The sequence below is a fragment of the Dufourea novaeangliae genome, unplaced genomic scaffold (assembly GCF_001272555.1).
Source record: "Dufourea novaeangliae isolate 0120121106 unplaced genomic scaffold, ASM127255v1 scaffold172, whole genome shotgun sequence".
NCBI classification, from domain to species: Eukaryota; Metazoa; Arthropoda; class Insecta; order Hymenoptera; family Halictidae; genus Dufourea; species Dufourea novaeangliae.
In genome coordinates this window covers 2526244-2598332 of record NW_015374058.1, presented here as the reverse complement: position 1 = coordinate 2598332, position 72089 = coordinate 2526244, and the positions used below count along the sequence as shown (strand labels likewise).

Below are 72089 nucleotides of genomic sequence, written 5' to 3'. Positions count from 1 at the left end.
AAATTAGCGCAGTTCATATACAGGGTGTCGCAAAATTGAGAGTATCCCTTTTGGGACATTGACAAAACTCGAAAATTAGCGCAGTTCATATACAGGGTGTCCCAAAAAAAAGGTGTAAGTCCTTGAAACGGGTGATTCCTGGGGTGATTTGAAACATCTTTTTCCTTAGCAAAAAAGGTCTCCGAGGCTTTGTTAACGAGATATTAACGAAAAACCGCGACCAATCGGAGCACGAGTCTGCCGGTTGATCTCCTGCAGTAACGTTGCCTACGTGCTACCACGGGAGCTTAGTCGGCAGACTATATCTCGTTAACAAAGACTCGCAGAATTTTTTCGCTAAAAAAATTATTAACTTATTTATATCGAAAAACCATTAGAAGATATTTTAATTTAAAAATGACTCACGACGTCTATGGACGTACTTGTGAGCACCAACTTTATGACTGAACATCGTACTGCTAGTACCACTTTCCCATTTTGAAATTAAAGTACCTCCTATAAACTAATGATTTTTCGGTATAAATAGGTTAATAATTTTTACGGGGAATGACAAGCAGCATCGATCAATGCATTACAAAATATATGGTTCCGTTTGAAAAAATAGAGTTGACCTTCATATGTCCTCTACCCCTCCACTTACAAAAAAAAACTATCGATATCAAATTATGCCCCCGTCGATACCATTCAACTTTTATTTGAAACACTTTCCGGTATAACAAATAATTTCAGAGTTATTCGAGGGAATCCATTTAAATGCGACAATCTGTATATACATACCTACAGTTTTTACCAAGATGAATACCTATTTCGTTAAAAAATGCCGGCAGTCTAAAGGTTAAAGCGGACGATTCTTTCGTGACCGGCGAACCCGGAGAGCCACCGGCGATATAAATGTCCGTACGTGTATGCGAATGAAGATGGCAAAGTAATTGCACTGACATAAGAGAAAGAGCAAGGACCGACGAGGCAGCGCAACGAGTTATCCAGTGAATTTCTCTTTGGCTGGTCCCGACGCGATGGCGAACGTGAATGAACGGCGCACGGCCGGTTCATTAATGCGGGGGTAGAGCCACCCGAATTCATTTACTCGGGAGCCGTTTTAATCATTCGTTTTCGCGGTGAAAGCGACACGACACGGAATTGACTGCCTTTACAGTGCACTCTGGGAAAATGTAATATGTACGAATATACTGTTCTAATGATAATGATTAGACTGCGGATTTTATGCATTTATAGCTAATACAATAGAGTAATATTTGAGTAATACAATAGAGAAAGAACGTTGGCTTCAAAAATTACTTTAAAAAATATAATTTTGCATAAAAATCCAAATGTTTTTCTAGTGTTAAACATTTCAAGAGATTGAGAATAATATAAAATTTTTATCGAACCTTTGTTAAATTTCTTAATTTATTAAATCTTGCAGATTCACATATTACAAATGCATAAAATCTACAGTTCAGTATTTATTAAGCGTTTTATGAAAGTAAGGACTGTTTCAATAAATAACTATAAGAGGCCCTCAATCTTTTTTATTCCTATGCTTTGCGAAAACGTCGTTTCAGTCAGCATTGCCAGTAACACCGTGCATATCGGGTTGCCAATGTATATTCCGAATATTAAAGTTCGTATGAGGAATCGTATTCCGAGCTCACCTGAACTACGTATCAACGCAAAAGGCATGGCGCATGTTACGTCTACTTCTCCGATTGCTTTATCGAATGTCTCGTTGATAGTATGCCGATTAAAAACCGACGGTATCAGAAATCGGTGCACCATTGAAACAAGACGAATTTTTCAGGCCAAAAGAATGTCTTCAAAAAATCACTAACGTATTGTAATTGTATTATTAATAATAATCACATTAATCCTCAAAGAGCTGACTATTTTATCGCACAGTGTAAATGTGTACTGGAGTACTTACGTCTTACGACTCATATCGAAGTTCTCACTATACACCTCTTAAAACTAGTTTCTAAAATACGAAAAAGACGTCACAGTAAAATATTTTAAACGTATAAAAAAGGAATGAACTTGTGAAATATAAATACATCATTCTTTAATGATGAACGTTATATTGCTACGAGACAAGTCGTTCTTGTGTTTCCTTTGTCATTTATTGACAACTCACTAGTGTGTTCAGCATCCAATTTAGCAGGATTTTAACGCACTTACCCCCCCCCCTCCCCTGGCTACGCCCATGGGCTTAATACTTATGAACGACAGCGTATTTAAAATAGAAGTTCAGATCTCAACAATGAACCTAAGCTTCATAGTTTTTCATTGAACAAACTACATAAATAAAATCCGTAGATAAAGAAACTTAATTCTCTGTTAGCGTTCGTTCGATCGATCTTCGAGACGAAAAAACGAAGAAACCGTGATCCCAGGGAATTCGGTCGCGTACAACTCCGCCGTCTTGCATCGAATATCAAAGCACGCACGTTATCCGGGGGATGGGGAGGGGTGGGAGGAGACGAGTCACGGTGAAAACGTCGTCGACTACCTTCGTATCTCGCACCTGCCGCTGCGAGAACGCCGAGGTATTCCTCTGCCCCGATGGCAGTCAGCTTCGTTTTTGCACAGCATCGTCCGGCGCGATCATCGAGAGTGCACCAGTCACCACGCCACCGGTCAGGACAATCGGCCGTTGCCGCAATAATTCGTCGATGACCATATAGGTAGTACGTCGGACCCCGTAGAACGGGCAGAAATAACGAGCGTGGGGACAAATTATCAAAATAATGGGAACAAGAACACGGCGGAAAAATGCTCGTACCGGCACGATGTAACGAGGTCTAAATACTGATTTCACCTGGGCTGTGTATTCTATCAGACGCACGTGTTATTACCGCGGCCGCGGCGAGTTTTAAATCGACGGATGCGAAAGAAAAAAACAAAAATTGAACCGATGAAATTGATGAGGCGGATAATTACTCCTGGCACGTGTTTCTCCTCTTATTATATTATTTCACCCGGTATCCAGTGACGATGGAAAGTTTCGCAACGGAGTCAACCGGTGTAACGTTACCTCTACGGTATCCGCGAGATGTCCATTGTTTTTTCTTTTGTTTTTTCTTGCCTACGGGAATATCGGTCTTGAAAACCAATCGCCTGATATCACGCATTTCTTTTTACTCGAGGAGCAAGATACTTGATTTGCGACTGGACGTGAATTTTTGAAGAATTACTTTACTGTAAAATGATAAAGTAGGATACACATTACGGTTCTTAAAGAAGTATACAAAAATGTTGATTTTCGGTTCCTGAATTTCATTAGATGTTATGTATTCTATTTTTGATCCTAATTCTATTGTTTCTTTATTCTGTTCAAAATTTTATATTTCATAATATAAAAAGTGGGGCGTATTGTCTATAGTTTTACCCTACTACGATATGAATGAACAAATCGATGCAATTGTTTCCTGCAGATAATTCAATTTTTACGGTGACATATAATCAGCTCTGTTGTTTGGTCACAGCAAGCAGCAAAGAGAAATTGTGGGACTGAAAAAAAGAAGGCGCGAAAAAAATAGCGATCGTATGAACGTTAAACAGGATGAAAGAACGGCGATGATAAAACAGAAACAGCGAGAAATAAATGCACCGCAGGAATCTCGGATGCAACGCGAGCGGATAGGTATGCACTGGAACACTGACGTATGAAAATGGCGTAGCCCGCATCCTGCATCCGGCAGTAAAAAAATGCACTATTTAAAGTTCCCGCAAGAACTTGAAGAATCCGTATATACGTGGAATTCGACGACTTCCTTCTCGAGAAATACGATGGACAATTATATCCTTCGACCCGACTTCCTTCTCCATAGAAAAAAAAGAGACTCGTGTAAAATATAATACATACATATACGTTCGCAGTCAACGTTCTTGATTACGATATTTCGCGAAAAGGAGACGTGAAATTCCACAAATTTTACCAATCAATCTTCCCGACACCTTCTCTTATTCTTATTTTCACGTCGTTGACAAATAGAAAGTGTTCAGAAAATAAATACGTAAATGTACACTACGACTCATACACGCGAGAACCGATAATTCTCCCTCGAATTTCGAAATGATTGCGCCTTTTGACTCGAATTACCGGTACTAACAGCTCGTAATTACACCAAACGAACTGGTCGTAATATGCGTGCAAAAGTGGAACACGTTGCATATGGCGCAAAGTTTCGAAACGCCGATTTAAATTAATTTTTTCGCGTAAACAAAAAATTTGCATCAACTTCGTATCACAAGCCCGTCTGTAATACGACTCATTGATGCCCGGTTCGTGGAAATCAATTTTCTTCCCCACCCATCCCGCTGAAATTTTTACATATGTATGTACGTAGCGTTCGCCATTCCTCTGGGCACTTTCGTGTGGTATAAACGTTTCGAGATCGAGCAACGTTTCACCGTTGGCATGCAGTTGCATTCGCAGGCTGCCTCGACATACTGCTCACCCCACAAACAGTCCAGCGCACCCTCTTCTACCGCGTTCTGTCACGCTCCGAGACCTATCGGAGACGCACCTGGCAATCGATAATGGTACAAAGGTACCCGTAGACCGAAAACGGACAACTGGAATCTAGAAGGGAAGTGAAACTTGCACGGACGAGTTTATAACATTCTGCGACTGTTCCATCTGACATGGAATTTTACCCTGTGCTCTCACACGTTTAACCGATAATGCTCTCTATTTCTGCAATCCGTTAATTATTTTCTTCTTTGTTTAATTCCATTTATTTTCAGGTATTTTGTATGTATATATGAAACAGTTACCATAACCATTTATGAAATGAAATATAACGAAAGAATTATACATACAATTGGCTGTATCTTGAGGATTATAATTAACGCTAGAACTACCAGCATTGAGTGTGTACTAAGTTAACTTGTAAAATAAATATAACATAAATTCCGGGAAAAGCATTATTAAAACTCCAGTAATTGTAAAATAAGAAACCTGCAATCTGTCATTTTAACGGGTTTGGTAGTTTTAATGTTAATAGTTTACAGTCGGTGATTTGATATCTCATAATAAGTAATGATTAAAACCAACACTTTTGTTTATATTACTGATACAATTTATTCAATACTTTTGAAAAACAAAATTATTTCTGTAAAAATTAAGTATTACTCTCAAAGATATTAATTTTAACCATTCTAATGATGTGCGCAACTGAAATTCCTTCAAACATAAATCACGTCTCTAATCTGCAAGTCTGATGAAAGAGATGAGAATATTTTTAAAATAAATTCAACGAAATGTGAAACATAGAGTCCCAGTCTTGCAGAAAACACTTCCCGCCTTTCTCAAAACTCAACCAATCCAACACGCGGACAGATTAAATTATACCGTGCTAACTGATAAGTCATGTTCCCTCTCGACCAACCCAAAGAATTCTAATTGATAAATACACGGAACGGTGGTTAAGGTGGGCTAGGACTTCCGGAAGATCAGCCCACGAGTTCTGGTCCCTTTAACCAATCCGCAAGACGTTAATACCCAGAAAACCAACTCGCAAGATGCTGCTAATTTTTGGCAAATTATCGAAATTCAGTGCAAATTCCAGGGAAAATGTTTTCTACACTTTGGGCTAGAACTGTTCAGAATTCTTGGACCCTTAACAAAGAAGAACAAGATGGAAAGTTTAAGGATCTACCTTTCCTTGTTGCATATAAGTTTTAATTACTCTTATTGCCGCAACAAACAACGTTCTTCAATCCCTACAACTAATTCTTTAGTTTCCCATGGAAGTAGGAATGAATAGGTATTAGATATACCGTAAAGACTGATTAAGAAGGTATTAAAATTATTATAAAAATAGAAATTTAAATAACCTTAATATTTCGCATATTATAAGTAGTATTGTAAAGCAAAAAATATATATTCATACATAATTGACAAAAACAAGTAAGTTAACACCCTAACAGTAAACACCCTAGGTCCAAGGTACATAGGGTGTGTTGCACCATGGACATAATTGCCGTTTTTTCTTTAATCATTTATAATTCCAATAAAATATATCGGCATTATTCCATAAAAATTAAGGTATGTGTCCTATTAATAACTAAACTATTAATGACTAAATATACAACAGGTTCCCCAACGTATTTGCCGAAACACTTCAACAGTGTTGCATCTTAAATCTCTTCATTCACCGTGTAAACACCTTTCCGTAATGTGCGCGCAACGGTTCGCGTTTACACGGTTCGACGCGTCAGCGCGCACGGCTGCGATCAAACGGCGTAACGCGTCTCTATCAGTGTAATTACACGCGCGATCGTCGATAGGAAAATTCAAAAGGTTGGCCAGGCGGTGTGTGCGCGACTGTGACGAGGGAGGAGCGAAAGAAGCGCTGTGGATCGCAGCGTGGAGGATGAGGAGGTGGAGGCGAGCCAAAATCATCGGTCCAACCACTCGTTAGTTCCTCCAGGCACGAAGGAAGGAGAGATGCACGAGTGGTCGTGATGATTGATGTCGTGTCGCACATAATTATTGCCGGAAAAACAAGATGGAGCGACTCGGAAACCGTTTTGCGGGATTTTCTTTCGCTTGCTTGCGTCTTCGCTGTGGGAGTCGTTATCGCCACGGAATTCCGTACGAATGTATTGTTGCATAGCGAATCGCACCGTCTCGCGTAAATTGAATAGCAAGGGAATGAATTTATGATTCAGAATGTGAAATTGAATTTCGAATTGTTCGACCTCTGTTGAGATGATAAATCATAGAGAGTACGGAATCCACTGGCAAGTTGATGCTTTTATCTCTAATAGAGCGCTGGTTCTTTAGCACCTTTTCTACCGAAGAAATGAAAAATAACTTTACGCGATAACTGTAGTTTTCCTGTAACTCTGTCCGAATTAGATATCGATTTATTTTATTTTTCTGAGAAATATGTGGCACAAGAAGAGTTGTAAAATGGGATCCACATTTTCTCATACATTGAAGTACAAATTGAAACCTATGGACTGCATATCCACGTTTTTAGACAACACAGATGTTTCGAACAAGCCAATAGGGATACAAAAACTAATCCGAAATACGTAAAAAAGAGGAGAAAACGATTAATAGACTGTGGATTTTGTGCATTTATAGCCCATAGGGCTCTGTAAAATAAAAGAAAAATAAAAACTTTCATCAGATGCAATGAGTTTTCAATTTTATTCTTAACCCAATAAGATAAGTATCTTAAGGAAAGAAAGAAATTCCTACATTTTCTCTTGTCTTTATGAATTACTTTGAAAGTGTTATTTTGCATAAAAACCCTTGATCTAGTAACTAAGAAACAAGTTATCTCCATAAGAACTAGGATCACAATATGATAAGATAAATAAGATAAAAAAAAAGTGCGAACAAATTGCTTCGACACGAGCGCGTTAAATCCTGGGAATCCTGCGGGGACTCGTGCCGTTTGGTAGCAGAGCGTGGGAGACCGTCGACCAACCGCCGATGGATGTTGATTCAAGGACCATTACACAATAGCAACGTATATAGTATGAATGTGGATTTTAGACGAGAAAGTCACGTTTTCGTGGAACGTATGGCCTGTACAAGCGACGAAAAATACAAGGGGGAAGGATCACGGTTCCCAGAAAACTCACGCGATATCCATACACGAGCCACGAATGACAACTGTATCCAATTAACAAGCAGAGAAATTAATTCGAAACGCTGTGCTTAGCGCCGATAAATCTAACCGTTCTTACGATCCTTTTTACGTATAGCAATTACTACGATGTAATTACATTTTCACGAGTATTGAATCTTTATGACCCAATTTTCTATGACTGTGGTTTTTTGCCAAATGCAACGATGAATGCACTACGATGCATGTGCAATTTGATGTAAAATTAAATTTTATGGTATTTAATTTTTTCTACGATTTTATAAGGTATTTGGAATTGATAGTACAAAGGAAACGTTAGAGCAACGTTGAAGAAAAAGGTACACCTGATCAAAAAGCTTTTGTTTCTTTAACACTGCTACAACTGTACACTCTTTTTCGACTTAATTTTAATCTCATTACTTCAGAGATATTCTTAGCTATGAATGTGTAGCTGGACTAAAAGGGTGTTAGCAGAATTAAATATACATTTTATGAACTACATACTGCACATCGTAGGATGTAGGACAAATGTAAAGACACGGACAAATAAATATTTCCCTCGCCATTACTTCTATTCTATCCTCCATCAAGTCAAGAAGTTTTACTCTCTTATTATTGAAAGTAATCGGTATATTATATGTATAGATATAAACTACTCATTACCTGTTATAATTATGGAAACTTCATACTGTTTTGCTCATAGACCCTAGATAACCTCAACCTATGTTCTCATAATAAAAACACTTCATACCCTTCTATTCCAAAGGTCAAGTCTCACCTACACACATACACTCTTGCTCATAAGTACTAGAACACTTATCGAATATGCTGTAAATTGCCAAAAGTCTGAAATAAATATTATTTAGAAGATACTAAAGTTGGATGAACACCGCTTATGCTACCGCAAAGTAACAGAAGTGGCCTAAAATATATAATTTTTACGAAACATCACACTTTCTTCATACAGACCAGGTGCCCTAACATTTACGAACGGTAGTGCAGCACAATGCTGTGTGTGGCCCTCAATGTTCCACTTCCAAGAGTTTCTCCCATGTGGACACGCGGCAAGGAAAGTGCCGGAGTGACCTTTCCAAGTAAAAAAATCCGTCTGAGATACAGATACGGGGGTAATATTCAGTCACCGATCCAGCAAAAAGCTAAATGGATCATCTGGTGGCCGGTTCCTGCGGCCCAATTAGAGCGAAGTCACAGAGAATCAACGTGAAAGCGCGTGACAACGCGCGAAACGATGCGTTATCATACGCAAAGATCACGAGGCGACCAATTTGTGGGAGCGAACGGTGGTTGATAACTCGCCGCCACGGTGTGCTCGACAGCCGTGAACACACACGCAAACCAATTCACATTGGTTTAACTAGTGTGCACGTCAGGTGAACGTTGTATAGGTGCAGAGATCGTTGCAGCGCACGGAGGACCCTGTTTCTGTGAATGTGTGTTTATGCACCCACGAAGAAGTTCAATCGAAGTTCGCATCGCGCGCGCTGGGACTCTGTAAGAACGCCGTTTCTCACTTACAAATTGCGAAAGACTCTATACCAGGCTGCGCGTATCCTTCCTTGTTATGCGCGCGAACGCCAGCAGGGGAGGGGAGAGTGACAGCGAACGCCCGAGAAGGGGTTGACGTAACTTCCGGAAAATTCTCCGTGGTAGCAATTAACTCCGAGCTTGAGCATAATTTTTTAACCCTTTGCGGTCCAAAGTATTCTAGACATTTCTACTAGCACAAGTGTCACGTAACTTCATATGATTTTAATAACTATATTGGATAATCTATTTACGATATTAAAAAGCATTCGGATAATATTTATGAACATTACAGTTGTAAAATTGTACACAGATATATCGGAGATCAGTAAAATATGAAGTTGTTGCAGGAATATTGAGTGTCGAGTGAACGTCGACATAGGACCGCGGAACGTTAACCCTTTGACAGTCTGATAAAATTACAAATTGTGGTAGGAAAAAAGGTATCGATTTTATGCGTTTTTTTAACGTATACAAAGGTCTGAAATTGAGTATTGTAACTCACTCCAGCTAAACTGTAGATGGATTAAGAGAATTTTACTTGAACGGTTATTTTAATTAATATTTGTAGTATATTTGAGTTAATATTTCAGTTATTTCATTTGTTGCGTATAGACTTCAGATGTTCTTTTCAGATCCGTCTCTTATTTTAAATTAAAAAAGAAAACAGTTTAATTAGATACAGTTTTTCTTCCATGTCAATTAAGAGATTTGCTAAGTTTTTATTCATATGAAAACTGTACCAATTACTGTGGAATTTTCATTTCATGGTGTTTTACACACTTTCATTTGCCATGAATCCGTAAAATCTGCGGTCTATGTGTCTTGTGTATTACTTACATTAGTTGTTAGTCTTTAATTGTAATTATTAGCAAATTTTGAATACTTATTTAAGTGAAGCATAATCTAAATAGATAAATGTTAAAGTAACCGAAGTTCTCTGATTTATTATCCTTATTACTTTTCCTTTATAACCTTCAGTTTTCTAATATTTCCATTGCGTAATAAACTGTAAAACTGTCGTACAATTCTACTGAAGATAATTCTGTGATAAAGAAAATACAAATTTAACAGTAGATTAACAATTTGCTTAAATGATAAGTTTCAATGAATTAGTCGGACAATATGTAATTTGTATTTCAAGTGACAGCATTGAAAGTTATTTTATCAATTAATTGATCAGTATTAAAAACGAAATAAATACATTGGTTTGTTAAACTCGACATCGTATCGATGAAAGAAATGAAACGGTGCGTTTAACGGAACGTTTGCCGCGTAAGTGTGGCTTTCGATTGTTCCGTCGCGTGAGCATGTAATACGAACCAACAAGCGTGTCTACGAAGGGGTTCTTGCTTTCGAGCACAGGCTTCGCTGACCGCGTGAAAAATTAATGAAAGCATCGTTCCATGATGCTAATTGCAAAATATTCTACTTGTCCGTGGACCTACTAATGCGAACGCCGCTAGAAAAAAAATTACTAATGGCCAATTATACAATCACTAGACTCTAGATATTTATAGCTATTCGCATGTTTACGGCTAACTTTATAAAAAAAAAAACAGTATCAAGGAAGAATTTAATTAATATTGAAGGATTTATGAAATGTGTTAAGTCATACTGACGTACTTCCTTCACTATTTTACATGTGTATATGTAGACAATTAATAAAATCCACTATTTAATAACCACATCGATCGTTACGTTCAATTCAAAAGTCTCAATTCCCTACAAAGATTAATAAAATATGTATTTTATTTTCAATAATCCATCCTTTGATCCTAACTTTTGCGAAATAGTACATGAAAATAAATTTACATCATTTATCGTTCATTTGGGAAACAGGATAATGTAGACCTTGATAGGCTACATCAATAAAATGTCATTTTACTAATTTCTTACATTCATTCTTTTACCGATATCCCTTTGTAAACAGATTTTGTATGTCTTTATTGTAATCACGTCCTTGAGGCATTTTAACCACCGGCATATAAACTTCTTTTTTATGTAAATTTACTTTCATTGGTACTGTTAAACATTCAGAAAATGTACAAAAAAAATTATCGAATTATCGTTTTTATAACTTTTCATATTATAAAAACACTTCCTGAATACGATGATTCATTCTACGAGACGAACAACGCGACACGCCAAACACTGTCGACTTTTTGCAATCGAAATTAACCTGTCGGTATTACTAACACGTTATAAAAAGACCAGATAGCTGTAAAAGTCCATCTGCAGAGACAAACCGGACGGCAGATATATTTCATCGCGCTATTAACCACAACAACGCCAGACGGTTCGTAAATGCCAGCTCCTAATCGAATAAAATATCTTTGCTTGTACCGGGCACCGCGGAAACTTCCAATGTTTTTTGGTAGACTGTAATAAAGCAATTTCATAAACAAAATAATCGAAACTATGGAAATACCTAGAATGTTTTATTCGTTAAATAATCATTTAACCCTCATCCGTCCCTTATTTTCCCAACTTAATTTGTCAAATAAACATAGTGGTACCAATTAATATAATGAAGAAATAAATAGTGAAATTTGCAAATTCTTTAAAAAAAGAATTCACGGAAGATCAGCTAAATTTACCTACAGATGACAGAATAACATAATTTCTTAACTATTTCATACATCTATACTGCGTGGCATAACTATGAAACCACCCTAAAATTTGCGATGAAAATAAAAACGAATCAAGTATGCCATGTCTGAAATCTGTATCCCTTAGAAAAAATGGTTTGTATTTACTTTAACCACAGTATATAAGGGTTGAAAATTTTAGGGTGGTTTTATAGTTATGCCACGCAGAGTATCTGAAACTTACGAGTTCTTTATTTCGTCCAGATCCCTCTGTAAATGGTCAGAAGGGCCTATATTTCCAAAAACAGGAAAATTCTACAGGTTTCGTACGCCCAGGTTCCCATGACCGTTCGCCAGGGAGGAAAGTTATTAGTTAGCCGACGATTAGCCGCGTGTAAAGCATTCGCTTTACCGCCGCGTTCATTGCCATTTATCAGGCAAAAGAGTGACTGTGTACACGCTCTTACGCCCGCGGTGAACGGAGTGAGACGATGAGAAAGAATCGAATGATTAATAGATACGATCGCATTGACCTAAGGTAAAACAGGCCTCCCGCGTATATTCACGAGGGGTTCCCCCCGTCTTGGGAAAAACGCGGCAGTGTCGACGATGGAATAAGAAGAATCGTTGTCCATGCTTGTACCGCAGGAAATAATCGGTTCACGGAGGACTCGAGGCTCTCGTCCGCATGAAACCGTTTCCACGTGTCCCCGCGAGAAAACCGCTTCACGGTGGTCTTCTCGCCGCGAGGACAACCGCGTCTCTTTGGTCGCACTTTTTTCTAACGAGATGCAACAGTTTCGCGTGTTTTTCGTCGGCGACCTGGGGGGAGAGATCTTACGCGGCGATTGCGAATTAAAAGGAATCTTTCGCTTCCGAGGATACCGGTTAATACTTGTGAGAACGCGCCTGGAGGCTGCGTAACTCTTCGTTTGCGAAGTTCGCGGAGTCACGCCGAGAATGCACCTTCGGGGAGACTGAAGAAGTATCCTGGGATATTGAAACGAAAAGAAGATTGGATATCGGACCGTTGGAAGTTTACTTCCATTGCTTTTGGTTCAAGGGAGTGTCTGCGATAGTGAAGATAAAAAATGCAATGAAATCAATTCGAATATCGAAATAATCTCGTTGGCCTTTGTGGGTGTTGGCAAAGTGAAATTAACGTAAATTCAAATTTTTCATTCTAATCACAAACACAGGTGACAATTATAAAAATATGATTGGATTGTTTACAAAATATAACCTCGAATGTGGTGCGATAGAATGGAATTTCTGCAAACAACAGGTAACATTTTGTAACTACTTCGAGAGTTTTATTAAAACGTTAATTTGGCATAAATTTCAGTAACTCCGTGACCAATTGGTAGGTCTTTCGCTTACATCACGTTTTCCCCTAGAGGAAGCCGAGTTTGCTCGTCGGTGTACAAGCTCTCGAGAAACTTTTATATTCCCCCAGTCCTGTTCGCAAAAATTCTCTTCTCGGCGAGCTTCTTGGAATCTACATACTGTCACGCAGGATAGATCCTTTCGTGCTTTATAAGGGCTCGCGGCTGTCCCGCCGTTGACTGACGGCACAATCCTCGATCCTTGCGCGATACTGAGGAGCACTGCGGATCTCTGTACGACGTAACTGGCAGGATGGAAACGAAAGAACGGAAGGAACGGATGGACGTATGTACGTACGGTAGCGAAGGTCCTTAATTATGCGGTTTTACGCTATGCGCCAACAACAGGATGAAAAGGGACGACCAACGGGGAAGGGCGGGAAGGGAGTTTAAAACGAATGCAAATGTCCGTGTGGCCTATAGGCCAGGTCGGCAACGGGGAGACAGAGATCTTGCCCTTTTAGTTACCAGATGCCGCGAGATACCAACTGTATCTCTCGTCTTTTCTCGATCTCCTGCTTGACAGAGAAAATGGAAGGATCGAGGAACAGGGGAAAAGCATCGATTGTCCATCTATTCCGAGGCAACGCGTGACTCGAGTAGTCCTTCACCCTTTAGCAGATTAGTACCTGTGAGTCTTAAAGATTCGCGTCATAAGTAAGTACTCGTGAGAATAGCATTCTGCGAGTTCTATCCTCGAAAGTAAAAACTACGACTACAACTGGAAAATAAGCTGTTGAAGAATTCGTCCCGGATCGATGTGTAGTACAGAGCAATTGTCAAGACTAACACTCTCAAGTCGATATGTAGCATTAGCCTATCGTAAATTGGATTTTCAATGTAAAGATCGGTGGTAGATAAATATATTTCGCAACAAAGCTGAATAGCAAATTAAATAATAAATGTGAAAATAAACTATCTGTGACACTTATTATTATTGAAATAATATTAAGTTAAATAAAGGAACAAAGCAAATAATAGAATAAAAATTTGATTCGAATAAGAGTATGTTTCGATAACGCCCAACCCAGGTCTAATCTGATAAAGCAATCTAAATATTCCAGATCCAAAAGAATATTTGTATTTTCTATACATTTGCTTCACAGAAAGCAGTACTTTAAGCAGTGAAAAACTTAAAATAAATTCGATAAGACCGTGTAATTTTTCAGTTGCACATCTATATATTATAACTTTGAATTCAAGAAAAGAATTTTATCTGCTGACAAAGCATTTGACAATCTGAATTTTATTCTTGATATGTAGATTTAATGTTTTTCTCCCGGTTTCATTATGTACTTTTGGTTAGAAACAAATGAAATCCAATTATGAAAGGTTGCACGTCTATTTCTACGATATTTTCGCCGAGAAATACTGACTAATCGTCAAATTGTGACCTTTATTGGGGAACGGGTTCCCTCCAGGTGAACGGCGAGAAAGACGCGCGGCAGACTTTAGTATCATTGTGCACGCGTTTCTCAAGTTGCACCGGTGTGCATGCACGTGTGCACGGGAGGCTCGTGTGGCCCCTGAATCGATGAAAGGGAACGAGGAACCGGTTGCAGGTCGATCGCACGTCGGATTCTAAGTCACGGCGGCGGTTTCGAGTGTCTTTGGAGGGCTAGAATGATAGAGACGAATGGAATTCCAGGACGTAATTATTTGTCGCTCGAAAAGCTAAAAGCGAATGGATCTTAAACGACTAAAGTGCTTTTAAAAATCCATACACGGCCTATCGATTTAATGTTTCCAGGCATTTAAATCTCTATATTTACACAGTAAGAAGAAATAGTTTTAGATGATCGCCTCAACTACAGGTCACTTTTGACTCATTCATTTATTATTCTGAATCTGTGAAACCTATAAATCAATATAAACAAATAGCTGAAATATTTATGTTTTTCAATCACATTCTGGTCTTCTATTCTCGGAAATACTGTGTTATCTAGCCAGAATTTAACACGCTCTTAAGGGATATAGTTGATTCTAGCGGATTGATAGACTAAATGAATTTTATAATGTTTAATGCCATTTTATTAAAAAAAATATTTCCTTCTTTATAATTTCCCAATTGAGTATTCTATTTTATATCTATCATTACGTTTCTAAAATACAAACTTCTTATTCCCATGTAAGTACGCAAAAGATTTTGGAGCATTTAAATGGTTTAATATTTTAATTTCTTATAGGGAAACTATATTTATTCTTTATAATGCAAATACTCGATCAATTTGATAATTTTAATAATTCCTAGGGAAATCGTGATTTAGGTTTGCGAAAATGAACGCGATAACTTGTATCGGAGCGCAGGAGACGCGTAGTTTTGTGTGAAAGCACGTTAACGCCGGGCGAATCGTTTCCTAAGGAGAGAGAGAAGAGAAAGCCTGAGAACGTAAGAACAGCGAGCGTCTGGAGAACTGCCGCCATGCCGCATTCAGAGTATCTCAATGCAAAGTAACAGACTCGAGGCGAGGACCTCGGTCTGCTCTCGGAAGCGACTGCCAGACCGCCTCAATCGGAGAACATTCCGGAATATCATCCGCCATTGAACCGCCTTTTTTTACTCCCGGACTAACGTCGCTCATCTTTTCAAAATTAAAGACAATTAATAAAAATGATTCCTTTCCTGTTCAACCAACGCTGCACTAAAAATCACAATGAATCATTAACAACACCATCTTTCTTCCCCAACTATTAAAAATTATAATTAAATTATTCATGTCATAGAATGATTGTTATTGCATATAAAATTTTTTAAAGATCTATCCTATCTTTGAAACTATCAGTCTGAAATATCTGGACTAAAATAATGTCTAAACATAAGAAAATGAAAAGTTTTATAAGTGTTGATCAAATTCTCAGTACACTTTTTTATTCAATTACAACCTTTGGTAGAACAACTAAACTGCGTAACTCGTATCTTTGGAAAGTACTCCATAAACACGTGAATTTAAATAAAAATCTGGAGTCTAGTTATTGCACATTAGCACAATCATTTTGGAGTGTGACAGTTTTGTAATTTTGGAGTATCCTTCGTGTGTTTCATTGAATCATCATTTTTTCTGTACGTATAGTTAATTTATGTAACATACTCCAACACTGTCTAAAAATTATTTATTACTTTGTACTACAACAAATATTTTGTCTAACAATAATAAAAAAAAATTCTGAGTACTATTGAGAATAAAATTCGCAAAATTAGAAGTCCAGACTAATGTCAAATGTCTCTCCTGTGTGTCGTAAATTAAGTTGAAACAAGTTGGAGACCCTTGCGCAATAATATTAAACAACTATAGACTGAAGTTCGCATTTGTCCGCGCGTCACTATTATCTAGTTTTGCTAACTTTCTTTAGCCGCCTGCTTTGTACCGACTGCACGTTCTTCCCGCCTAAGTACTCATTGGTCTGAACCGTCGTTACGTCACCACCCGCCGGAGATTTATGCGTTGTGGAAAAGTGAAAATGAAAATTCACGACCGTAAATATCCAAAAGGTCATAAAACGCTCTACGGTGCAATTTTCTAAAATAAATACGAATTTACATATCTCACACTTTACACGACATTACTATATATAAAAAAGTCACTAAAATTATTAACTTCCTAACAACAGTATATTCGTAAATTTCTTTACATCAATTATAAAAGATACAATAAAGAAAACCAAATACTGTTTTAATGTAAATTGTTCTGAATAATTATACTTAATTTAAAAGAACAATCATTATTTAAATTTTATTAAAGAAATAAAGATTAAATAACTATTATAAAGAGGCCATTAATATTCCGAGAATTGAATACGTTGTTCCTGTGAAGCAACCGGTAGGTATAGAAGAAAGGTAAACGTAAAACTTATCCCTGCAGGTAAAAAATTTCCGTCTGGGGAGAAAAAAACTAAGCTGTTATTTGTGAATAATGTCGAGAGGAAACGGGGACGCGAAATGCTGGTTCGGATGTTTACGTGCACACGAGGGAAGAAAGGCTCGTTTCCTGGAAAGCGGGGTTGGGCACCTGTCCCTCAGGGGTTGTCAATGTTCGCGCGCACGCTCATGAACATTATCGAAATTGAGCACCACTGTGACAGTAACATAACCACGTGTATTCAAGGAGACCAGCACACATACGTCAAGAATACAATGGGAATAAACGACAGAAGAACTTTCTTCCCAGTCATGGACAACATTCAAACCTTTAATTTTATATTCAAAATGATCATATTTCAGCTGGATGCCCATAATAATGTTCCCCTATCATATGAACGTGAGAACCTATATCTCCCTAATAAATTAAAAGTAACGACTGAAGAAATGGTCGTTCGATACGTATTTGAAAAGGAAACGAAACGTCCACAGTAGACGACGACCGAAAGGTCAATATTTTCGAGACAGGTAGTATTCGAAGGCAAGCACGCCGATGTCGGAAATCAACAACGGAATACCAATTGCACGGCCCGAAATCGTTCAATAATCTTTCGACGCGTTGACCTCGAATAGCTTCAACGACATTTCACTGAGAAAATATTCAAAGGATACGCGGAACGTCAGTTAAGCGAGCGTCGAACGCGCCGGCGCTCAGCGTTGTTTCGTGACCTGTTGCCTAGCAGCGACATGTGGCGAACAACGACTTCAAACCGACTCCGAACGAGTGGCCGACAGTGATTCGAACGAGTAATATTGTGATGAACACTTACCGGACACCGTAGGCAGGGAAAGCAATAACAGCAATGGCAGGCAGAGGAACGCCATCGATGCGTAATCCAATTTTCGGCGTGGCAACAACATGATGCCGTGAATTTTATCCACACACATCGAGCAGACACACACTCATCGGGGCCCGGTTGCACACACTAGAGAGAAACCAACACTTTAGTACACTTCAGTATAAGATCCGCGTACCGTCACTTGACCACGCACATCGTCCGAAATCTATGTCACCTCCGATACGTCCAGCTAATCTGTATACACGTACACGCGAGCTAGAACGAGAAAAAAACATGCGGCAACCGTATACGAACACGACCGCGTCCGAAACACTTCTGGGATCCCTATTGTTCGCTTAACGCGCTGAAAGTAGTTCCCCAATGCGCGCGCACCTGCCTCCGGTCTCTGTATTACTACGCCGGCAAGGGATGGCTGGTCACGTGCACCAATGGGAGATCAGCTACGAAAGAATGGCGCCGCAGAACGCATTCATGCCCCATAGGAAACAGAATTTTCTCTACAGAATGATCTTAAATATCCCTTGTATAAATTGTAAATATTATAGATGTTTGGTTGGATTAAATTTATGATACTACGAGTAGTTATTATAAAAATATTAACTGTATTTTGAATAAACGTGTATCTATACAAATAAATCGTTATTAAGTTTGTGTATGTATGTTAAATTTACCGCTTTATTATTATTGGCGCGTGTAAACGACAGTTTTTGAAATTGAAATAGTGGCATCGACGTTCTTAAACATACATTCATTTATCCTTGCTTGCTAATATATTTTATTATGTTATGTAAAGGTGGCAAATCCAATAAGAGTAATTCAATTATGTTGCGAAATCTTTCTAATGATTTTAAGATATTAAATTAGAACAAAAGGCGAAAATAAATGCGAACAAATTCTTAATTTCTATTAGTATGGCCTAGATCGCTATTAGAAAGAAGAATAAAACATAAAATTTGACAAAATGGCATCATTCATGTTGTGTTTTCGAATCTAATTTAAAAACCAGATTTTTGAGAAAAAAATGTAACTTCAAATGATGTATATAAAGTTGTAAAAATTTTAAAAACTTTTAAAATGTTTTAATTTAACAGAAGCATATATTTCAGAGCTTATATTTTCTGATACTTTCACCTTTAGGTAACAAAAAAGAAAGTCATCAGTCACACAATATAAAATATATGAAAAAATAATAATATCGGTCAACTTAACATTTCCACACTTACTTATTCTGTAAACACCTTACATTCCTGCATGTAATTACGTACTCCTTTCCCAATAAAAAATCGTATTGTTGTTTTGCTATCGTCAATATGACACGAATCATTGAGTAATCCGCGCGCGTAATATAATCGTAAATAAATCGGATTGTTTTCGGAGCGTTCGACAGCTGTTTCTTCGCCTCGTTCCGTGAATTCGAGCAGTGAATTCATGCGGAATCGACGATTCCGCGTCGGATTGAAATCCAACACCGTCGCGCGTGACGGTTCTCTAGAATTCAGCCGGCAAACGGAACGCAACGAACGCGTGGTCAGTTATAAAGTGCCAAGACGCCGATGCGTATGAGCTTCCTCGCGCAATGGCGGGGCATGTCTGATCATTAATTAACCTTCCAGCGGTTGATTGCGTGTAACGCGAAATTCATCGCCGGCGTAGCCAGCCGCCAGGCGCGGCTGCTGCCTTAACGAATACAAATGCGGGAATTATAATTCGGTGCCATCTCTCCTTAAGCCCATTCAACGGGCGAAGCCTTACGGATTGCTTTCCCGTTTGTGTCCTAAGCACGCGATACACACGTGCGAAAAAAAAAACGAGAAAAAAAAATGTCAATACGCGGCGATCGTTAGTTTTTATTAATGAAACTATTAACCCTATCATCGAACCACAAACATCTGCACCGCGACGCGTTGTCGAGCAGAAAATATTGCACAACCGAGAGAGCAACGGTGTTATTTTTCACTGACTCGATATGGATCATTGGTTTCTTGATCAGTTGGCATTTTTCTGGGATAGTTAGAGACGCAAACGTGTACTGTGTGTTTTAGAGCGTTGCGACCAAAGTGTAGTAACGGGAAACGTGTGTAAAACATTTTATAAGTAGAAGTGGAACGCACGAAAAATATTTAATTGAAAAATTATAATCAGAATATTAAGTACGAATGACGTAAGATGAAATAGGTCACGATATATATTATCTGTTTCGTTTCACAGTTTTGGTATATTTTGCTAAATTTCTGTAGAGTAATTCTGATCTGGTATTATGACGGTTACGTACGTTTCTGCTTATAGAATATTTTTATACAAGAATCGTAACAAATAATAAATACCTATAATTTTAGAAATACTTCATAAATAGCTGTTTTATTATCAATAGTTTGTATCATTCTTGCATCAAACCTGTATCATTCGATTACTAACAATAAACTCAACGTGAAAATATCTAAACTAACTTGGAATGAAATAAACAATTTTTTAAATATTCTATTTAATGAATCTAACAGAGTGTATATTTGCGCATGACGAAAGGAATCAAGCACTATATAACACCACCACCGGGACAACGCATTGTTAAGTCGATAAGCACCACGTGGATCTTTGAACAAATTTGCGATACCATGTCCAAGCCTTTAACACCCAGTACAGAGAATAAATTGAACGATTTAAACAAAAAAATCGCGGAAATCAAGAAGAAAATCCAGCTATCAGGTAAAGACATATACACGAATTGATACCACCGACAGTAATAAAGCTGTAATCAGTTTTCTTAATCATAGTTTAATATTCATATGTTCGCTACACCAGTGCACGAAGGGTTTCGTCTTAAAAAAAATAAAATCTGCTGGCATTTATTTCCCAAGCCAGTTCCTGATTACACGCGAAGATACATAAGAACACGTTTAACCGGAAAGTCTAGAGTTCGGAAAGAACGTCCATGTCGCATAAGTGGCTCCCTCGAAAAGAAAAAATAAATTTCAACTGGTTTATCGATATATGTTGTTAATAAACGTTAATTACAAAATGGATATTCAAATAAGCATTTCTATTATACATACGTAACGGAGAAAACATCGGTTTACTTTACAATCTCGAGCTAAGAAATGAAGCTTCCTATTTAAAAATGATTTCTAATAAACACAACTTAAAATCTCTGTTATCTACAAAAAATAAGCTTGGCACAAAATATTTTGTTTAATTTCTTCTGATACAAGCTCTCCTGTGTATCTACATATAGATATATTTTTCTAATATACTTTCTTGCTGTATTTCATATAAACATACATCTATAGATGTCAACAAACAGAAAAATATTTCTAAAACTTCTTTCTTACAGTATAAATTTCAATGAATAGGAAGTTAGGTACACCGGGATGTCAAATAAACTATAAAAATAGTTGTGTGGAACCAATAATAGTGGTTACTTGTATTAAAATATTTAAAACCTTGTTAATATTTTCTTATATTTAATTTAATTTTTTATACCCGTGACAATATGCGGTAAATGTATATCGTAAGGACCATAACAAATTCTCTAAGTAGAGGTTATCTCCCTCAAGTTGGTCACTCAAGGGGCATCGCGACTATCCTCCTATGTCCCCATTCTTGTCATCGCCTGAAAGGACATCAGCAACCTGGTATTAGTAAATTTCCTTAAACGATCTAGTCTTTTGAAGAAAATCGTGACATCAATTTAAGTAATCTAGGCAATTGAATTTTTTTGAAATATTCATGTAAAATATGATTATCATGGCCACGGGGCTCGATTCATCGCAACCATGTCTGCAGTCACGACATGTATTTCTATTATCCTTCGGCTATTATTATGAAAAATACTTTTATCCGTGTTTCTTGGCTAAATTAAGCTTTTTAAACGTAAAGCTGGCCGACCTTATTTTCTGTAAGCTTAACAATTATATTCTTTTTTTAATTTATACTATAAAGAAATTACAATCAATTATATTGGTATATTTTGAAACTGTGTTTTCATCTATTTGTCTCTATAACTATCTGCCAAACCTACCAATAAAAACCATTCAAAATACATTAGATTCCTAAAACTATCAAAAATCCAGTTTTCTTCTACAACTATCGAAAACATTTGTTAAGGACGGTAATAATGACAATGATAATTTAAATCTTCGTATATTTGATTGAATTTGCTGACTGTGCCAACGCAGAACCAAATAGTAAAGAATACCGACTTCCTCCAAATTTATAAAGAATTGGAAAATTATGTTCTTTCTCGTTCCTTCGAAAATTTGTTCAACAATTTCTGCATATTTTCGGGCGTACATAACTTACAAGAGCCTACAGTTGATCAGAGATTCACGAGTCCTTTTCCTACCATATTAACCAATAGAGTTGCATCTTGGTGTGAAACGACATTCCTTATTTACGTAAATCCCATCTAGAGAATAGACATGAACAGTTACTCGTACTTCGTACACGATCTCAGACGTGTTAATAATCAAAAACGTATCGTTTCTTCGCAGAGGGACAAAGGAAAGCGAATTTCGAGGAGTACGAGGCGAGAAAGTATGAATACGCGGAGAAAATCACGACTCTCAAGCAGAGCGTCAAAGAGTTGTACACGGAGTACGCGAGAACGAGAAACGTAATTGCAGAAACTTGAAAATCTCTACCTGGCGAGAAATTGAATTTTGCACGATACGTTTCAGAACGAGGGAAAATCGCTGAAGGTAGTTCACATGAGTCGCGAGTCCTCGGCTGATGGGAAAAAACGTAATTTAAGCGAGACAATTGCTAAAGCGCAGGAGGACAATGTACGCTTGAGAAAGAGGCACGATCTAATTAAATATCAGTGCGAGAAGGTAAGCCGACGCGATACCGATCACCCGATGAAGATTTTTCGTGCGACTGTGTAACTATATTCCAGCATAAATATCCCTTAGCGACAGCAGAAATTAAGATCCCTGTTGGAGGAATATGACCAATTAGTGAACGATAAAATGCAAAAACTCTTCAAGAAAAAGATGGATAACCCGTTGAGAAACGTGAGTTGAAACGGTGAGAAGAATGTTGTTGCAACCATTACGGCTACTTAAGCGTCTGAACTTTTATAGAAAATCGTGAAATTGGAGGTACAGTTGGAACATATTCGAATGAAGCAAATAAAAGCGAATTTAACGCGAATGAAATATCGTTCGATGCGCTCGGATTTGAAAGAGAAGTCTGTGTCGTACGCTTCTTCTTTGAAGAGTCTAGAGGATGAAATACGGGAACAAGAGAACGAAGTGAAACGTCTACAGGCAAGGCACGAAGTTAATCTCTAAAATTTCACCTCTCGATGCGTTTAAAATCATCTAAAAAATAGACGTAAATATATTTTCATGTGCAGTCAGTGAAGGAAGAAGCCATTCAGTTGAGGAACAACACGCAGGAAACGCTGATCAAAGAAGAAATTGAAGTTACGAACTGCAGCAAGGAGCGAAATTCTGTTCTTGAAGATTACAGGTTCATATAAATGACAATATCGTATAAAATATAAATGAATACATGGAAATCAATAATAATGTATTACCAAATAGGTTGTCTCGGAAAATATTATACCACAAGTTTCATAAAAATTTATTTCAATTTTCAAACAAACAATTTGTCTAGGTCTACGCCACCTACATTGCACAAAGACAGTAAAAGATTCGTCATATTTTCTGAGACTTTCTATCTAATAAACACGAATTACTGCCAATGTAAATCGTGTAGAAATGTAACCTTCTATCAATTTATTGCAACACTCGACGAACAAAAATTAGAAAAAGGAATGTCACGCGTGTTTGAACTGCCTCTGTTCAACCAGGCAACGCGTATTAGAACGAAAATTGGAGCTCGAACGGCTGGAAAAGATGGTATTCCATTCGCGTCTACGCGATGATTTCGACACACGTGGGAAAAGCCGTGTGCAGGCCACAGAGGACATTACCAAGGACGAGGTGACACGACTGGAAGAGGCGTTCGCCAAGCTCCGCAGCGCCGCCGGAGTGTCCAGGTCCGAGGACGTTCTGAACCGGTTTCTGGGTCAGCGGGCGACCAAGGATAATCTACAGAAAATGCGGGTGGCCGCGGAGCAGGAGAAAATGACCTTAGAAAAGCAGAGGCAGGAGTTTATCGCCGAGATGGAGACCAGAAAATTCTCTGAAACGAAGAACGCAGAACAGTCAGTGTCCTTCACCTTACTGTGGTCTGTCAAGAATCTCGAGCATTTTCTAGATTCCGTAATATGTAATATGCTACAGGAACGCGGAAGATGTGGAGAAACTGAATAATCAAATCGATGAACAACGAATGCGCCAATCCAAAGCTGAAGGGGAAACGAGGAAGCTCGAAGACCTGCTACAAGAGATCAGCACAACCTTATGGATCCTGTGTGAGAAATTCCAGGTCCGAAATTATTTCAAGTAATATATTATTACATGAATACAGTAGCAATTGTTATTAAACCTGAGCGAGACTTCTGTCGTACTATGCTTCCTTTTTTAATAGGCCGCACAAGCTTTAGAACATTTACGATAGTATGGTAAAAAAGAGCTGTACAAAGCTTTATCTATTTAAAATATGTAACAAATTGCCCTGGAACTGTTGCCATGGGCGTAACCAGAGGCAGGGGGCATTTTCTTTGACATACTCTATAGGGGAAAAAGTTGTTGCTTGTATTGCATATTCTTCTCTATGGCAGTGTTCCATCTTCCCGATAGCCTGATATCTTTTGCATAAAATTTCACCAATTTGTTACTAAAATTTTGCATAAAATGTTCCATAGGATTTACTTACAAAATTGCATAGATCAAATTTTTTTTTTGTAGACAAAAGAAGAAAGAGAAACCTCAATGACGCCTGATGGAGTAGCTCTTAATTAGCTTTTGTTGTAACGAGAGTTTTCAATTAACATATACGTTTGTTCAATAAACCCGAAAGATATGGCGGTGAATTAACACTTCTCAAGGCAAGGAATCCACCCAAACTAAATCCCATCGGTCCGTGTCATGTTAAAATGGCCGATGGAAATGCCATGTAGATCCCTAATTAAATTAGTGAAGCCGTCTCCCAATGGCGCCTGCCATAATGGAACCACTTCGAGTTTTTATACCGACTATGTTGTCTCTGGGGATTTAACACCCCTGACAGGCATCCTATTCGCTCGCCATCAACCAATGAATTTCATTCAACGATCTCTGCCTGTAATTCTCACCTTAAGAAGCCGCTGTCCTACGAATTAGCACCTCCCAGACCTGATCGAAAGTAAACACTTCGGTAGCACGTACTAGCGCGAGAATATCAATTATTGATTCAATCGATCCCTAGAATCCGTACACGTAACCCCAACTCGTTAACTCGCTATACGCTTTTTTCTATTTCTTCTTTCACTTCGCTGATAGGTGTCTATAAACACCGTGAACAGAAAAGAATTTTGTTAAAAGAATTCGACACTCGGCAAGACACGAGATTTAACCGTTGGGAACCACTTCTCTCCAGGAAGTTAATAAAGCTTTAATCATTCCTTTTCTTCTTTCCTTTAACACGTTCATTGCCGAATGGAGTTTGTGAGATCCTGATTATGGTCACTTGATTTCCAACCAATTACATCATAAGTATATAAGTTCATCTTTAATATTGCAAATCATTGATTATTAAAGTGTACCTACCTAATACTATTCGTATTAGGGTGTATTTGAATACGTCCAGTATCATTCGTAAATATTACAATAGTTGTAATCAGAGAAGAAAATGTCTCGTTTCATACGAATTACATACAAACATTATACACTACTTCTACGACTTTGTTAGCATAGGTACACTGCACAATACAATTATAATATCGCTTTTGTAGCCTACCCTATTGCAACAACCGAGTGAAACTAATAATAAAAAATACTAGAAATTTGATAAATTGGTATCTTTTCTTAGTTGTGCATTAACTATTATGCTTTAATCGAATACAAGTGTTTCCAAATGAATTTTAATACTAAGCAAATTTTTCACAGGACATACTTGAAACGCTGCCCAACGACCAAGAAGAAATTCCGAGTCCTCTGCATCTTATAGAAATAATAAACGGGAAAGTGGACACTGTAATTGAACATTTGGGCGGTCCGGATAAGTATCTTGAAGTTCTGAACGAAATGATTGTTGATAAGGTAAATTCCAATGTGTTATCACAGACTTTATTAGTACGGTACCTATCCAGAGTAATATGATGGTTTGAGTATGTACAATGATAAATTTTTTAATAAAACAGTTTGATATACATATATCCTCAAATATATAATGAGTCATAGAATTAGTATTCGTATCTACCCTCTAAATTGTTGATTTCGAACAATTGATACTTTTTTAAAACGGAAGTTTTAAAATCCTTATCGATATGAATATATGTATATCACATTAACTAAGCTTTCATATACAATTTTCCTTCACTTATAGAAACTTCATTAACTTTTCGGCTTATTCTCGACACTAATTGTCTTTGACAATGCGATACTGCATTCCTACTAATGTAATGTACATTACATCGAACAAAACTGAAAGCCAAGGGACATTAACTTATAAATATTGTGATTTCACACATACAAAATCCCTACTTTTAAGGAAAATTTAAAAAAACAGATTCAAGTAGTCTCCGACTTTACCGACAGCGTAGGCGCTCCACAAAATGGCTGCCAACTAGTTACAGACGTGCAGAAAAGATATCCCAAAAATGTGTAATAATCACACAAAAGGATGATACCAACTTTTTAATGACTTAAAACTTTACAAAATTTATTTTTAAAATAAACTTATTACGAAGATATTGTTTTTAAATCAAGTTACTTAATCAGATAGGCGACAGTCACAATTGGTGGATTACTAGACAGCGACACATCACGAGCAAAATATTCGCTGTCCTTAAGAACAGTTATTTATTGCATTTCAACAGTGACTTCCAGGAATCCCAGAAAACAATACATATACCAAGCCCTACTTTTTTCTACCGCATACAACCACACCCACACAGCATACACTAACCAAAATTCTTCAGTTTCACCACCATACAAATACCAGACAGAACACATTCAACCGTCAAAGAAAAAACATCTATCATTCAAAGAAAACACAAACACATAGAACACAGATATACACATTCATCACATTTGTTACATTTATTAAAGTTTAAGTGTGTTACCAAGTTGTGTTATTTACTCAAAATCACATAACATCAGCATCATGATTCATACCATCTACCAACGAGCTTCGCGAAATTACATAATTTATTAACGAGTAGTGACAAATCGCGAGCTTGTCGCGAGTAGGCGACAACAGTAATACATAAACTATTTTTTATGTATTTTATATAAGTTTGCATACCTACATGGAAAAAATGCATTAAAATTGTACTTATTTAGCTGGAAACAGTATCAACTGCAACTACATCAGCAGAGGGAAAAGCAACACGTACAACCGAAGGACAACTTTTTTCACGATTTCCATCATCAGCAACACCAGCCGCCGCCCCATCGGAAGATGAAGAGGACGTACCGTCTAGAAATGCTGTGAAGAAGCAGGCACAACAATTAGTCGATATTAAAAGTCGTAGAAAAGGATTCGCATTCAGAAGATGATTTTTTCGTTTTAATTTTAATCTTCATAATTTAAGTAGTGAGACAGAAATTAAAGTTAATAATTATTGCGCGACCATGTTAACACTTAATTTAGCTTATTTGAGATGTATTATATAATACATATTCGCGTATACATACTATGTATATTCTAATATTCTACATTGTATTTAGAACTTCACGATCAAAATATATTAAATCTTATTCTTAAAATGGTCTCATATCGTATTAAAGTGAAAAAGGTTTGCAAATTTGAAAATATTTACACAACAAAACTCTAGAACCACGAAGCTTCATTGACATCAGGTCAGCAAACTATTTACATTTAGCAACTTATCAGAATGCGTGCTGCCATCTATACGAGATGCTATGACACATTTGTAAATAAAATACCATCCAGACAAAACACAGACGAGATGTGTACATAACTAAATTTGCTTATTTATCTTATTTATGTATAAAAGTGTAGAAAAGCACGGGTTAGTGATTGCAACAAATAATGTGCTGGACGATAGAGTGAGGTGTGCACACGTGTGTGAAAAATACGTGTGAGCGAAGGGCGTCCCATGCTGCAATAAAATAGCCTGCAATAAATTTTCGCCTACTATATTCCATGCCAACTATTCCTCGGTGGCGCTAACTATTTTTCGGTGTCTGTGCTTCGGGTCCTATGTTCTGAAATACCGACCGCCCAAACAACAGAGATTTTGTGCTACCACAGACGAGGTACACAGACGAGGTATAAGAATAGACCTAACATGCAATGTAATTTTCTGTCCCCCCTCCACCCCCCCAAGAGTAATAAATTAATGAAGGTTATAATTAGTTGTTTCTAAGAATCTAGGACTAAAAAATCAAGATATTTGAATTTTGAAAACTAGATATCGAAGACGAACGGTTAAAAATTTGAACAGAATATAGCCACCTTCTTTAAAGTTTCCTCTACAAAATACAGATCTTTGAACATGGTTCTTTTTTATCAGTTATGCCGTGAAAGGTGGGTAGATGTAGAACTTGTGATTCCATCTATCTGCCTTGGGCCTCCACTCGCAGCAACCTCCTCGTGGTGAGGCCTGGGCAATCGGTATTGTCATCGGTAAAGTATTATAAACTGAAGACAATATCGAGCCAATGGCTGCGAACTTCTAATCTATTTCATAAAACCAAGTTCTATATTACATCGAACTAGGATTATTTTAGAAATCGATATGAAATTCAAAGTGTACAAATGTCTAGTACTTTGAATGTTTTAGAAAATTATTCGAGATAAAGATGTATGGAACTACTGAAAATTACTTTAGATTCCTTTTCCTTATTCTGTAAATTCTTTGATTGGAATATGAATGCTGCTGGAAGTATGAACATTTTCACAGGACAATGATATAAATGGAACTTTAAAACTTTTTTAAGTGTTACAATGATATATCGTTGGCCTCCGTATTAGCGCACTGCGCCGAACAGGAGCAATTGAATCGAATAGACGTATTGTACCATAGCGCATCGTATTGTATTTCAAACTTTTATATAATTATAATTTATATGTATATATGTATATTCCAATAAAGATACGTCAGGTAATATAAGTTTCATTTCATCGAATTGACTTAAATATAAGTGCATAAATATTGTACAATCCTATACTAATTATAGTTGTCTGGTTCAACAGGTTACTACAGAAACTAACTACTGCCTACGTCTTTTAAACTTGGGCTGTAGTAGTATCTGCAGAAACTACCATGGTTGCTGGGGGTTACTATATAATTTGCTCACGGGAAGCATGCACAAGTGTCAGTCAAATTTCAACAGTTGCACGAGCAACATTAGACCGAGCTCGAGACTCGTACAAGGAACAGCGATGAAAGATCACGTTTCAAAACTCTTGCGCATGCTCCGTGGGTTTTATGACCCCACTTCCTCACACTCACGGGGTCTCTGGCGCCTCCACTTGGGGGTTCTGTGAACCCACGCTCTCACCAGCCAGGGTATCTGGCGCCTTCAGCGGGGGTTCTGTGGCCCCACTTTCTCACCACACGGGGTCTCTGGCGCCACCTGCGGGGGTTCTGTGACACCACATTCTTTCCACACGGGGTATCTGGCGCCACCTGCGGGGGTTCTGTGACACCACGTTCTCACTACACCGGGTCTCTGGCGCCTCCACCTGGGGTTCTATGACCCCACTTTTCGTACACACGGGGTGATACATGAAACACGAGTTCTATAAGATGATAGGTCTATCTATAGCTAGTCGGTGGAGCTATCAGTGCTGTCCTCTACAGGTGAATAAATTCTTTGTTAACTAGATAACTTATTACTGCAGCTCCCACTAGATGACATCTCAGAAATGTTTTGTTTCTGAAAGCCTTGCCATGTGCTCTACTCATTGTTGAATATTTACAATCATTAATGTTTATAATATTTCAATTAACGCATAAAGTATGGGAACAAAACGTAAGCACCGTCATGAAAAGGACGATTTTGAATACGATCCACATCCTAAACATCTTCAGGTAGCCCATATAAAAAAGCAAGAAAAACGTTTAATTATTATTCTGGAGAAAGCTCAGTTAGAATCTGTGAAGGTGATATTATATTTTATTAACAATTTTACAGTATAGTTTTTATTCTACATTATATATGACACACTTTTGTCTCCTTTGGTACATTTATTATATTACTGTGAATATAATAAAACATATGGTCATGATAAAAACTTTAAAAAGATTGAGAATTCCAATGCGAAAGTACATTTACATTCTCATACATGTGTTAAACAAACGTAAACATCAAAAGTGAATTTGTGAATTATAACTGTATTTGTATAATATTAAGTATTTAAATTTTTTTCATTAACAAGTGTTTATTTTTCCTTACATGTATAAGAGTTGTAACTTTTAATTTGTTCAGTGTCAGTGCTTATGCATATTTATTTTACTTGAGCATATGCAGATAAATATGCCATAAGAGAATTGTTTGATGCTTTTATAGTTTGTAATCATAATCCTTATATATCATTCTGTTTCGTTAATTATTAGGTGGGAAATAGTTTTGAATTATTAAATTGTGATGACCATATAAGTATTTTAAAGAGAAATAATCGGGAACCTGGTTCATGCAGACCAGATATAACTCATCAATGTTTATTGATGTTAATGGATAGTCCCTTGAATAGAGCTGGCTTGTTACAAGTTTATATTCGAACAGAAAAAAATGTGTTAATAGAAGTGAATCCACAAACTAGGATTCCAAGGACGTTTAAACGATTTGCTGGTCTTATGGGTAAGAAAGAATAATGTATGTATTATTCTTTATTATGTTCTTTATCAAATTCATTTATGTTACTCTTGTGCTTTACAGTGCAGTTATTACATAAATTTAGTGTTCGTGCATCTGATGGACCAATGAAACTTTTAAAAGTAATTAAAAATCCAGTCACAAATCATTTGCCAGTTGGTTGTCGTAAAATAGCAATGTCATTTAGTGCAAATGATGTGCAAAACCCACGAGAATTAGTTCCTTCTGATGAACCAATTGCTATTGTAGTAGGTGCAATGGCACATGGACAAGTACGTATCAGATACTTGCATATATACATGTTTTGCAACTATGAAGTATTTTTGTGAATTATACTTTTCTGCAATATGAAATTATAGGTGAATCCAGATTATACAGAAGATACAATATCTATTAGTAATTATCCATTATCTGGAGCTTTGACCGTCAGTAAATTGTGTAGTGCATTTGAAGAAGTTTGGGGAATAGTATGAATAAACATTGACTACATATATTATGTCTGTAACTTGCATATTTTATATTTATTTTCATATACAGTTAAATAATTTTGTTAATACGTTATTTCTGCCCGTTATTTTGAATTTTCCTATTTGGCGGTTCGATCCTATACCACCAATTGGGGACAAACGTAAAATTAGTATATTCAGTAATTAATTTTTAAGTAGTTTACTGATATAATTGTTTTAAAAATATAGAAATGAGCAAAATATCGTTTTAGTGTATAATGAAAGTTCCGTGAATTTTTATTCAGGTCATATGAAGGTACAAGATAAGACACATATAACTCAGACCATAATAAACATGTAAAATAATAAATAAAGCAATAAAGAAAAAATATTTTTCAATTTTAATACGAATGTAATAATTTATCAAATTATGGTAACACTAAAATATAATAAACTATATACATTCATTGATTAAGTTGTGACATGCTTTCATGAATGTGTTCATTCAAATATTTTCTCATAGAGGAAGACGAAATTACTATTGCGCAATACTCGGTGGAAAATCCTCAACATAATGACTCATCAATATTGGTTTCCAAACGATTGGTCGAGAGCAAAGGCTCTACGTTCACCCACCAATCGCTATTCAGAACGCGGTAGACGTAATGGCGACCGGAAGGATGCTAACATTGCGCCGACGAAATCTCAATGTCTAGTTTCTTTTTTGACTTTCGTATTTCGTTACGTCATCAACGTAAAAATGGTTGTCAATGCCAAGTATTCAGTACGTTCTTTTATTTTTATGTGATCTGTTCCACAAAGATACAATTTTGTTGCTGTTTAAATTTTGAGAGCTATTACTTCTGTGATTTGATACCAACATTCTGAGTGATTCTAGTAATAGGTGTGAACCATTGGAAAGTGATTCTATACTCATCAAAGAGACGCCATTTTGTGATTCAGTGCCATTGTTGATTGCCTCAATGTGCATGATGAAAATTTCTTACGATTTGTAATTTCAATTGAAATAGTAATTCTTTTGTATCGTGTTTTTCTAACAAAAAAATTATTAGTGTTAGAAGTGAGAAATTCTAAAATTTCAAAATTGACTACCGTAGTCATGGTCACGAGTTTGTACTACTGCTGATGCGTCAGCATTTACTTTATGTCATTGACTGAATTATATACGTCAATGGGATTATTTATATAGATGTGTTGTTGGTTATCTTTCCGAAATTTTCTTATTTAACATTCCTAGATTCCATTTTGCTCAAAATGTTATAACGAAAAGATCAATTATTCATGCTTCGCCATGTTTGATGTGTAACGGAACTTGCTTTGGTGATGACAACATACACGTCATGACGGAATTTTTATTGTACTCGTGTGCAATGTTCACCACGTGTTACTTTTGTTTATCGTTATTACGCTATTTACATTATCATTTTAACAATTTACGAAATATAGTGAAGATAAACGTAATTATAGATTTTACGGATATCCCAAAATGCATTGCAGGTCGTTACAGAATCGCGGAATTGGACCGAGACTTGCGCGATGATTAATAATTTTTAACCTTCCGTTTCGAATAAGAAAATTAATAACTGTTTTTATTCTGAAATCTCATTTTGGCTGTTCTGAAATTACCGGTTATTAATATTTATATTTATAGATCATTATTTTCGTGATCTACAAATGCATTATGGGTGGACATGGAACGATGGAAATTAACCATTAATTTTTGTGTTGGTAATAAAATGTATTCCCGTTTTATAAATAAGAAGGTGTAATTATTACATATCCTATTACCTGTATCCATTGTATTTCACCACTGTCACAATTATTCGTAGAAAAATCTTATAAGTGAAATTTATTTTGAAATGAACGGTGTGTAATATATATTTAAAATTAAGACCTATAGGGTGAACTATTATAAATTACTGATTACATAGCTACTACACCTATGAATACTATACGTAAAAAGTACTGCTTGTCATAGAAATTGGAAAAGTGGCTATCCCAATGACATAATACATGTAATATATTAAAAATTATGTAGAATTTCATGAAGTTTATGAAACGCTTTTAAAATTGGCGCTTCTTTGTTCGGGTGAGCTCGGTGCAGTTCGGGTTGGCTGACCAGCGAGGGGAATGGATAGACAGGTCGTGTTCAGGGAACAACGGAACAGGACCATTCGGTACGTCGCGGAAGAATGCGTAGCCATTGTTGGTGCTGCGATCGTTAGTTTCTAGATCCGAGATCGTCATGGGCACGGAAAGCCATCCGATTGTACGAGACTCCAGGAAAATGTCGGTGGAGCTCGGCACGAGGCACTGATACGATATTAGTGCGAGAGATTGACGTCCGCATTCGTAAGTGTGGAACTAGTTGGTCGGGCCGCGTCCGCGTTCGTCGCGTATGCGAACCGAACGCTCGCACGAGTGAGAGTGAGTGAGTGAGTGATACGGTGGGGCACACTCGGCGGCGGCCATAACACCGACCAACCAAACTAGCGAGCAGGGAGAAAGCGTAGTGCGAGTCGAGTGTTCAAGACGTAGTGGTAGTGTTTTTCGATAGAATTCCTCGGAACAGTGGACTTCCATTGATCAGGTAAGTGATTACGACTAATCTTAGACTTTGTGGGTCTGTTGATAAGTATAGCGCGTGGTGTGTGCTGTGGTGGTGCGTAAGTGGCGGTTGTAGCGGCGGGCCCTTGGGAGCTTTCTTTCCCGAGCGGCCATACCGCCATGTTGAAACCTACGCCAAATCGAGTAACCGAAAAGGCGGCTCGTGTATTCCGCGCGCGCCAGAATTGTCCGATGTGAGAAACGTTGCGAATTCGGCGCCAGTCGAGCGCTCGACTAGATTCTCACACGGCGGCTTGCTCGTGTTTGTTGTGTGCGTCGGCTGGGTGCATCGGCTGGGCGCGGGTCTGCTACCCTTCCCCTTGCCATCCTCTCCTACTTGTCCTCCTCCTCTTCCACTCTCGCATCTACCGCGTTTATTTCTCTCCCATCGTCTCTCGTGGATCTCACCTTTCTCCGTTCCTACTTTGACGACTTTTAACCACCAAGCACCTGTTCAGCCCGCGATACTCTTATCTTTTGCCCTTGATACTCGGACCTCTACGAATAGAATGTCTTCGCGGCATGGATTGTTCTGGCAATGCTCTTCTTCACCACGTTAGAAGCTCTTGCTTCCCATGTCGAAATCTTATGGTCATCCGCGAGATCGTTTTTTTCCTGTGTATTGCCAATTTTGTATTTTAATAGTCAGCTCACTTTCTACACCAGTGTACCAGTTATTTGTGCTACTTTTGTCAAACTTTCCATTTTGGCTTACACTGGCCTCGAACATAACAGGGTATGCACATTGACTCTTGTACACATTTTCAGATATCACTATGGGTCATAAGTGTTATACTTTGAACACATTGTTCATGAATGAACCCTTCTATTTCTAAAAGTTTTTGTAACCATATACTTATTGTTCACACACACCTTTCTAATATTATATGGCTTTGTTGAGAAAAACTCATTGTTCTTTTGCAAGTTAATATTACATTTTATAATTTTTCTAAAGGAGTAGAATGTTGGAACATTGCAGTTGCAATATATAGCAGTACATTTTTAATAAGACATGCAAGCAAGTACTAGGTGCTATTTATTGTGGGTGTATATTTCTCAGATTATTCTATACCACTTCATAACATTACAGATATAACATTAGTAATAAAATATTGTATAATAGGCAACAAAATTATAGCTTAGCTACTTTTGTTACACTTTAAATGGTCAATGCAAAACTTTCTTTCTCTATTTATATTTGATATAAAGAACACTTTTTAGACATATTCAAACGTTAATAAGTAATCAAATTGATACATGCATAATATTTATGTTTCATAAAACAGTTTTTCAGTCATAAAATTTTCTTAAACAATTTGCTAAAAGGATTTAGAAGAGCAATTTGAACGTGTCAACAACTTGGTAACAATTATATATTGTCATTTCGTGTTTAATAAATTGGAAAAAAAATTGCTGTATGTCAAGCATGTATCTTATAGATTCAGTTTTGCATGATATATTGAATAATTTACACAGATGTTTATATATATACATAAATATATATATATATACATATTTATATACATATTTATATATACATAATTTGAGACTAAATCAATGTTTAACTTGCTCTAAAGCAATAAAACAATTTGGGGTTGTTACAATACGGGGTCCTGTTGTTATGTTATCCAGATGTTGCTAATGTCGCAAGTCTTGGCTGGAGGTACGGAGTCTCACAGCAGTGTACAGGGCTGACATTCAAAGTACTACCATTTGGTAGGCTTGAGTAGTGTTATGCCTCCACGGCACCAATCTCCCTGGTTGCAGCGCAATCATCTTGGCAAGCAATTAGTGAGCTACCATGCTCAATTCAGAATATATCCTTGCCATCTCAATTGTTGATGAAGCCTCATAGCGTCAAGCATCAACGTAAGGCAGTTACCTGCTGCATAGCATTTATGTACCATATATGTCGGAAAGGTAGGTGAAGCTCATTATCGTGGACTTGATGAGCCTTATATTATACAATAAACCTAGTTATTTCATAAAATGTGTAAGCAAAGCTTGATTGTATATCGGTTGGACATTGATATTTCTCATATAGTAAAACCCAAAATTTCAAGAGAAGGAAATACTGATTACTGATCCTAAGAGAAGAATTATAAGTACAGTATATTTGTAAGCTTATAATCATCGTGTTAATATAGGACAGGTTATATGTAAGTGACTTTTTATATTTAAGGTGTTTGTTTATCCAAATATGTGATTAAAAATTCCATCATGAATGCTATTTTATTTTTTGTGTATTTGATTTCTAAAGTTTCTTTACACGTTTATTTTTTTCTGTTGCAGAAACGAAGCCAAGATGCAGCAGGTGGATACTATCTCGCAAAATAATTCGGTGAGTGACAGAAACAGTTTTATGATACAATTTTAAGTGCAGCTTGCTTATTAATCTACTAATGCTATACATAAAAGCTGCATTCATATAAATATTTTTCCTTTGTATGAGTCTCATGTAGCAGATACACATGTTGTACAGCATATAGGGACACATTATTTTTCGATTTCTTTGAGTTCAAGTTGTTTATACCTTCAAAATATTCCATTATTTATTCCTACAGACATTTTATGTTGTAGTAACTTGCACAGTATTAATATACACATTCTTCTCAGTGAAAATGTAATCTCATTCAAAAGCACAATTTCTGTTAAAATATGACCCTCTATGCTTTTTGAGTTAGTTACATTATTTGTGTTTAGAACTTATTCTTTCAATGCTATAATGTACTTCATGGTTGTTACTTACTGCTAAACTATACTATTCGGAACAAAATCAGAATTCATGAAACAACTATTGTGTATGTCCTTATTTCTGGTATTAAGCTGAGCACAATTTCTTTTTCAATGTAATGAAACTGAGCATTGTTTGATTGAATGGTATGTATGAATTACAGTTAGATGTGGAGGAGCGAGAAAGGCTGTGTAATATACCGAAGGTGAGATTCCTTGTTGAGTACTGTTTCAACTAGGATATATATGATAAAAATATAAAATGGCAGCTCCAAACTTCTATCGAGAGCAACTTGTAATTTTGCTTCTATATATTTATAAAATTTTATATAAACCTAATAAAAAAATTGGAATAATTCAGATAAATGTGTTTAAATTAATTAAATTAATGATTTTTGTTTCTTTTTGCTTTGTTTTTCTTTTTTAGAAGCAAAATACTTGCTCAAAATATTTCAATGTGTTATGAAGTATAAATGTCTTAAGCTTGTAAGTCGTTTCATACAATGTTAAGTTCTTGATGGATTGTTTTTTTATTTTATTTTATGTATTGTTTATTTTTCTTGTTTTATTTTATTTGCATGATGTATGAAATGACTTAGAGTTGCCATTACATTTCAGTTGAAAGTATTTTCACAATTAAAAATTTCTAAATTGCTTGCCTGTGGTTATGGAATCTAAATATTTAGCAGCCTAATTTGCTCGTTACATGAATGGGTTTATCTAATTTTGTAGTGCATGAAGTCTTACTAAAATCTTTCAATTTGTATGGTAGTGTACTTCTATGAAATAAATATCATAAATTTTCTGTCTGAGCTATATTCTAGGTATCTTATGTTACATTTTGTAGGACTTATTTCTGCTAAAGCGATAACACTATTATCACTTATAAAAATGAGACTTTAATTTAACACTAACTGTACCGTGACTTTTATATACTTATTTGTACCATATTTAAAGCCGGTCATTTGACCGGCCGTGGTACGATTAGCGTTAAATCTATAACAAAACATTTAAGCATGAATTACATGACAAAAATATTGTATAATTTAATATTTTGTACATTGATTTCATATAAAAAAAGAGGTAGTGGTTTGACTTTGTGCTTTGTAAAAACAAATACTATTTTGAATTTTGAACTTAACGTGCAGAATAACTGTAGTAACAGTACTAACTATATAAATAATTGTATTGATATGAGATTTATAAATGAATACTGGGTAATGCAGACAAGTGCACCTGGTAAGACATCGACTACACCAGCGGTTCCTGCAAAGGAACCACCACCACGTGATGAACCACCAGTAGAACCGGTGAATGGTGTAGTCCAACCACCTGTGGTGCCACCACCTAATCGCCCAGGACGTGTTACCAATCAACTACAATTTCTACAAAAAGGTGTGCTCAAACCAGTATGGAAGCATCAATTCGCGTGGCCTTTTCAACAACCTGTAGATGCCAAAAAACTCAATTTACCAGTATGTTCACATTATACTAAAAGCTGAGGAAATACAAGGAAACAAATTAATCGTGAAATGATAACTAATTGGTCGTCTTTCCATGTTTTTATTAGGATTACCACAAACTTATAAAACAACCAATGGATTTGGGCACAATCAAAAAAAGATTAGAGAATACTTATTACTGGAGCGGGAAAGAATGTATTCAAGATTTCAATACAATGTTCACCAATTGTTATGTTTACAACAAACCTGGGGAAGATGTTGTGGTTATGGCACAAGCCCTGGAAAAATTATTTCTTACAAAGGTAGCTGTTGTTTTGAAAAACCTTGTTAATATTTCATTTGAAGCAAGCAAATACGAGTTACTGTTATGTGGTTACATGTATGCTAGAAACACATAATAGTAAATTATAAAAATGAAACAAAATTCTAGGTTGCACAAATGCCAAAGGACGAGGTAGAACTCGAAGTTCCTGTCTCGAAGGGACCCAAAGGCAAGAAAGCTGGCAGGGTTGGAGCACCAGTGGGCGGAGTAGCAGGGGGTGCAGGAGGTACAGGTCGAGGTCGACCTTCTTCTGGTGCAGCTGCAGTTACTTCCAGTGTACCAAATAGCTTAACGCCTTCAGCTACGTCTGCTGGAACAACAGGCGTTATCCCCATGCCTCCACTTGGCACCCAAGCACCTGCATCTGTACCTGGGAGCACGAATACGACTACTATTGCTCCTCCATCAAGCATGGGAGTCACTCCCATGGCAACTCACAATTCTTTGCCTCAACAAGTGGTCCCTCCAACTAGCGGTTACCATGCACAACCAGCAATGGACCCGCAAGCAGCCTCTGCAGTACCCCCTCCTCCACAAGTTCCCACTGCACCTACAGTAATGCCTCCATCACAACCTGCAAAAGTTAAAAAGGGAGTGAAGAGAAAGGCTGATACTACAACTCCTACTGCAAATTCTTTTGAGCCTTTATATAAACTGGATCCTAAAAATGCCAAAATACCTACAAGACGAGAATCTGGCAGACAAATAAAAAAGGTAAAAAAAAATGAGCATTCTCACATTCAACCAGCTACTTATGTGTTAGGTTTTTGAAAATGTTAAAACATTCATTGTGTGTTTCCATACAATCTTCATACTGAACATGTGCAACCTGTTCATCATTTAATCATTTTATAGTTAAAAAAGTATTTGCTAGGGAAAGTTAGTACATTTTCATATATAAAAAAGAATATTTAAGATTCTTTGAATCATCATTTTGTATATAACAGGAACGGTCTAACAGTTTACAAGATATAAAGATCAATTTTAATATGCATCGTGAATGTTTAAGAATTTTTATTCCTTGCACGTTATGATCACATCAGCCATTAATACATTAACAAAGAGTTTATAACATGGCTGTTTCAGCCAACGAGGCAAGCGGAAGACGGCTTAGTGCCATTCCAGGCCAACATGCCCCTGATTGGGGCAATGGCCCAACAGGTACATTTATTACTACTCCTTCATGCTCCTTCCTTTCATTTGTGCTGTCTTATCATATTAAATGTATGACACTGCTTCGTTCAAAAGTGGTCTAAATACACTTTGTTAAGAAGTAAAGAAACACCTTCTTGTTAATATTTTTATTACTGCTGTATGCTTTTTTTTTTAATGCATCATCCAATGTAGGTCGCAATATTTAAAATACTTTTGTGAACTGCTTCTTTTTTTCTCTTTAATTTATGACGTTTAAAATGTAGTTTCCAAATTTTTCATAATTATTACTATTGATGTAATTCCTTTACAGCCTCAGCATACCACGGGAAAGTCGAAGGAAAAACTTTCCGAAGCTTTGAAGTCCTGCAATGAAATTTTGAAGGAACTGTTTTCGAAAAAGCATTCGGTAATTGTTACGACGTATATAAGAAATATAATACGATTATTGAGACAGTATTTGTAAGTTATGTTTTGTCGGTATATAGGGTTATGCGTGGCCCTTCTACAAACCGGTGGATGCAGAATTATTAGGTCTTCACGATTATCATGATATAATCAAGAAACCAATGGATCTTGGTACCGTGAAGGTAACAATTTTAAGTTTTCTGTCTTACTAAAATTTTCAGTAAGACAGAAATGTCTTACTTCCAGTAAGACATTTCTGTCTTACTGAAACTTATACCGTTTTTCGTATGTAACTATGTAAATAACTTTTATCATTTGTGTTACTTCCTTTATAGACGAAGATGGACAACCGTGAATATAAAACAGCACAAGAGTTTGCTAGTGATGTACGACTCATATTTACGAATTGTTATAAATATAATCCTCCTGATCATGATGTTGTCGCAATGGCTAGGAAACTTCAAGATGTATTCGAAATGAGGTTCGTTTTCACGAACATCGAAGATAAAGCTTATCTGCTTCGTCTTTCTTATTTCACGAAATAAAATTTTTAATGAATCAGGTATGCGAAAATTCCGGATGAACCAATGGGAGGCATGGTAGGCATGAAAGGTAGCAGTAGTAGCGCCAGTAGCTCGGGGTCTGAAAGTTCTTCTGAAAGTGACGATTCAGACGAAGAACGTACCCAAAAGTTGGTTGCTTTGCAGCAGGAGGTACATTATTGTTCCTTTTTAAAATTTTCTTTATTACCAGTTCTATTGTATACATATTTAACGTGAAAAATTAATGATATCTGTAGCTTAAAGCTATGCAAGAGCAAATGAGGATACTTGTAGAAGAAAGCGGTAAAAAGAAGAGTAAAAAGAAGAAACCAGAAAAGACAAAATCAAGGCCAATGAGCAATAAAAGTAGTAGCCTTGGCGCGAGTCATACTGGTGCCGCGAAAGAGCTGATGAAACCAAGTGGTGGAATTCCAAATGTGTCGGACAGTGTTGGTGCTAGTATAGCGAGTGTTGCAATGGGGGCAGGTGATTTGAAAATGCCTGGTGGTATGGGTGGTGATCTTCATCATTCAGCTATAACAGTAGGACCTAACAAAACTCATGCGCCAGGAAGTATGAGTCATCATCTGCCAACGGCGACAAATGCTAAGCCAAAGGGGAAGGGAAGAGGACCCGGTAAAGCTGCAACAGCTAATACTGCAAATAAAAGGCCGAAAGCAAACAGCAGATCCGCTGGAACTAAAAAGAAGAGTGCCAGTAGTCAACCACCTCCGATTACATTTGACTCGGAGGATGAAGACAATGCTAAACCAATGTCTTATGATGAGAAGCGGCAACTTAGCTTGGATATCAATAAATTACCTGGTAAGCTATAATTTATTATCTACGTTACTGAAACGTGAATGCATACTCAGTTAGTTTTACTTTTAACATGTATCTCTTGTATTTATGTTACAGGAGATAAATTAGGACGAGTCGTACATATAATACAATCTCGAGAGCCTTCATTAAGGGACTCAAATCCAGACGAGATAGAAATTGACTTTGAAACGCTAAAACCATCCACTTTGAGGGAATTAGAAAGCTACGTCGCTTCGTGTCTCAGAAAAAAGCCACGTAAGCTTTAGTTTTGGTCCCATTTTAGTATTCTCGTTTGATTTTTTGTGTTACCTTTCATACTGTATATTTGCATAAAATTCTACTATTCAGCAACAAAGACAAAAAATGTATATACTAATAGTTTGTAATTTTAAAGTGAAGTACAAATACATTAAATATGAAAATTTTCATTTTAAATAATGCTTAAATATTGTACTTCTTGAGACAGTTTTATTTTAAGTATAGAGCACCTTTGAATAAAATCTTTATTCTGTTATTAATAAATTTTATTCTGTTTATTTAATAAATGTGCTTGAACACATTAAACTGATTATTTTAATAGTATATTTGAAATTTAAAAAATATAGTTAAACGTAGATTCGTACATATCTCTCACATGTTCGAAATTTACATGTTCACAGATAAGAAAGTTAGTGGTAAATCTAAGGATGAACAAATGGCGGAGAAAAAACAGGAGCTAGAAAAAAGGTTACAAGATGTTACAGGGCAGTTAGGCAATGTTAAGAAAACTGCTAAGAAAGGTTAGTAACTTAACTATTCCATAAAATAGTAAGTTTAATTTTAAAAAATTCTAATGAGTACACAACTGTTGGATGAATGAAATTTTACAATTATTTTCAAATACTTTTTACAGAAGACAGTAGTAAATCAGTTGATGTAGTTGGAACTGGAGGTGCCAGTGGGCCTTCACGGTTGTCAGCATCAAGCAGTAGTAGCAGTGACAGTGACTCCAGCAGTAGTTCACTTTCTTCGAGCTCCAGTGATTCAAGCGACAGTGAAGCAGGTTAGATATGAACCTCATGTAACTGTTGCTACTATTAGACCCTCACTTGGGAACAATGAACTACTTATAAATAAGTAGTTCTCATGAAAATATGAACTAATTTTTCTGTAAGATTTAAAATTACGGGGTTATTTGCGACTGTTTTTCTTTCGAGGAATAGACATTCTTAGTAAAAATCTTTCGTGAAATTTGTTACTGCTTATTTATTCTATAGAGCACAGAATTCTATTCACGTTTATGCTGTAAGATATTACAAAGACAATACAGAACATTCAGTACATGTTATTTCATTTTGCATTTTGCTTCCTTCTTGTAACATGACAGAGTGGTTTATAAATTCTATTTTTAATATCTTCATAATTCACAATTTCGTTTGTATATTCATTGATTTATCTGGTCAGAGTGTTCATTTCAAACAGCAAAAAGAAACCGTTACTCTAAGTAAAATGTAAAAATCATAGACGTGAATTTTCTAGTTATTTCAAATAAAGTTATTCACCATTTCATGTGGGTATTTGTGATATAGAAACGAAAAATAAAGTTAGTTCTATTTTGATTTTATTTCATTGTGTAGAAGGAATGTTACTGTTTATGCATGTTTTTTTGTTTATGTATATCTTCAGTTGCTACATAATTACATTATTATATTTCTCGTTTGAAAATTAAGAATCTTCAATATTACATAGTTTTATGTAACAAAGGATTTGCGTGCAACAGAAGATATCCATACAAGTACAATCCAATAAATGCTGCAAATGTAATGACCAAATGGTTGAACAAAAACTAGTAATAATATTATTCAATGTCAATTCTTAATGTCTCGAACATCCCTTTTTTCATGTATATTGCAGTAGCAATTGGAAGAATGTTGAACTGATTGAATAAATTCTTAATAGGAAGTGTTTAAAAACACCATGAAGACAGTAAATATTACATAAACTGATAAACAGATAAAATTTGATACCCCATGATTTGGTGATAACTTAAAATTGAAGAGATAAAATGAACTCTGTGCCTAACCAATTTTGTATTGCCAATTAAAACAATCGAAAATACCGGTGCAACAATACAGATGCAATGTATGAAGTGGTGAATTAGATACAAAAAGATTTTTCAGACGGGGTTTGACTGCACAAATGCATCGCAAATATCTTCTTAAGCTGCTAAATCTTGCTTATTAATTGTATTTATTAGGACGGCGTTATTCGTGTAGCTTAAGTGCTGCGTTATATTAATGCAAGTACAAATGTCGTGTCAAGTTTCATTTTAAAATTTTGCAATCGATGATGGACACACAATCATCATTTGCTTGAGTTTACATGTACTTTTTGAAGCAAAAGTATCTCTAAATGTGTTTTGAAATTCGGAATTTGAAACTTGACACAGTTTAACAAATTTCTAGTTAATTTACAAGACAATATGCAATGGTAAGAAAAAAAAGGTGAGCTAGTGGAGTGCAGACTGTGTTTAGAGGATACCATATGCCATGCCAGCTTGTTTCACAAATTATATTATTGATTACAAATGATTACTTATATTTTCTCTTGCCCTGTCGGTGTTGACAATACATTCTGTTGCTCGAAAGTCAAGTATAGTTTGCTGTTCAAGGTTACTGAATTTTTTCACTGCAGTCTTGTGTTGTATTGAATATGTAAGTACATATATGCATACCTTGAAACTGATCGGACACTTGAGAAAAAGAAAATGGTAAGGTTCCACGTTTAGTATCTAAGGAAATTGTGTCAATGTGTATAAAAAGTACACAGCACAGTAAGGACTGTAGTGTCAAACGTTAGTACCTTGGATTTATACATTGTAGCTTTTCCTGACGATTATATTTGCCCTACATAACCCAAGCAACATCATGCAATATATTAACTCTTGCAAACTTAATATTTATTTACATTAATCGATAAGCAGAGCATTACTTGTATCACTGTGTTTTTTAAATCATTAAGTTTGTTTCCTCGCATTGGTTCATTCATGTCGTATCATTTATCAGAGTATAGTACAGTGATATTAACAAGCGTCATTATTACATTAAGTGTGAATATACACTTACTACCTGAGTGACGTGAGAACTGTGTTTAGGCTCCTGGACACTATAATTTGTTTCCACAGACTAGAACTGTGTGGACTTAATGGTCAATACTTGAGAGGAACAAATTAGGCAGTGATATATTATGATACACACGGGAAACAAATGCAGACAATGTGTATTGGTGGCTGGATTTGCAAATCAGCAGTCTAAGGTTATTGTAATCCACAGCTTTTGCGTCAAAATAGTTAATTTAGATACACTCTCGAGTTAATATCGTCTCCGCAAACAATTTCAGAGTTTACATATTTCTTAAAAAGCTCTTACCTGATATTACCTCATATTACTATTTCCATTTCTTATAATTACATTTAGTTCGACAAAGCCAAAGAAGTGGTGCTTCCTTTAAAATGTCAATTATTAAGATTTATCACCTCATAAATACGCTTCGGTGTAATAGTATGCTGTATTATTTAGATAAAGCGATGAAATTCAACTGACGTCTTGAATCTTCCTCTAAGCATGTGGGTCGATGTAAAAGTTGTTACAATACAGACGTAAATTGAGCGGAGAATGTGATATGTGATACAATCAACAATTTCCATTTATTTTTTGTAAGGTCAATGACTTTGAGCATACAAGGTTTATGTTAACATATCAGAGAAAGAGAACGGCAAGGGGAGTGTATAGATAACACAGACAGAAAAGTGTACTTTTCATATTACTCGTAGTAAGTAAAGGAAGAAGAAGAGTGGGAATGGTAGAAGAAACAGGAACGAGAGCAGGTTGAGGAAATGGTCTACAATAGAATAAGGCACCCTAGCCTCCAAACACATTGTTTGCACTCCGCTAAGCTTTGCGAATCGTCGTTTCATTATTCTATATACCACTAGTTCTTCATTGGTATCCATTGTCAGTTTTCTCATTTTTGGAAGTACTCGAACAAAAGTTTTCTGAATTTTGATTCTGTTCAATCGATATCATTATGTCAATGAATTATGTAGGTCAGTGTGGTTTTACATACCTTGCTATAAAAATTATATTATACGATTAATTAAATTTGTTAAATACGAACCTGGTTTTCTCTCAGCAATATAATTTGGAAATACGTACTATTGATTCAAAGTATTCATGTGGTAAAAGCGTCTGAAGTAATATTAATTTTAACCCGTCCTATTAAAACATTTTTAGAAAATCTTTTATACAAGTTTGAATGAGGTTAATTTTAGTGATATTTTGTTTTTATATTTCTATGTGTAAATGTCTGCTCCATGATAGCGTTTTTTGTTGAAATATCATGTAAATTTAGTTCTTATATATAGCAAAGTGTATACATAAGAAGTTATGGACGTAACTGATATAAGATTCTAAGGTGCTTTTGAAAGCACTTTATGCTTCAAGATGTTGCATAATATGAACATTAAAAAAAGTGATCAAATTCACACTCAGTACAATTTAATGGTATCATTAATCGTACAGTCAGCAGCGTACTTACTGTTCCAGCAAAAGAAGTAGAAAAATTAATTATTGACTACCATTAATTTTATTGAAACAAGAAAAGAACAGAATAAAGCTACAATTGGTCGGAAAAATGTTCGTTAATTTCGAAGGGAATTATAAGTATTAAAGTAGGTGAAAAATGTTGATCAGAATGATCCTATGATTTTATGTTTTCCAAAATACTGAAAGTAAATAGAAAATTTCCAAATAATTAGTTAGACTATGTGAGATTAAATTGATGGCGTGTGCTGAATTAGATAGAAACTATGCATCTATTAATACAATCACCATTAGCTTGTAACACAAGGTATAGGGCATTTTACAATAATATTAATATTGCCTTCCAAAATTTTTGTAGCATTTATTCCATATACAAGCACGCGTCTAAATTTTTTCGCATCTTTATCCAGACTGGAACATCATTCTTCCTTCTAGATCGTCATACGCAAAAGCAGATTTAACGAACTTCATATTCTGTTATGCTTTCAGATTCCCTTTGATCTAAAATCACTAATTATCTCTTCCCTTAAGAATTGTGTGAGCGTTCCATCTGTTTTCTGCGTATTACGAATTGCATAGCAACAGTACACAAGCATACGCGTTTTGTACATAGTGAAAACTAATATATCATAAAATATTAATATTAGATGTAAGTTACAAAAGAAGGCGACACACAGAAGACTTTTTTAAATGCATATACAAAGGTTAGATGAGTGAAGTAAACAGAAAATTAATTCTTTGAGGTCGTTTAGAGTCGGGGTTGGCTCATTTGGTGGTCCAGTTAACTATATTATATAAATTAAGATATGCTGGAACTCCTACTCGATGTTTTTTCTTTCTTTCTTTTTTTTCTTTTATTATTTTTTATTTTTTAGCTTCTCGCTACTTCTTGCAAACAATTTGTCTTGTATTGTACATTTCATGAATTTTAATCTATTATTGACCATTCCATTGCAAACATGAATTCATTGCGGGCATGAATCAAGTTGAATGTAGTATTAGAGTTGCTTCTTGTAACTGATATAATTCATACTTTAGACACCGAGCAGGAGTATCTTGCCACCGATCTCAGTGTTGTGCTAACTGCGACTTGAATTTACGTTTCAAACTACTTGTATGAGTGTGACACTCTTGTATCATTCATGTTTAAGTTGAGTCTATATTGTACTATTTACGTGACTTTTATTTGCATTAATTCTATTATTATATTACATTAATTATATTATATTACATTACTCTGTACGAAAATTAAAGAAAGGCAGTTTGATGGTTTTTGTAGTCAACCTTTTTGTAATCATCATTTTCGTCACTGTCACGATTATTATTGTAATAATCATTATCATTATTATTATTCTTATTATTATTACTATTATTATTATTATTATTATTATTATTATTATTATCCTTATAGAAAGAAAAGTGCGTGCTCTCGCATACATATATAATGTTATGTATGTATGCGCGGTAGTCTCGCAGCACGTGAGCGTGTATGTATGTTCGCGCGCGTGGTATGTATGTATGTATTTATGATGTATATACATATTATATATATGTATATGCACACGCAATTATTCATAAATGAATTGAATACAACTAACTTTATGTAGAATGAGAAAAGAATGAATTGTTCTGCGCATTAAAATTTTTTAATATAAAAATCATTAAGATGAAAGTCCACAAAAAAGCATACAATTGAGATATTTAAATTAACATTGTTGTACACAGTGATACAATTATAATATAAGCATATGAATAAAATCTATTAGAAAATATACGCTCGAAGTTTTTTAATTTTTTTTTTTTTCTAATATACTTAATATTTAGTTTATATCTTGGCAAACACAACACTCATGGCTGGTATCCTCTGCACACTGCATTTCACTATGTCTTCATCGAATTATCTCTTGTAATGAGAAATTGGTTGAATGCATATATTCACAGTTAGATGCACGTTACATTGAATTACAGGAAATTCTTCGAATCGTTCTCCAAGAAAGAAAGCAAAGAAGAATGCACCAAGCACAGGGCCACCCCCAACAACAACTACTGTTACACCGGTAAGATCATATTTTGTGGGCAAGACATAATAACAACAACGATTGTATAATATATAAAACAATTATATCTATCCATTGTATATTTCTTATTGTAATTGAAATTCTTAGCGTTACAATCTTCCAATTGATTCTTTTTATGCCACAATGATTAAGGTTTCAATCTGCTTATATTTAAAGGTATACTGTGTTAATATCATAAGAATTAACCAATTAACAAACAATGTAAACCTCCTGGCAAATACAAAAGAATTGTTATTATGCACATTATATTAACTAATAGTACACTCTTCAGGCAACTACCTTGAATCACACCGGAGGTCTTTTAATAAACAGTCAACCCCCAACAAATTCTACGGGACCAATAACAAAACCAGCTGTAACTCAGCCTAGCAATATATCTTCGGAACAAGGTGTGTAAAATCTGTAAATTCTTCTTAAATTTATTATATTAACATTTGAATTACTGTCTGTTGCATACATAGTCAGTTACATTACACGCACATAAATTGTTACATTCCGGAATTTAGAACTATATTGAATTAGGTATGCAATATCTGTCACACTGTTAGGCATAGATATTCATAAAATAATACATTAAATGTTCATTTAGTTCCACATAGCTGCGACGTACATAACGTTGAAAGCACGTCGCATTACCCGTTTCCTTTTTTTTCAACGAAGATACGTTATTACATCTGTATGCGTTTCTAGATACGAATTATTAATTTTTATGTTGATACTTATATTAGGTGGTAACAATCAGCAGTCTGCGGCAGTAACTGCCGTTATAGCTGGTCAAGGAATGCCTGTAGCGAGTCACACATCTATGCCTGCGCAACCATCGCGGCCTACAGCTATGGCTACGGCTGCACCTGTAAAAAAACCTACTCCACCACCGACCACTTCTAATCCACCAACTCCATCGGTCTCTGTACCAACTCCACCGCCAAGTGTTACACCCACAAACACAAACTCTATGGTAGCTTCACCGGTTGTGTCGCAATCACTACAGCCACCCACATCCGTTAGTTCCTTTTCAAATGCAAACACGCCTGTACCGACAGACGGGACAACTTTAACTCAGCCGTCAGACCTTTTGCAACCGTATAATACTCTAGGTACATATTTCATTACAGTATATAAATAATAAAATTTATTCATTTTACACACAACGAATTGCACAAGAATAGTTTTCTAGATGGTTGTAAATGTGAAAAGTAGGTGAACCGTTTACGGGTATTTTCCAACGAAAGATTTTTCTTCTTCAGCTCCTGTGCCTACTACGCAAACATCATTGGAACAAGCGATGTCGATAAAAAAAGAACCGCACATAGCAATGATTCAAGCACCACACACGACAACAAATAATACCAATTTGAATTTACTGCCGGATGTAAAAGCACCAGTAAACATGATGCCCACAAGTATGGCTAATTTAAATTTGGGCAACATAACGATGGCGAATCTTAATATGAATTTGCCGCAAGGATTGGCGACGCATATGTCGATGCACAATCAGTTGGAGAGTATGATAAATACTACTTCGTCATTGAGCAGTATACAAAATTCACATAACGTTGCAATGTCGCAGCAGCATTCCAATGGATTTTCTAATATCAAGCGCGAGAATTCTCCGCCTAATATGTTAAATAACAACGGTATACCTGGAGTCAGCATGGGAATCAATATGGGCGGAATGAGTTCAATTTTTGACCCCTTGCCCATTGTTTCTATGCCCATGCAAATATCTCAAATGCCAATAAAGAAAGAAGAGAAACCGCTACCTATTTCTCAACCACAAATGGCTCAAAAGCCTATGGATGGTATGTTTGACGTTGACTTGAATTCAAAGCATGCATTTTAAAGAGCACCATGTAATCCTGCAGTGAATTATCATTTTCATTTTTACATTTAGGTTGTTCACACCTAATGTTACGTGAATGCTTTCATTCCTCTTTAATTGTTTACCTTTTATATATACGTATTAGAACAGTATACTAACTATTGTATATAACAGAATGTTAAAAAATGACTACTTTATTACACCACTCGTGAACAATCAAGCAATATTTCTTAATTTCTAAAACAAAAACACAAAAAATATCATTAAATATCCGTATCGGGGCTTTATTAAGAATTATTTCTACTAATACAGAGACAACAACAGTTCTTCATTGTGAACTATTTACATTCTAAACGGCTATATTAACTGCTTACTAATCAAACATGTAATGCCGTTGCTCTAGCCGGAGCTCTTTTTGCAGAAATGAGTACATTAGGAATGCCACCAATGGGGAATCATTCGAGTTCTCAGCTCATGCCTGAAAAGAAGATGACGCCACCAGACTCAAAGAATCCTGCGGCGAATTTTGCATCAGCCTTTAAGAATAAGGTGGGAAAATAAGTGTTTCACTCTAATGCCTCTGACTCTTAGTATTAAGGGTATTTTTTATAGTCTAATAATATACTTTTGTTCAGAATATTCATCCATTATTTCACTATCGAATATTTAATTTTCTTCCTACAGACTGTAGAACAGAATGTGAAAAATGCCTCATCGTGGTCGTCCCTGGCTCAAGCATCGAGTCCGCAATCTGCCACAGGAAGCAGCATGAAGAGTGCTGCTAGGGACTCATTTCAAGCATTCAAAAAGCAGGCCAAGGAAAAGCAAGATAGGGTTAGTATAGCTACTTTTATTAGTATTATATGCACTTTCTTGCTCCTAAAATAAGACGACCTGAATTGTTAGAAAAATGGGCTATACAATAATAAAAGCGCATCGAAAAAAAATTAAATTTAAACACTGACGTCGAATAATCTTCGCACAGGAATCGAATCGGCCTACGGTATTAAAAGGGTTAATATTTCAATTATTCATGGTAATGATTGTGAACCTTCGTTTTTTTGCAGCAAAGGGCTCTACTGGAACAACAAGAGATGCGTAGACAACAGAAGGAACAGGCGGAGAGGGAGCGTTTGAGGCAAGAGAACGAAAGAAGAAGAGAGCGAGAAGAAGAAGACGCGCTAGACAAAGTTAGGAAAACTGTTGGTGACCAACAGGGAAGTGTAATGACTCCTACATCGAGGGCAGAAGAGGTCAAGGCCATTGTCGATACGGATAGCAGTAGTCCAAGTCATTCATCCAGTCAGGACAAGGCGGCTGCTGAAAGAGAACGTCAGAGGCTACGGGAGCAAGAACGACGGCGCCGCGAAGCGGTAAGTGTCAATATAATTCTATTTTCCGCAAGCATTTTTTCTTTTTTCATTTTCCAACTGCGACACGTTACTCGTACTCGTATTGTGTTGTACATGTTATGTCGATATTAAAAAAAAAAACCGTTACAGAGGTATAAAATTATTATTGAAAATAAATGCTGTAGTTTTAACCATGAAATCTTATAAATTAAAAAGAAAAAGAACATTTCATCGTGTATTAAAAGATAATATGTCGCGAGTAAATTTTCTCGGTGGACTATAGCTTTTCGTGGGCGGACTTGCCAAGAATGGGATGTATTTATTATTTCAGATGGCTGGGCATATAGACATGAACATGCAAAGTGATTTGATGGCTGCGTTTGAGGAATCGTTATAATGTTATTTGCTGCTCTTTATATACCCACTGAAACCGGGCAGGACTTGGCTGAATGTTTGGCGCTGGACGGTACCGCAGAAAAAAATACGTATTAATATATACGTCAGTCAATAATGAAACGATAAATAATAACGATAATTTAAAAGAAAAAAGAACAATACAGAGCAAACGATAAATCGATAAAGTAAGAGGAAGTCGGTGTAATAGTTAAAAAAAAAAAAATGGTGGTGCGGGTTGGGACATTCCAACGGAGAATCCTAATTATGATTGTTCGCGGGTAACACGGACAACTCAAAGAGACAGTTTATTAAATGACGCAGAACTAATTGTGTGTAATCGACGGACACCTAAGTGTGACCATGTAATTAGATAAAATACTTACACGACACTTTGAAAATGCTACACTGACAATTGTGTTACATTTTTCCGGTTTTCATAAGTTTGTACTTTATGTAAATTTGGAAACAGAAGAAAAAAATATTACGCAGAATATAAGTGAAAGCAAGAATCGAGCGATAGAGAGAGTAAAACGTGAGAATGTCGCCGCGTGTATTTGATGAATGCATGTAGGGCGCACGAAAGAGAGAGAGAGAGAGAGAGAGAGAGAGAGAGAGAGAGAGAGAGAGAGTGTGTGTGTGTGTGTGTGTGTGTGTGTGTGTGTGTGTGTGTGTGCGCGCGCGCGTGTATGTGAGTGTGGGTCAGAGTATAAAAGTTGTGTACATTTAGTTAAGTTTTATATTTTTCCACATTCAGTCATTAATCGTTGGTAGGATTACATAGACAATGTTTCTGCCAATAATACATATAATTATTAGCTATTACTAATAATTTCATTGCAGATTTCTTTCTCGATTATGAATATATGCTATTTGTAATCACAAAATAGGTAGGCTTGTTAAGTCAATAATATAAAGAAAAATATACCTAATGCGAACATACACATTGGTGAATTTAATTGTAATCGATCATCACGATAGCCCGCGCATGACTATCAGTTATCAGACTTACGGAGTCAGAGAGGGCCAATCGGCTGATATGAATTTAAAGACAGAAAACAAAAGGAATATTTGTAAAACTCACCTTAGAACAAAGTCGTCAATTATTACGAATAATGGTAAGGTGATTTTAGAATGATGTAGTTTTCGATCCTACCAACCATTAGATCAGATCAGACGTATGTACCTAAACTTTGGTATGCTCTAGGATCGTGGAAAAGGAAAACGTGCAACGATATCGGCCCGTTAAATGGAGAAGTTGTCTAAAAATGAATAATGTTTATTTGTTCGACATAGTAAGGTATCAAAAAAAAAAAAAAAGAAAAAGGAAAAAAAAATAAGGAAGGGGATTTCATTAAGGCGATAACAAAACAAGGAAGAAAATTGATTAAAAAATAAATCTCAAGGCGTCCCGTGTGTGGCGTGGTACGGGCGATTGAAATTTAAAAATAATAAATCGCTTTGCAAATAATTAACGCCTTGAATGAAAAAGTAATATTCGATCGGAAGAAAAGTACAAAAAAGAATATTTAACCGTAAAAGAACTTGAGGGCTAACTAAAGTTTGCATATATTGCGTTCTACTACTACTACTATTACTACTACTACTATTACTACTACTACTACTACTACTACTATTACTACTACTACTACTACTCACTGTTATTACATTGGGATTCACTTTTTGTTTTTAAATAATTGAATTCATAGAAGTTAACGACAATAGTGGTCATAGGCGGTACACGAACATTTCTCAAAACGGAAGTTACTATTCTGAGAGGTATATTGTCAATAATACTATCATTATTAATTAAATTATTTTGTTAACTGCAGTTTTTTTTAAGGGGCCTCTTCAAACCTGCAAATGTCTTTATCGCAGAATGACAATTTTGTTTCCGATGGCAGGAACGTGTTATGTTGGTAGGAGAATAGTTTGCGGCGCTAAAGACAGACTTCTCTTCTGGGATTTTACTTTTCGTCTAAATCGAAAACATAGGCGAGTCACGAGCACATTGTTCTTTTCAACGCGATACCACATCTAATGCATACAGCTACAAAAAAAAAAAAAAGAAATACTATCTGGTACATACACGATGTTCAAACGGTTATTAAGAACGAAATCGTTTTATCCTAGAGGAACGATGTTTTTGTTAAACAAAAAAGAAAGAAAGAAAACTACAAATCGTGTGCGATATCGATGATGGATCGTAAATGCGTAGCGTTTAATTTTATTTATTCTGTGTTTTCATCGACGCGAACTGTCATGATGGTATCTTTGGCACTTTGCGTCAGGAAAGACACGATAGAATCACGTTGAATCTTGTGGTGTAATTTTAACCGAAGAGCACGCAGTAATTCTTGTACATTCATGAATTGATCTGGTTATAAGGAATTAAATGACGTTCATAGTTGTGGAAGTACTTTTGTAAACGTCCTTGAAGTTCATAATGTCTGTATAGCCGATAAGGGGAGATATTAATGACGGTAGGCGTAACTTGGTATCAGAAGTCAAAGGCCTAGATATGATTTCGTGTAATTTTTAGATATCAAAACAATGAAGTGTTGGCTACACAGTAAAAAGTAATCGACATATTCTTGTGTCGCTCCATAATGACTATCAAGACAAATCTGGCGCATAGATTTTCAATGCTACTGCTTTTCCACCAGAGCATGCATCAATTACGTCTAGTCGTGCATCTGTCTCAAGTACTACTATCGTCATCAAAAGTTTTCTGCATTCCTCTTGTCGAAGTGATTGAAATTATGAACTTTATTTCTAAAAGTACTGGCCCTACTAATAATTAGCTGATTGCAAAATGTTATCATTCTGTTCATAATAATTAGAGGCGTATAGGACACATATTCTTCTGTTCAGAGTGTTCTATACCAGAGCGAACTACACAATGTTTAATGAAAGATAATAAAAAGGTCGCCAGAATAGTTAACCAAGAAAAGTATAAAGAATATCCGACTTACAATCAAATCGCTTCGACAGATTTCTGGTTAGTCATACGTGTTCTATAAGATTCGACGCGATCTTTCGGTCTTCTCTTCGCCGCCACGTAACGTCTGTTCAAAAAGAATATGTTCGCGGTAAACGCAACTGACGAGGAACAAAGAAACAAGAAACTGTTGTAGAATCACGAAAAAGATTCTAAAGATCGCTAAATTCCGTGAAACAGATCGGACACACGCGTTCAAACGCCGATACCCTCGCCGAAAGATCACCGTGTGTGACGTTTGACAGTGTATCGCAGAGAGAATTTTCTTAGACCCGTGTTCAGGCCCGAATCTGTCGCATCGTATTCGTTCGATACGGACGATGAGGTTCCTCGAGCGCTTCCTCCGAAAACATTGTATCGGAGTTTGGATACGAAGAAAGATGTGTCAGTATAATAACGCCGAAACAGGAAAGCGTGGAATGCGTGTATCGAATAATAGAGGAACAAAAACGAAACACAAAAGAGGCACGTTAAGTGTTCACATGTTGTTTAGCGTAACGTAATCGTATGTGTGCGTGTGTAGAGTTTCTAGTTATGTATAATGTGCGATCGACAAAGGAAACGAAGAGTTTCCATGGGTGGCGAAGCGTTATCGATCGAGGACAGAAGAATGTTATGAATGATCGTTGTTCGAAATATTCTTCGATCAAAGGGAGGTTTTATCGTGAGTTCAGTTTGCGACTGATCCGAATACTCCGCGAGGAAACAGGATCGCATTGTGGATCGGATTCAGGAAAGACCATCCCGCTGGAGTTGAAGATAAAAAGAAGAACTAGGACGAATCGTCACCCGCCGTTTATACGCAATCCTGTTTTCGTCAAGTGCATCGAAGATGATTGGAGAGAAACTTTGTCGGTGACCTCTGAGCATCAAAATACCGCTTCATCCAAGGAGGGGGAAATACTCCTTAGTTTCGCGTGTTGTGTGGCGCTTTCATATCAGTACGATCCTCGCACTCGGTGATCGTCGATACTACTTCTAGCAATACACTAGACTATCTCTACCGTCGTTTTTAATTTAATGCACCGGGAACACAGAAACCGGCGGTTCCTCGGGTGCTCGTTAAATCAAAATTCAAGATTTTTTACAAGGAATCTTGGTTCTAGAGACCGTTAGCAATCTATTTCGCCGCGTCGCCAGGTGGTACGTGGCTTAGCGTGTACAATGATTTAGTCATTCGTATGTTAATTGTTGTTGTATGCACTTAATGCGTGGTAGAACGATTTCTCTCTCGGTGGAAGAATGAACACGGGAGGCCCGTCGATACGAGAGACCCGAGAAAGGAAGCACGAGAGGAACGATCGATCGTGTGTGTCGCTTTTTCCGTTCGTGTAAATCGGGGAAAATAGAAAGAGAGAGAGAGTGTGTGCGTGTGTGTGTGTTCTTTCGGTGTGTGAAACGGTGTTGTTTCGAGGAGTAATCGATTTCGTCGTCCCGTAGAAAATAAGTTGAATTAAGTTCTTCTGTCGTCCCGGGCGCGATGAGAACATTGTATCATCTCGGTTTTGACGAGTATGGATCGTCGATAGCGAAAAACACAAAAGATTGTTAGGAACGTGTGTGTTGCCGTATGTACATGATTCGAAAAATCCGATATATTTGATATTCGAGGCACGATACACGGTTTACTTTAGAATACGAATTCATGTAAAACGACAAGAAAAATGTATTAGCGGGAGCAGAAGAAGCGTATCCACGAGTTGAAAGAAACGTCTCGAAAACGTTGCGTTGTAGGGGCATGATCGATTTCTTCTGTCAGAAATTATTACGTAACATGGCGAACCGATTGTTCACGGGGAAAAGAACTTTCAGCGACAAAGAAGACATTTTCGTGTAAGATCGGACCATGTTTATAACTATATTCTTCATGAGTAACTGTTTAATTATTTAATTTCTCGTGTCATGGTAATGTTGCGGATTTGAAACACTTTCACCCCCTTCCCCTCTCAGTTCGTGACAGAAATTCCGTAAGTTTTTTGTAAATGCATGAATTGTCATTTCGTTTTGTCCCTCTGTATTGTACCGTTAGAATGACCAATCGCAAGTGTCTTCGAACCCATTCAAAGAATTTATCCGAATGAAAAGAAATGGCGCCGCATAGAATTTAACGAGCTCAACAGTGACACGAATTCTAAAATTAAAAAAACAAAATATTGAACAAAAAAATGAAAGAAACGAAGAGTGAGTTTGGGGAAGAGATCGAGAGAGATAGAGAGAGAGAAATATAATGGAAAATGGGGAATGAACGTGAGAATGATGAGAGAGAAAGGAGAATGCATGTGCTTAGGTATTATGATTGTATAATATGTGGTTTGTAATTGTACATACGAGAAGAAATCATTGGCAGCAATTTAAACAGAATACAGAATATCTATGTATAAAAAAAAGTAATAAGTACTAATACACACACCTCTATATATGTGATAAGGTTTGTAATATTTAAGGGAGGCCGATAGATTGTATAACCTACTAGATCTCAGTGTAAGTTACTAGGTAAAGACGTGAACATAATTCGTAAGTAACACCAAAATCACTCCGCTGTATCAAAAAATAATTTTTTATATAAGTTCCCACGGGCGCACATCATCTCCAATGGCACATGAGTTTTAGTAGACTTATTACGACTAACGATAGCGAGACATTCAGCTGGTTGTACATAAATAATAATGAAATGAAGAATAAATGGCTAAAAATAAAGAAATGCTTGATGTTGTTAAGTAAGAGAGAACCGTTTACTGGGCCAACGTTTGTTCGCACGTTTACCCTTGATTTCCACCGCACCATTTTACTCGTTCAAACGATACCTTACATTTTTCTCCTGTGTTCTTGTCCAAGTTAAAGAGAAATCTAATAATAATAAAAAAAAAAATGATCACCGAACCTTGCACACAATTTTTCTACGTAAATCACATTTCGTATACGTAAAACAAATTTTAAGCCTTCGTATGACATATTTTTAAAAGAAGTTATTAAGCAGGACACAATTTGTTAGTCCGTTGTAAAAAAAAAATCGTGATCAAATTTTCTATTTTCACTATCCAGTGAAATATATTGCATGGACTGGATATATAAATAAGTATCTATGTTTTTATTCAAATCTCAATTTACTTAACAATGTCAAATTGAAGTACGTTATCTGTACTATTATTAGTCCCTAATATAAGAGAATGGAAAAAAAATGTTTATTACGTATTCGAATTAAAGTTACAAGGTAAATGTGAATACAAAAGTTACTACAAGTTATTAATTACACGTATATACAGAATTACCTTTCTTAGTTTGTAATTTTGCATGTTATATATAAAGATATAAATATATATATACATATATAAATATATAAATAAAAGAGTGAAACGCAGAGAGTGAGAGAATGACAGAAAGGATGTGTAATAGAATGAGAGAGTATTGCATAGTCATTGATAAAAAGAGATACTAACTGAAACATTATTGTCTCATATTTGTGGTTTTCTCTTATGTTGCGAATCTATTAGAAACAATAAGAACCATCATTGTGTATACTATTAATGCAGATGAAAACAATGCATATTACACGTTATTATGATATCTACGATTATACTAATTATTCTAAGGTTTAATTATTAATAACTAATTGAAAGTAAATCTGCCGGTAGTTTTCTTTCATTGCGACCACATCCTGTCTTAGAATAATCCAATTACTTGAGAATTTATTTAGAATCAAATCAAAATTTAGTAAAATCAATGTATGAAATTTAAAAAAATTATTTATTTAGCTATTTTGTCAGTAATTTTACATACGTTCATTGAGACTTATATAGCTTCGATCTACATTAACATATACTTTAAGCATAGTTTAAACATCGCACTGCTTCTTGAAGCGATAAAACTCTTTCAGTCTGTGAGCTTGTGTTCGAATAAAACTGCCAGCGTCTTCAGGATCCAAACCACCTTGGATATCCGATGAAACCAGACTTTCATTATACAATAGGCTTCGCTGTCTCGATTGAGTACAGAAACTGTAAGATCAAATTTTTTCTAGTTGCAGTGCAATCTCCATTTTAAATTAAATTTATTTTTTTTTATTTACACCCACCATTTCCTTTATATAATTGCAATCGAACTACCCCATTCACGTATTTTTGAGAATACAGTATACTGTTCCGCACAAAATCACATTCAGGAGAGAACCAAAATCCTGAAGAAAGTTCTTTTTAGTTCAATTTCAAGGCGAATAAATAAGTTATGTTGCTTTGATTTGAAAGAAGCATGCCAACGTTACTTTGCAAAGTGACGGTTGAATTTGATTATATAGACTTTGTCTTTATGACCATTAATAAACGATAACCTTTGTAGTTATATTGTAATCACAGTAAATAATGATTTAATTTTTAACTGGATTTGGAATAATATCTTGTTTGTAAAAGTATTATATTTATTGCGTGGTATGGCGTATGCGTTAAAAAAACACAATAATTGGAGCGATTGTAGGCCTTTATAAGCAGAACATTTTGAATAGTCTACAATCTACATACATATATATTCATATAATATATTATATATTAATCAATACCGTAAACTTTGTAATAATCTCGCAGCTAAGTAATTGCAATATTAACGCACATCAATAATTATTATGATTAATTAACGGATTCACTTCCACCGGCCGAAAGCGATTTATAATTGCTTCTTATATGCAGTAGAAGTTTCAACATGTAAGTACTTATCAATAAGGTGAAGACAATTACTTTTAGTTGAACAGGCATACGAGTCTTTAGAAGTTGGACAATCTGTTTGGTGAATGTTGAATGCCTCGCTTTTATATAAAATTAAAAGCGACTTGTCTGCACTATAATTCGCATACATGCACGCTAAGTGAACATATTTGACAACAAATCAATACTTAACAAACTTATGATAAATAATTTAATGTACACTTATTGTTTTATTATACAAGAAAAATATTTAAATAGAATCGGGAACAATAAATATTCATATTCACATTGTGTTTCTATTTTACAATTGATGCGGCTGAAGCGCACATAATTGTATTACACATGATACTTACACCTTTTACACGAACTCGATAAGCGTTATTGATCCTGTGAGTAAAATCGAAGAGTAAATCTTCAAGATACAATGTATAACAATGAATAATTTTTGGAGCGGGAGATAACGAAATGCTAATAACGAGAAATTTACATGAATATCACGATTCTTTTCTACAAAACATCAAATTCCATTGCTAACTAGCCCCTTATTATTAACAAAAGGGCAGCCCGGCACAGAGTAACGTATCATATATAGATCATTCGCCACCCTAAATTACCATTAAGCACTTCCGTGTGATCTACATCAGTATTGCCAACTAGTTTCTTCGTTTCTTATTAACTTTTTATACGCGGAGGCACTTAATATTTGTTTTTCAACTTTAACGCCGTTCACGTATCGGTCAATTGATATTTATGATATGACATTCTCCAATTTCTTACGTAGTCGCTAAATGGCTGGGCAACTTATAGAATTGACTGTGTGTTCCCTATTTAATACATTTTTCATTGTATAATAGAGATCATTCACAGAGTTTCGTAGCTGGTATTACTGATGGAGCCAAAGCTAATGGCGTATTAGGAAATATGGGAATGTGGTTTCTCATCTGTCTACATGAAAATGTCTTTACACGTGAAGTTTACTCAAATCGTCCAGGAAGGATTTCGGCGTGATTATATGCGACGAGCCTAAAGAAAAATGAAGAATCTTGAACCCTGTTTATAAATAAGCAGTATCGTTTATAAATAGCTTACATACCCATTATCACTTCCCAATTTTTCAAAGTATTTGTTACTTCATAAGCGCATCGTATTTCAGAGAAGCAAACACCACCGACGACGAAGACGATCAGGCGTGGTACATTCTTAATGGTTTGTTGCCCCTTATCTTTATGCCAGTGTCCATATCGTGCACTGAAAATATTTAACAATATAATGTTGCAACTATACTGGTACGTTGTACCTTGTTTTAGATAAGATTCGGTTATACCTGGTTGGTGCATGATATCCCGAACTGGCTGCACGGCCTGCTAGGAATGGGAAATGTTTAGAGTCAAGCTTATCTTCAATGGCGTCTTCCATAATGTCTTTCATAATCGGTGTCCAACGACTCATTTGGTAAGTTTGTTCCGTAATTCTTTCTTTACGTTGTACGGTATACAATTTCTTACGGTTGCCACCCTGTAGGAGGAAATCAAAATACAGAGGAAAATATATAGAGAAAATTAAAAAAATAATATGTTTATATTAGTTAAATAAGTACTTACGTCTACGACAATATTGATTCCCAGGTTTGCCATGTTTACTATGGTCTGCTTGTCATCCACTGATATTTGAGCGTGATGAACTAAACGATTAAGGTTTTCGTCAGTAATGCCATTTTTGCTAATAACATATAAGGCGATAATTCGTAGCTTGTCTAAATGATGCACAGTTTGATCAAGTAAAATTGGCGTAATGTTTTTCATTTGATCTTTGATACGTTCACCTTCGGCATCTGTACCCATTGCTAAATCCTAGTAAGTGCAACACGTAAAAGCTACATTTAATTGTATTTCTTATGGTTTTGTGACACCAAGTAATGCCATAAAGACAATGCTTACTTGTTCCACTTTGCAAAGCTTATCCACACTCCCCTGATAACGTTTCATACAGTCTTCAGCTAATTGTAAATGCGTTGCATATTTGCTTAACTCTTTCTGATACTGTGGCATTTTCTTGATCATCTGCGAAAGGTCCCTCATGCTCTGTTTGTCTCCTTGGGGCATTCTTTTTGATTCGGTGAACTTTTTCAGGTTTTTGGTAACATTCCTGCAGGCGAAGAAAGTTTACATGTTTGCACATAATCTGAGCTTCCTAAAACTAATTTCCAAATTGTTTGAACGTACTGTGAAACTACAGCAATGTGCTGGTGTCTAAGTTCTACCCACAAATCATCATTCTCGTCTAATAATACTTCCTTTTGCACTCCAGCTGACGCCTCGAACCTTGTAAAAGAATTTCTCGCGTTACAATGTTATATTACACAAACGTCCCCTAGTGTAAGTTACACTAAATTACCTGTAAACATCGTTTTCAATGTCTAATAAATCATATGCCATAGCTTGCAGCGTCAACTCGTGCAACAGTGGAGAAACGCAATCAAATCCTCTATCTAAGATCAGCAACTGAGAACGAGCTTTCTCTGGCCCTTCTCCCATTGTCGGTTCATCCGCTTTGTAAGCATCTAATTTCTGTTGAACCATGTGTGCCAGTTCCACGTTTCGATCAAAGTCACTGGAATAGAAAAGCACCGTGCAATCGATTGGGTTACAAAGGACAATTTAAGTGAATATTTTTTTCTTCTGTACCTTCGGTATCTGACAGACGGATATTCCCCAAGAGTAGCGCAAAGGGTCGCGATCTGTTCGGCTATTCTCTCCATATTTGCAGTTCTCAAGTTGGCGAAAGAAGCGTTGTAAAAGCAAGCGAACGTTTCGCGCGAGTCCAAAGAGAACACCTATTTAATTACATATAGAATTCAATATCATCGTTGTAAACATTACCTTAGGCTCGACTGTTTACTTGATATATTCAGCGGTGCAATCATTAGTGAAATACATACATGCATTAAATAATGGAAAATATTCAACAAAACTAGGATAACAGAAATGCATGCAAGAAACTAAACTTTGACTATGAATGGACGTATAGATGTTCGTTCGATAAGTAATTTCAGAATTGAATTGTTATGTTTCTGATGTCGTTGTAAAAACTAATGAAAAGACTGGATTGTAATATTTAATTATAGGAAATTACGGTAAGTTGTTCATAGCTTAAGTTATCATTAATTCTGTTTTACATTAAAGTTGAGCCAAAGAATTGTATTTTTTATATGCCAGTAGACCTATATGGCGCCTAACATATTTATCATAAGTAACTAAATATTATTTATCAAACGACTTTGTATGTTATACAGTAAGGTATTTATAGAAGTCTTTCGCCTACGTTCTACTTCTTAAACTAAAGAACTGAAAAGGACTAGTGAACTAGTTTGTTATTCGAAAGTTGGAAAATTGTAAGCAATTGTTGCTATTTGCGTTCGTATCTAGCAAATAAAGTTTCTTCTTGTTTTGATCGTCACCTGCGACTCGTAAGGCAGGAAAGCGATGTTGATCTCTTTGAGGGTTTTGATCTTTTTAGCGGCGAGAGACTTGCAGATTTCATTGAACAGCTCCTCCGGACACACTGTTCGCGTACAAGCATGAATGCATTCCGTCGTTAGTACGTGCTTATTTGTGAACACATTATAGAATAGGGAGAATATGAAGACAGGGAAAAAGAGTTAAAATGATTTGTTAACATTGTCGCGGTCGCTGGTAGAGCAAGATTGAAATTTAGGCTCGTGAGTCCAAAAAAAAATGCCACAACGTTGGAGATAGTATGTCGAGTGTGTGTGTGTGTGTGTTTTTGTCTGTGCCCGCCACCACGAATAACGTACAATGATCAGACATTTTATTTTCTCGTTAGAGTTCCCTTTGCTTTACCTGCTCTTCATATGGTATGAAAGCGGTGTTGAGCTCTTTTAGTGTCTTTATGCGTTTAGCTACCAGCGATTGACACAATACTTTGAACAACTCTTCAGGACAAGCTGTAAACAGATACACTTAGAATCTTACATAGATCATTAAAATAGAAAAGTACCAGTCTGTCCGTTCTCGTACAATCGTTTTTAATTACTTCCAAAAATTCTGTCGGTTAAGTGTGTATTTGTTTGAAAGAAAAATAAGAAGAATCGGGAGTGATAATTCTTACGTCTACGCTAAGAAAACATAATGTAGTATTGTAAAACTAAATCAAGACCCCGTTTAACGTTGCATTGGTTGATAAAACAGTAATCACGTCAAATGGCCGTCTTCTCGGATCATTGTTTAAGATATAAAATTATAACAGAAGTTCAGTAATATTTCAGTTATATTTATATTTTTACTTACACAACCATTCTTCGACTTATGCAATTAAAAGGTGTACTCGTTTAATTATATTTATGCAAATTACTATATACCAGTGACAAACAATTTCTTAGTTCATTGCACTTCTTATGCATTTACATCATTTATCATGTATTTAGGTATTTTTTTTTCGAGTTTTTTAATGTCGACCAATATACTCGTATACGTGTTGTGTTGCTTCTTATAGTCATATATTTTACTTATTATTGATCTATGGGCAAAAAGAATGTGAACGTATCCTTCCCCTAAATCAATGAACAGGTGTATTTATGTTCTGTTTAGTCCTAATAATGCTTTACGCTTGTCGTTAAATGCTAAGAATTATTGATATTATTTCGTTCTTCGGTTTAAATTGTGACGGCGCCCAAAACATTAAATGAGGTCTTATTGTTATTTATGGTGTAATATGAAACTAGAATATCCTGATTTCTGATACAAGTTATATATAAATTGTTCTATCAAATATGTATACTGAACAACGCAAAACGTACGATAGTACCTTCTGTGAAATAAACGTGCGCGACTTTATAAATGGTCCGTGTCGGATTGCTGAAGTCTTCAATTAGTTTTTGCACAGAATTATTGCAGGGCGTGATCAGATAGATCGCTTCCATAGTAGGCAGTGGTTCCCGTTTCTTGTTGATATCTTCTACCAAAGTGATGCCTTGGGCACTGATATCGTGCATCTTGCAGCATGCCGATACCATCCGCATGGCAAGCTGGTCTACTACCAAAATACGCCATTGAACACCAGTTCCCGAGGCCTTTTTTTGTTTAATGACCTCGTTCATAATCTCTGCGAAAAATAATACAATGGTAATAACACTTCCTATGAAGATTAAACACTTTACAGAAAACTTATTGCTAAAGCTATGGTCATCATACAAAAAGTATTTTATGTACTTATAATCTATATTTTTACTCCCACAATCGAATACAAATGTTTTCCCTTGTATTTAACAATTTTCTTAATACTAATACTAAACCTTCAATGAATGAATTCGTTAAACAATTTTCTGACTGTAAATAATTTATGAAAAATTTATAAATAATTCGATAGTAATTCTATTCTTTCTTTCAATTAAGATTCGTTTCCTGTTGCGCGTAACAGCTATGTTGGAGTTTCATTTGAATAATTCAACAGTTTGATACTAGCTGCAGTACTATAGTATCACTCATTCAAGTAAAATCTGTGTATATTTATTCATAATTAATCGTAATTGTGCTCGGGCAATTTAAAATTAAATGAGAGATCTTTTCGCGCTCTCGACGCGTATTGATCGTTCTTATGAAGCAATGACGTCATCGAGTACAGGTTCGTGCCCAGATATCACAGAGCCCTGTTTAAAATAATATAACATTGATTTCAAAAAGGACAAGGACTTGAAGGACTGTACACTTTAACAATCTAAATCTAAGGTGATGAAGGTTTTCGCTAATTAGACGTCAACGGTGATTGGATTCCATCGTAACGTAAAGATCCATCTATACAAAACCGATTTCCTAATCCGATTATTCAATACCAACTGGAATGAAACATAGACATGTTATGATTACGCGATGTGCGATAATTATACATTATACTAGGTTAATAGTTTCTGCAATGCACATGATGTAGGTAATTTCCTATTCATAGCAAATATAGAAATTGAAAGTAACAGTATGATAAGAGTAAAATATTTATTACAAATCACAAAGATTAATGAACAGGTTTAAATAATATTTTAATCACCATTTCATTGATTGTAACTGTAACTCTACATGATAACAGAATATGGCATAGTTTATATTTACACAAATCTTATAAACACTGATGAAATGTAAGTACATTAGTTCCTTTTGAAGATTTATTGAACAATTATATCATTTATACGAATAAAGAATTAAGGCAATTCATGTATGACTACAGTTTGAGAATTAACAAAATTCGTAGAAGATATAAAAAAGATGGTCTGTTAGTTCTTTATCAATCTAAAGTACGCAGAATTATCAGTCAATATTTATGTATTTACTCAGAAAGGATATTAATAAAATGACTTTGTGTCATTGTTAGATTAAACTTTCAATAAACATAAAAGTCAATAATTTCAGCTATTTTTTATAGTGGTACATGGAATTTGGGATACAGAATACTGAGAATAATATGAACACGGATTTGACATTTCCGTCTAACAGCCGCTTCGTAAACGATGAAATCATCACAGCACATACGCCCCTTTGGAGGTTACGGACTCTGTCAGCGGTTTAGGCAACACATATTTTACTCGAGACACATCCATGTGATTGTTCTATGATTGTAACGCGAAAATATTTAAAAAGTTGGTCAGCTTCGCGTAAAATTAATTTTTTTTCGTTACTCACTCTGACCGACTTGTCCCTTGAGCGCCATTTTGCTAGAAACTGACTACAACTACAAGTTTGATTGCCAGGTGGCGCCTTGAAACGCTGTCAAAGATACTTCGAGAATTATCTTGTAATCCGTGATCATCTAGTAGAGTGCCTTCGTTCGAATCGATGATGCTCGTTCGTACTCATTAATGTAAGTACAATTAATTAGTTACTGTGCCTGTTGACATCGTCTGAATAAGTTATTTTAGACTAAGAAGCATTGAGTTTGTTAAAAGTTACTTATTAAAAGCAGTAAATTTCAGTCAGGATATAAATTTCATATGTACACATGATAATGAAAGAGCGTTACTGCCGTGACTACAAGCATAATTTTGTTGAGTGACATATATATTTAGTAGTGTCTTATTCTTAACAATAATATAATTTTATAATTTATATCTGTGACAAGGAATGAATAATTTAAAATCATAAAGTTATACTGAAAATTTATTCTGTCATATGTACTCATGAAATACAATGCTAGAAATAACCGTCGAACTCCAAGTCTTGTTTAATCAATTAAAGTAAGTGCATCAGTGGAGTACTACATTTCTAATATCCACGAAAAATTTTATCTCATTTTAACATTAGATTAATACTGTAATTGGTGTATTAAGAAGCAAATCCAGTTATTACGAGAATGCATTTTGGCGATTATTTTGTGAAGTCAATATGACGGTAGTTCCACGAAGTTTCGATAGATCGAATCGCTACTCAAAAAACTTATTTCGATAATCGCTTCGTTCCACCGGAAAAGTCGACGTTCCATTCGTAACGGTTCTTTTCAACCGTACCGTTGTGACGTGACGACGCGTACGTGCACTCGCGTAAACAGCAAATAATTATATCAAACAATTGATAATCCAGATCGGCGTGTCAGTAATCTGGGAAAAATAACTGGGATGAGCGCACCACCTGAACGCGAGAGGGGCTGGCAGAGAAGCTGTGCAGGAAAGAGGGAGAAGGAAGGCCGGCTCAACGAGGACGCGAGAAGGTTCGTTCAGTCAGTACCGATTTGTTCGCCGGTGTGCGTGGATCGTGACGACGGTTTGCGCGCGCAACGTCAAACCGTGTGGTCCGTTCGTGTTCGTACGAACGATACTCTGCGTTTATTATCCTCGTGGTTTCTTGTGTTAGTTTACGCGTCAATATAAAAAAAAAAGAATAAGAAAGAATATCAGTTCGTGGTCGCGCTGTAACGGTCGGGTGAGAATGTGTGCCGCGGTTATTGTTTAACAGTGATAACACGTCCTGACTACGGGCTGTTGCATTCGTTTTCTTATGTGACCAGTGTGTTTGTGTAGTACATTTCCTGTACTTAGTGTTTCGGCCGCGATAATTCACCATGAAGCTGGAGTATCCTTGTCGCGTCGAGGGTTGGCTGAACGTCTGTGGTGAGTACGAATTTTTTGTGCGGCCGTGTGTACAAAAGTGTCTCTCGTACAGTGAACCTTCCAGATGCACGTGCGCTCTGCACCACGAGAACGCTATTTCGCTCATTTCGCTAGCCGGCACTCGAGCCGGGTCCACACGCTTCGTTGCATAACAACAAGTGTAGGGGGAGTCTGTCATCATTCACTCGCACGAAAACTCCCCGGTCCGTGTACTATCCGCAAGAATGTCACACGCGTTGTATTTCTTGATAGTCTCTTGGTATTTATCTTTGTGTAAACAAAGTTGACAGGCAAGGAACGCTTTTTCCCGTGCCAGACGAAGAATGTCTCCTTTGTGTTAGCACTCGTCTGTTTTTCTAATCGTTTCGACCCGCAGGGGGTTTAGAAGCAGCTCCCCGTTCGTTTGGATTTATAAGTTCGCCGAGGAAAATCGTTATTCTCCACGGTATTTTGATTGACCAATTTTATGTATGAAGTGTGTTTGTAGGGCCAATTGGTATCGAGTTACGTAATGTTCCGACGCCCAATTGTGGGTCACTGAGGGTGAACCACTTTCGACCAAAATGTAACGATGATTATTAAGACTTTTAAATATTGCACAGAGTCGATATTATCAGTCGTTGTAGACTTCGGAGTCCAGATGTTTTGGAGTGTGTAATTGACGGTTTAGCGAGTTAGTTTGTTTTTACAAGAAAAATAAGACGTTTACGAAATACAGTACAAAACTGTCAGTAATTGTCTGTTAGTTACATTAGGTCTTCACGTTTTGGTATGAGTTGCTGGTTAGAGGAGTGAGTCGTATTATTGGACACAATAAAAACTAGGAGCGTTATTCCGAACGACGTTACGAGATCTGCGTATACAGGGTGTATATGTATATAGATGTGGGTGTAACTTCAAGGTTGAATGGAGTAAATTAAACAAAAAAAGGTTAAGGGCGCAGGTTTCCCTTAAATTTCAAGTTGTATACCAAAATACGTTTTTGTATTGCCAGTTCGTGTTGTACTCCAAAACCATAAGTAAATGATTAATTTTATCATTCGGAGCGGAAACCATACAGCCACCAACAGAAAAAAGTATTCATGCAATCTATGTCGTGTGTTGAAAATAGTGTTTTGTTAACATATGATTTCGTGTGTATTTTTCTTGCTATTATACCCTCCGAAATGTCTTCGTGTCATCGATCGAAAGACACCACGAAAGGCAAGGCAGATTGGGAGGTATCCTTTATGGGTGGTTACACCATACTATCACTCGAAAGTATCGAGATACTTGTTTCTCTTTCTTTAATATATGTACATTTTCCAACTAATATGTTATATAAGATGTTATATATATATGTTATAAATAGTTTCTAAAATTGGAGTTTGTAAGTGTCAGATGTAATGAAACTATGTCTTTATTTATAGCATTATTTATCTCTAGGTTGTTTAAATTCTGACCATGAAGAGTAATTCTTACTACAGATCTGACACAGCGTCTGAATACTTATGAACTCTATCGTAGTTTGAATGCTGCTATACATACGAAATTCTCAGAAGCGTAACGGATCAATACTCAGATAACGGATCAATACTATAAAATCAAAAGGACAGACAATCCATAATATTGTAGATGTTGCTCTCCTAAATTCAGTTTGAGACACAAACAAAATAAATGTTTCGTACTGAATCATGTAAGATGTTGGTTGAATACTATAGGATACAGAATTCATAAAAGTGAATTTACGAAAGATACAAAAACTGAACTTTTTATAAACGTTAGGGTTGATCAATTTGGCCTCTGAGATGTGCATATAACATTCATGGTCGAAGTATATCGATCGACTTTTTCGACCTTGATTGTAGGATGTTCATTCCACGTTGAAGTTCTTTTTCGAGCCAAAAAAGCCTCCGTTTCCGATGCTCATGTTTCCTGGACGAGCCGGAATACTTCCCGTTCGAACACACATGATGAATATGTATCACGTGAGGCGCAATAAATCGCTGCGCAAACCGGAGTCGTTCACAAAGACTTTCGGTCAGTATCAATGACGCGTCCGCCCTTCATTATTTACTGCAAAGTAACGAAATTAACATTGGTGTAACTTTTGTTCAGCCAAAGAAAACTTAAGCGTAAAAAATCGAGTAACATCAACTACCATAAAAAAAAAAATAAATACCAGTGTCTTAGTCTAATCGCAATCTGTTGCAGAATAAGATTAAACAGAATTTCGAAATTCATTTAAGCCAAAGACTTGAAAAAATTGAAAGATATGGGACTAATAACTGGGTAGGAAGTTTGTAAAAATTACTCGACCAATCGTGGGCTCCAGACGTCTCTGTGTAAAATATCGAAGGGCGGTCCAATTATTACGCGGGGAGGTTATTGCATGGCCAGTTGTATCGATTATCGAGGATTGTTTCATCGCTTGATTCTTTTTTTTTTTCTTTCACCCCCTTCGTCGCTCTTTTGCCGACCTTCCGGTGGGAGGGATCTTCAAAGTATGGAGAGGACCAAACGATCGATGGTTCTCCTTTTTTTTTTTCATTCTCAGCGTCTGGCATTTGCATCGAAATGAAAACATCCCTATTTGATGGCCGATCTCCATCGCGGGGTACCTTTTGTCTTTGCTCGGCCGGCGAATGGACGTTCCTTGTACCATGAATTTGTACACATCCGCTATTTGCGGCGTAGTTGCGTGAACGTGCCTCGTTTTCAGCACGCTCTTTGCTCGAGCCTCTGTTCATCGTGTGTTTAGAATGGAACTAAGCAGCCTCGCTTTCCGTGAGTTTTTCAATAGAAATACTACTTGTAGGAGACGTTGAACAGTCTCATGATAAACGGAGTATTTTCTGAAATTGTGGTGTACTTCTTATTTAGATGTTTGATTAGATTAGTCTTTCACGTTTGCGTGTCTGTTCTCTAATGAAATTTGTGATTAGTAAAAATAACAATTCGGAGGAAAGTCTGGGAAAAATTAAATTTAGCTTGCGTCGTCGGCGAGTCTCACATAGTCCCATTAAAAAATAATGAAGGTCTTATAGAGCTCAAACTATTACTAAAATTGTTAAATAACTTATGTTTTTTATCTTGAACTATTGTGATTAAATGTATCACCCGTTGTTCAACACCAAAACATTGATTAACATTCGAACATTATCGTAATTAGTCGTATTCTAAATAGTACAACAAGGAGAACCAGTTTCGGTTACGAATTTATTAAAGAGATTCGGAAAGAAATACTAAAACGGACCTCATACATCGTCAAATTAATTAACGATCAGCATTGGAGATTCCAGAGGAACGAGATCTGTTCATTTTCAGTAATTAGCCCAATTTATCCCTGCAATTTGTTCCCAGGCACGAGTACCGCGGGTCAAAACACGGTTAGCTTTCCACGGGTTCTTATTTATACGGGCAACGATTTAATAACTGACATTATTGAATCTGGTACTTTCGCCTAGTGCAACGCTCGTATATTATCCCGTTCGTTTGCATGCACACCTGCGAATAATAGAGAGCGTTTCGTTAAGCGCCTCGCAAGAATAAGGGGTTAACTACGTAAGGCTTGTGTTAATTCGAACGTATTCTCCGTCGTTCTGCATTACAGAACGAGCAGTACGAGTAAATCACGTAAAATCAGGGAACGTGAGTCTACCTCGAACATCTTGGAACATTACATGGCACGTTTACGTAACCCCGTCTTTAGAACATTGTTTGAGTTAGTAGAATAAACTTTCGGTGACTGGGCAATAGAGCATTTGCAACCTTACTCAGAAAAAATTAATGGCGTATGAAATAAAAATTTCGTAGTTGGTCAACCTTACTTGGACAGGTGTTGTTAAATTAAGTATACAAGTTTTAGAAACTTACTCTAATGGGTTAAACACTTTTACTGACACATCAATCATATATAATAGTTTTTGGGTCAAAACTAGAAATTTGAATTTATGATGAAACGTTAAGTATACCAAATTTCATTAGGGTTTGCCAGATTCAAGAAGGTTAACGCAGTAACAGTTGTGATCGATCTATGTTTACGAGTTTCATGAAAAAAAAAGTTGTTTTGAATGTTTTTAGAATTGTTATAAATGTTCGCCTGGTAGTCAACGTGTTAAGCGTGAAAAAAGCCCGTATAAACACGGGCCTGGAAAGTTTACCTCTCTGAGATATAAACATTTTCTTAACGACGGAATGTTTGCACTTAATTTAGCCTCCGATTTATATTCTCTGGATTTTTCAGTGGGCATCGCGACACTTGTTTACGATATTTCCTCTGTTTGTTACGATGTTTCCACTGTGCAAATTTCACGAAATTTTATTGCCGCTACACGCGATAAAATTCAAAATATGTACTCTGAGGACTTTAAGTAACGAAAATCTGTTTCTATCTCGCGAAGGGAGAACGTCTGAATCCACGGTTGTGTCACCTTTCTCTGGGAAATTGTGGGTCGAAAGCGATCAGGTATCGGCTGCAGGAGGATTACGTAAAAATAGCGAAGATGGTTAAGATAGAGAAACTTCAAGAGGAAAAAAAATTATGGGGATAACGCCGCTGGCATCGATCCCCGGTAAAATGGTTGCATATTAATCCGGTGCGGTATGGTATTTACTATAGGAAAAGCAAAACAGGCCGGGGTGACTCATTTGCTATTTAATCACTGTTTTTATTCTCAAGTCTCTAACCGTTTAAACTGCGGTCGAAAACAGAACGATTATGATAAACAAAATAAATCTTTAGTAAACAGTGAGTAACGATGATATGGGGTCAGCGTAATAGTTTTGAAGGATTTTTTGGAAGTTTGTGGAAACATATAATTATGTTAA

At 36.2% G+C, this 72089-nt stretch overlaps 5 protein-coding genes across 10 annotated transcripts in view; 3 read left to right on the top strand and 2 right to left on the bottom strand.

The window, feature by feature from the left end:
- The window catches only part of LOC107190032 (neurogenic locus Notch protein-like), a 220560-nt gene extending 202655 nt beyond the window's left edge, over positions 1-17905 (bottom strand). Inside the window, exon 1 of the mRNA XM_015578747.1 lies at positions 17815-17905. Coding sequence (XP_015434233.1) covers positions 17815-17905 — 91 coding nt within the window. The remainder of the gene's footprint in view (positions 1-17814) is intronic.
- A 5056-nt stretch (positions 17906-22961) lies between these two features.
- On the top strand, positions 22962-27452 carry LOC107190031 (coiled-coil domain-containing protein 151). Its single transcript, XM_015578746.1, has 6 exons — positions 22962-23108; positions 23198-23313; positions 23657-24013; positions 24093-24237; positions 25839-25991; positions 27237-27452. The coding sequence occupies exons 1-6, from the start codon at positions 22962-22964 to the stop codon at positions 27450-27452; spliced, it is 1134 nt and encodes a 377-aa protein (XP_015434232.1).
- A 2337-nt stretch (positions 27453-29789) lies between these two features.
- On the top strand, positions 29790-31305 carry LOC107190097 (ribosomal RNA small subunit methyltransferase NEP1). The gene is made up of 4 exons (XM_015578830.1): positions 29790-30028; positions 30482-30725; positions 30804-31012; positions 31100-31305. Exons 1-4 carry the CDS (start codon positions 29885-29887, stop codon positions 31211-31213), a joined length of 711 nt encoding a protein of 236 aa, XP_015434316.1. The 5' UTR covers positions 29790-29884; the 3' UTR covers positions 31214-31305.
- Positions 31306-33397: 2092 nt separating this feature from the next.
- LOC107190129 (bromodomain-containing protein 2-like) lies at positions 33398-52103 on the top strand. Of its 5 annotated transcripts, none has more exons than XM_015578880.1 (22): positions 33398-33797; positions 36107-36155; positions 36712-36753; positions 37774-38022; positions 38118-38312; positions 38441-39046; positions 39798-39893; positions 39973-40074; positions 40228-40373; positions 40455-40605; positions 40692-41259; positions 41353-41511; positions 41916-42035; positions 42149-42298; positions 47805-47893; positions 48186-48303; positions 48643-49011; positions 49162-49716; positions 50140-50285; positions 50421-50570; positions 50804-51109; positions 51420-52103. In XM_015578880.1, the coding sequence occupies exons 2-22, from the start codon at positions 36120-36122 to the stop codon at positions 51483-51485; spliced, it is 4419 nt and encodes a 1472-aa protein (XP_015434366.1). In that variant the 5' UTR covers positions 33398-33797; positions 36107-36119; the 3' UTR covers positions 51486-52103. The 5 variants fall into 5 exon arrangements, with proteins under 5 accessions (XP_015434366.1, XP_015434368.1, XP_015434365.1 ...); XM_015578879.1 differs by lacking the exon at positions 33398-33797 and adding an exon at positions 35632-35734 and having other exon boundaries at positions 50158-50285; XM_015578878.1 differs by lacking the exon at positions 33398-33797 and adding an exon at positions 35632-35734.
- Positions 52104-60047: 7944 nt separating this feature from the next.
- LOC107190075 (protein ROP) lies at positions 60048-65887 on the bottom strand. Of its 2 annotated transcripts, none has more exons than XM_015578801.1 (11): positions 65860-65887; positions 63998-64294; positions 63034-63137; positions 61858-62006; positions 61568-61783; positions 61396-61494; positions 61111-61318; positions 60775-61023; positions 60498-60688; positions 60267-60421; positions 60048-60196 (listed from the first exon to the last, which is right to left on the bottom strand). In XM_015578801.1, exons 1-11 carry the CDS (start codon positions 65885-65887, stop codon positions 60135-60137), a joined length of 1758 nt encoding a protein of 585 aa, XP_015434287.1. In that variant the 3' UTR covers positions 60048-60134. The 2 variants fall into 2 exon arrangements, with proteins under 2 accessions (XP_015434287.1, XP_015434288.1); XM_015578802.1 differs by lacking the exon at positions 63034-63137 and adding an exon at positions 62631-62734.
- Positions 65888-72089: the final 6202 nt, after the last annotated feature.

Coding starts and splice junctions, on each gene's coding strand:
- LOC107190097 (XM_015578830.1), top strand. CDS start 29,885: ATGGGAACAAAACGTAAGCACCGTCATGAAAAGGACGATTTTGAATAC. Junction 30,726..30,803: donor ACGATTTGCTGGTCTTATGG/GTAAGAAAGAAT, acceptor TGTGCTTTACAG/TGCAGTTATTACATAAATTT. Junction 31,013..31,099: donor GTGCAATGGCACATGGACAA/GTACGTATCAGA, acceptor ATGAAATTATAG/GTGAATCCAGATTATACAGA.
- LOC107190075 (XM_015578801.1), bottom strand. CDS start 65,887: ATGGCGCTCAAGGGACAAGTCGGTCAGA. Junction 61,024..61,110: donor AGCTTTGCAAAGTGGAACAA/GTAAGCATTGTC, acceptor TGCACTTACTAG/GATTTAGCAATGGGTACAGA. Junction 60,689..60,774: donor GAATCAATATTGTCGTAGAC/GTAAGTACTTAT, acceptor TTCCTCCTACAG/GGTGGCAACCGTAAGAAATT.
- LOC107190031 (XM_015578746.1), top strand. CDS start 22,962: ATGAAGCAAATAAAAGCGAATTTAACGCGAATGAAATATCGTTCGATG. Junction 23,314..23,656: donor TCTGTTCTTGAAGATTACAG/GTTCATATAAAT, acceptor CTGTTCAACCAG/GCAACGCGTATTAGAACGAA. Junction 24,014..24,092: donor GAAACGAAGAACGCAGAACA/GTCAGTGTCCTT, acceptor AATATGCTACAG/GAACGCGGAAGATGTGGAGA.
- LOC107190129 (XM_015578878.1), top strand. Junction 42,036..42,148: donor TAAGAAAACTGCTAAGAAAG/GTTAGTAACTTA, acceptor TACTTTTTACAG/AAGACAGTAGTAAATCAGTT. Junction 50,286..50,420: donor CATCAGCCTTTAAGAATAAG/GTGGGAAAATAA, acceptor TTCTTCCTACAG/ACTGTAGAACAGAATGTGAA.